At 40.8% G+C, this 60,948-nt stretch overlaps 3 protein-coding genes across 3 annotated transcripts in view; all 3 read right to left on the bottom strand.

Moving 5' to 3' along the window:
- Nucleotides 1-2,386: 2,386 nt before the first annotated feature.
- SIVA1 (SIVA1 apoptosis inducing factor) lies at nucleotides 2,387-4,158 on the bottom strand. The gene is made up of 4 exons (XM_086613856.1): nucleotides 4,041-4,158; nucleotides 3,692-3,883; nucleotides 3,101-3,257; nucleotides 2,387-2,608 (listed from the first exon to the last, which is right to left on the bottom strand). The coding sequence occupies exons 1-4, from the start codon at nucleotides 4,156-4,158 to the stop codon at nucleotides 2,551-2,553; spliced, it is 525 nt and encodes a 174-aa protein (XP_086469982.1). The 3' UTR covers nucleotides 2,387-2,550.
- Nucleotides 4,159-18,843: 14,685 nt separating this feature from the next.
- ADSS1 (adenylosuccinate synthase 1) lies at nucleotides 18,844-47,727 on the bottom strand. Its single transcript, XM_086612972.1, has 13 exons — nucleotides 47,545-47,727; nucleotides 32,650-32,752; nucleotides 31,148-31,210; nucleotides 30,319-30,369; nucleotides 29,882-29,948; nucleotides 28,649-28,756; nucleotides 28,207-28,288; nucleotides 27,120-27,246; nucleotides 25,777-25,931; nucleotides 24,461-24,585; nucleotides 22,360-22,457; nucleotides 20,984-21,133; nucleotides 18,844-19,066 (listed from the first exon to the last, which is right to left on the bottom strand). Exons 1-13 carry the CDS (start codon nucleotides 47,725-47,727, stop codon nucleotides 19,014-19,016), a joined length of 1,365 nt encoding a protein of 454 aa, XP_086469098.1. The 3' UTR covers nucleotides 18,844-19,013.
- Nucleotides 47,728-58,311: 10,584 nt separating this feature from the next.
- The window catches only part of LOC147528636 (inverted formin-2-like), a 16,114-nt gene continuing 13,477 nt past the window's right edge, over nucleotides 58,312-60,948 (bottom strand). Inside the window, exon 13 of the mRNA XM_086614037.1 lies at nucleotides 58,312-58,434. Coding sequence (XP_086470163.1) covers nucleotides 58,312-58,434 — 123 coding nt within the window. The remainder of the gene's footprint in view (nucleotides 58,435-60,948) is intronic.

Here is a 60,948-nt window from a genome sequence, read left to right as displayed (position 1 = left end):
ATGCTGACTCCTCAGAGGAGCTCCCTCCCTCTGAAGGCAAACTTTGATTTTTGACACTTTGCAGTGAATAGGAGGGGAAGAACACGTGATAACAACAAAGCACAGTATAAAACCCAATTTCCTGCTCAATTAATAAGCCAGACAACTTCTCTGGCTCTCCTATGCAGGCCTAGGAGTACCCAATGTACAGCTCTATGACTGGTAGCAACAGACAAGGTCTTGTGAGTAGGAGGTAACTAGACAAAGAGAAAAATCTTTGGACCTCTCGCCCAAAGAGTCTTCCCTTCCCGTAGGTTTTTTCTGTAGACAATATAAAGATTTAAAAACAGTCCCCAGTCCTACCTTCCATTGTTTCCCCAGGACTAGAGCAGGAACTTTCCTCATTAATATGAGTCTTTTGGGAGATACAAGCACATGACAAGCAGTTTTTCACACCTTCTGAAGCCAGAGAAGCAAGTGAGCTGGCAGCCACTAAAAAACATCTCTCGTGTGTATGATGCACCACTCCTATGCAAGAGTTGATCACACTGTTCCATGCTCCTCTTGCCCTGCTCCTCCCAGCCTCTAACCTTTCTCTTCCAGCCTTCCTGCTCGTTTCTTCTCCCAGCTCTTCACTCCCATCAGGTATCTGTCCTAAAGAACAACCACCTTTCAAGGGGCAGGCTAGAGGACAGCAAATAAGAACTTTTAAGCCACGAAACCCATGTCATTGTTTACAGAGGACAGCTTTCTATGAAATACAGCAGTGACTAAATAAGCCAAAAAAAAAATCTCTATTGACTACTTTGAAACACACATTATTTATAAACAACATGTCTCATCTCTCCAGGAGCCTAGAAGCAAAACAGTATTTTCAGTCCTTCACCCTCAGGAGAGAACGAGAAGCAGCAGACACATACTTAAAGGTTTCAGTTTGAAAACTATGCTTGACTGAAAAACATTTTTGTTCACTGCTTAGAGCTTCAAATTAATCAAAGCTAAGTTTAAAAACTGTTTCCTAAAACTAACATTTAAACGCAAATTTTAAAGGTAACATTTTAACATCAAAAAGTAACCCACAGATCCTTCCCATTCATAAACCTCAGCTTTGTGTTTTACAATTACCACAGGAATAACATTTTTATCTGCCCTATGACACCACACAGCTGGGAGCTGCACCAGGGATCTGCCACCATCCTGTCCATCTATTACAGTTTTGAAAAGACAGATCTGACTGTGGAATTACTGCACACACTGACTAATACTTTTACTACTAGTTCACTTGACTGACTTGGACTTTTGGTTTGTTTTAGGGGTAGGGAAAAGATTCACGGCTGCTCAAAATCAAGACTGGAGTATAAGAACTAGCAAACTCTCCCGTTTTAACTGGCTGAAAAGCATGCAGAATGGGGAAACAAAAATCACCAGCCAGACTACGCTAGCACACAGATGGCTGACCTAATAGTGAAGCGACCCCACTAGGATATCCTAAAGGGCACAAACACTTTTAAAGTGTCTCTGCATAGTTACACAAGGTATTACACTGGGGCTAGGAACAACATCATCCTGCACTCCATTGTGCTGATATACCCAAAGCCATGCAACGTGCAGCTATGAAGCAGCATAGTGCTGCTCGGCAAGAGCTGCCACCCCACTCTTTGCTAAAGCACCTATTGTTCTCTTTGGTTAGTTACAGTACTCTGAAATGTAAAAACATCCAGTATGCTTTCAACAGCACGTCAAATAAAGATGTCCCCACAAGAAAGAAGTCAGTCTCTCAACTGAGTTAGCATTGCAAGGGCCCTTCAATTTCTTCAAACAGAAATGGCTAGAGTGGAGAGGAAGAGATAAAAAATGGCTAGAGTGGAGAGGAAGAGGTAAAAAAAAAAAGTTACTCCATGCACAACATACTCATCACAGCTGAGAACACTGGGAAGCATGAGCAGCAGACTTTGCTTTGGGAATTCAGGGCAAATAATTTTGGAAACAGGGCATTAGCTACGAGTGCCATGAGAATTTCTTCTCTTTCCATTCAAGCTGTCCGTAATCGTAAGATGTTTGTGACAGTTCATAAAAAAAATTACCAGAAATCAGAAAATTCTCTATTTGGAAAAGCATTCAGGCCTGGCGGATTTTCCTCATTAGCTCATAAAACAAAATGTTGTGCGTCTAGGATAGATCTACACTCACCTGAAAACACACACGGAGTTATTCTCGTCCATTCTGATCCCACAAAGGGTGCCCTGACATTAGCAACAAGTGGAGAGACACTGAATGGATATTCTAAATTATATACCACAAAAGGAACACCAGGTAAGAGCACAAAGTAGCCCCTGCCAGACAGGCATATCACAGCTAGAGACAAAGCAGAAAGTTGACTCAAAATAATCTAGAAATCCTCAAAATATATAAGTTTATTTAGCTACAATATTAAAAAGTACAATATAAAGATATAAAACATAGAAATTCCATAATTAATTCACATGCTAAAAGGATTAATTGATCAGCTGTAAGGAGGAGACTTCATGAAATTTACGGACGTCTTAGCCATAAAGGCTACTTCATTAAGTTTCAGACTTGAAATATCGAACAACCATTGCAGAGAACTTGCTCTCCCACATCACCATAACTAGGGGAAAAAAAAAAAAAAAGAAAACCAAAAGAAACAAAGTCAGTGTGCCTACTGTTTCTGGAACATAACAAAAAATGCCATCCTATTCCATTATCAACTGTTACCACGGGACTCCCACGCAACGCTCTCAGTATTTCTTTATATCATAGAACTGTTAACAATACACAAATTTAAGATTACTTCTTAAGACTGCATTCATTCATTCATCACTGGCCAGCATACTATACTGCTGGTGGGAAAGGAAGAGGAATTTTTGCCTCTTAGAACATTTATACAAGAAGTTAAACTACGCTTGCACTAAGACTGATTATAGTACTTCAGACAGGCATTTTACATTCCATGTTTTACTGCCGCTAAAGCAGTATATGAGAAGAATTCAAGTTGTTTACATAGTTGAGCTAGATATCTTGTTGGGTCTTATATTGACTATAGCCAATTTTCAGTGCATATATCATTAAAATAGGCTTAAAAAAATTACAAGGCACTTACTCAATAGTGGAGCACAAAGAACAGGTAACTGTGTTACAGCAGCTGCAGAGCCTGCTGCAGTTCTGGCAGATGAACTGGTCACACTGCGTACATGCTTCTTTGACATCCGCGGTTCTTACACACGATGAACAGGCTTTGGAAACTCCCACGGGTGGAACTGCTGGGAAAATACGCAATTAAGAAGAGAGGTACTTTAAAGCAAAACAGAGAGCGCCTGGAAGTTTCAAGAACTGCAGAATATGGTTCCACTCAGCAGTACAGCTACAGGTGGCAGCACTTGGCGGAACACACTTGCAGGCACCAGCACAGGGCGTACCGCTCGTAACTTCGTTGGTTCTTTTTCTGGGCAACAGCAAGACCGCGAAGAGATTCTCGAGCGGACCACACATGCAACAGTTTCTAAGCGCGTCAGTGAAGCTCAAATCTGACGCTTCCTTTTAAAAAAAGGCAATAAAGAAGAAGTGCGGAGGGGGGAACACACCCCCAGCGTTTGCCGGGATGCCCCGGGGGTGGGACAGCAGCGCCCGCAGCCCGGCTCAAGCAAGAGCGCGGCGCTGGCCGCCCGCCCGCCCAGGCGGGGCCCGCACTCACCCTTCTCCGCGGCGGCGGGGCGCCTCAGCAGTTTCCCGTCGTGGCCGATGAGCAGCTGCCCGCTCCAGCCGCGTCCCGCGCTGCCGTCCTGGGCCTCCCCGCCCGGCTCTGGCGAGCGGGCGGCCGCGCAGGTGGCGGCAGGGCCGGCCATGTACGCCTGGGCGCCCCTGAAGAGCAGCCGCCGGGTTCTCTCTGCCGGCGGGAGAGGAGAGAAAAGAAGAGTTAGGGGCAGCCTCGCCGCTGAGCGCCCCGCCGCAGCGTCCGTCAGGAGGGAGGGAGGGGCCCGCGGGCACAGGCCGGGCCCAGCGGGGCGCCGGCTCCGGCGCCTCCGCCTCTCCCGCCGCCTCACCGAAGACCTCCCGGCGGTACTCCTCGCCCCGCACGCCGCGGCCCAGCTCGCGCAGCCCCACGCGTGTCTTCCGCTGGAGCGGCGCCGCCTCCCCGAAGGGGCAGGAGCGCTTCGGCATGGCGGGCCCGGCCGCGCCAGGCACCGCCCCCCCCCGGCGGCCGCCCGCGCTCCGCCGCGTCACCGTCGCGCCCGGCCAATGGCGGGGCAGCAGCGGAGCGCGAGGGCGCGGGAGGCGGGAGGGGGGAGCCCCCCGCTCCCCTCCCCATCCTGAGGCGCTTCGGGGCCGGGACCGCTCGGTTCTCCTCGCAGGGAAGCGACCGCTTCTCCGGCAGGAAAGTTTCGCTCTCCGCCGCGTCCCGAGGGCTCGCTGCCGCCCGCCGGGGTGGCGTGCGGCGCCCGGCCGGCCCCGCCGCTCCACCCGCCGCCGCTCCTCACGCGTCTCGGCGGCTAGAAGTCCTCTCCTCCGCGGATGTGATCCGTAGTGTGGAGAACGCGGCAGAACAAAGCAAAACAAAGTTTTGGAGCTTGGGTTTGTCAGGAAACCCTCTCTCCCTGTTAGCGTTTTCAGACCCCTCTCCCCTTCTGCAAATTCTGCGGGTTACGTTTATGTTCAGGCTCAGGCAGGTCTTCCCAAAACGTAAGCTGCCTGCCAACGTTGTAGCTGTCAACATGCTGTAGAACCAAGGAAAATGTGCACAAGTTCAGGAATTCACTTTTTTTCGAAACCACCAAGGAGACCGGAGAACCTCTGGCCGCCAAGGGCGCTGCTCGGCAGCTCCAGGAGCAGCAGTGGGATCCCCCCGCGGGGGCTCGGTGGGGTTCCGGGGGCTGGCGCTTGGTTTCGCTCAAGTTATGGAGCTCCCGCGGGCTTTCTGCTGTCACTGTGCGACAGGGAATTGCTACAATTAACGTCCTGGTTGTAGGTACGCTGCCCATAGCACACTAGGTAGCGCTTTGTAGATTAAAAGTGTGTGTCCTGTTCAATTCGGAGTCAGTCTGGTTACTATGTATATTTGCAAATATACTTGTTATCCTCAAGGCAAACCAGACCTTCAAAAGCGGTGTTGGTGTTCCTGGTGCAATGTTTGGCATCATTTGAAGAACGTAGTCAGTCACAACAGTTGCATTTCTTCCAGAGAGGTTTCTGAATACAAATCTTCACCTGTACATGCACTAGGATTCCGGACAAAGTCACAACCAAGTATAGAATCATGGAATCATAGAATCATAGAATCATAGAATCGTAGAATGGTTAGGGTTGGAAGGGACCTCAAAGATCATCTATTTCCAACCCCGCTGCCATGGGCAGGGACACCCTCCACTACACCAGGTTGCCCAAAACCTCATCCAACCTGGCCTTGAACACTTCCAGGGATGGGGCAGCCACAACTTCGCTGGGCAACCTGTTCCAGTGCCTCACCACCCTCAACGTCAAAAATTTCTTCCTTATATCTAATAGAAATCTGCCCTCTTTCAGTTTGAATCCATTGCCCCTTGTCCTATCACTACACGCCCTTGTAAAAAGTCCCTCTCCAGCTTTCCTGGAGTGATTTTTCCATCAATGAACACCAAAACCATGCTTCCGCTGGCTGCTGAACTGCTACCAGTTTGCAGGTACAACCACACTATTTCATACGGTTAAATGCAATGATTTTTTATTTTTTTATTGTAGAGCTCATCAGCCCAGCCCTGTGGTTCGTGGAGTGGAAGCTATGCTTGTAGTGTACAGTAATTCACGAAAATCCCTTCTGAGCTGCAAAGTCCGACTCCTGCCATGCTTTCTCTAGCTGTGCAGATTTCTGCTTTTCCTTTTTCTGCATGTACTTGCAAATGCATGCTTAAAGATGTTCAGCCGACAATTTTCCACTGCATACTGAAAACTTATCGTCTTTTCTTTGTCTCTAGGGAAATTTCTTTGTAAATATTCATTAGATATACACTCCGATGTCCCTGAAGCTCCCTGGGGAATATGGGTGAATCAGAATGTAATCCCAGTCAGACAGAGCCCTGTCAGGATAGAGGGCAGCAGATCATACGTTTCATTATTATGGCACAGGAACTCGGCTGTCTGAGAACTGGATGAAATACAAACAAAAAAAGTTAAAAGCGCTGTTCTGCTTGTGAAGGAGTGCTTTGAAGCGCTGATCCCAGAAAAGGAAGTAGATTTGAAAGTGAGCAGCGTGTGCTGCGGCAGTGCTGCTGGTGCTGTCACCAGAGGGCAAATTTAAGGGCACTTTCCCTGAGGGCTGATTACATTTGACATGTGCCACCGCCACCCCCACTGCAGGACAGATGCAGAAATCTTCTGTTGCAGCTAGCTGAGTCAGCCTCAGATGGTGACATCTCTTAATTGCTTTACAAGCCTCAGCCTTATCAACATCTGCTACTGATCAGCTATTGCCTATTTCTAAGCTATAAAGGCAAAATAATTCTGTCTGGTCTATACCCTCGTACCTTGGCATCCTACAGAAAGGGAATTAGTTCATCTGCCAGTCTGTTGACTGGTTACCCGATAGAATGATTCTGAGTGCTTTGTTAGTTTCGTAGCAGTAAACCTTGAGGAAGATCCACTGTTGATTTGGAAGTGTAAGAAAGGCTGAGATCTGATCTGGCAAAGCTTGCTGGCACTGAGCATTCATGAAAATGAATGCTGACAATTACCTAGGTTAGTTAATGAGACCATTTGTTTTGTTACACAGCTTCTGAATATGAAAAAAACCCACAACCCAACCAACCAACTCAAACAAATCCCAAACCACTAATGGTAATTGTTCAATACGATGATTTTGGTTTATCCTTGAAAATGTGTTTGGGAAAAAAAGCAGAGAATAAAAATGACAGTCATTTTCTTGCTACTTTGCTTCTCTTATGCCTGTGTGAATACTACAGACAAATTGCCTGGTTGATAGCTTTGTCACTTACAAAACAAAGAAAAATTGCACGGCATTTTTTTCCAATAGCTTTCACTTCCAGTAAGCAATTTTAAAGAGCAAAATAGACTGGATTATACTTACTAAGTCTGTCTCTCCTAATATTCGACTTCTACCAGTAAGTCAAGAAAGTCAGAGCAGACACAGAAGGACTCTGGCCATACTTCACCTTCATTGTTTCTAGTAGTTTAGAGTTCAGAAATTTTCTGAGCCAAATTTCCATCTGGATTCTAATATTTAATAGTTGTCAGGCCTACTCCTCGTTAATTTGTCCAGCCCTCTTCTCAAAACTGGCAATGTATAATTTCTTATTTTGTCTAGCAAAGCTTATAACTTAGCAATATATTATTTTTTAAAAATACTTCATCTGGTTCATTTTCTGTTTGCCACCTGTTAATTTCCTTGGGTGTCTCCTATGTCTGGCTTCATAAAAAATAGTGAATAACCATTCCCTATTGACTCTCTGTATAACATCCATGACTACAAAGATGTCTGCCATGTTATTCTCCTTCATCTTTTATTCAAGCCAAAATACATTTTTTTGTCACATTGAAGCGCTGCTTTGCAGTGTGTTCTGATCCACATCACCTGTGCCACATCCCAGTGCACAGCACAGGAAGCCTCAGACATGCACCATTGCTCTGGAAAGGGATTGGGGTGCGTGGGAAGGGAGGGAGAGAGCCCTGGATGCCCCAAGAGCTTTGGGCAGCAGGAGACTAGGTGGCTGAGTGCACCCAGCATAACTAAGCTGCAGGGTACAGACAGCACCAAATGTCCTTTTCCATACCTCTCATGGTCTCTGATGTCCTTCCCGAGGTTGGGTAGCCAGTGTGCCAGCTGCGGGCATGCATCTGGGCCTAATAATTCCTAACTTCTGATTCATCATTTTGATTGCTGCTGAAGTACCAAACTGATGCTTTCAGGGAACTATTCATCAGTGGCTCACAGCATGCCCCCCGGAGTGCTAACCACTTAATTCAGAACCCATCACTCCACGTACATAACTGGGGTCATATTTCCCCCTCCATGTTATTGTGTACTTACTGATGTCACCAATTTATTGCCTGTATACCCAGAGCCTCAAGAATACGTGGCTGTAGGTCTTCCCAGGTGGCTTTTGGACCTGACTTTTAACAAAAATGCAGGAAATGCTGATATGTCACTGCTCACCTCCCTTCCTCAGAGTACTTGTAAACACATGGAGTTGCCAGAACCTTCCCCAGGTTTACCAATACACAGTCCTCAGGATCACATTGATCTCTTTGTAAGAATTAGCATGAAATTATTTCCTCACTGAGACCAATGTAATTAAATATAGCACATTCAGACATCAGCTACAAAAGAATTTGCCTATAAAATGTGTAGATTTAGGTTTTCAATACTCCAGTAAGCAATGGCACATTTTAAGATTTCTGTTTCTGATTCATCTGTAAGACAATCACGATAAATGTTTGCCTGTCAGCCAATGTTTTCAGCTACTTCAAAATATAATTAGAAACAAATAGGTAGACTGGAATAAAAATCACAGAAAATGTAAATTACAGACATTCCAAATCGAGACTGGATGCTTTCATAAAAGGAAAGGAACTTACAAAGTTGGACAAGAGCAAGTTGAAGAAAATTCTGCCTTCTGTTTTAGGCAGGGTTGGACAAAATAGGACTGATTTGGCTTTGTGAATCTAAATGTTCACCAGTCTTACTTTTTTCTGTCTGCACCTTGTTTTGCAAGCAACTTTTATCCATCTACTGTAAAAAATGTTCCATTTTCAGAAGAGGTGGCAGATAAATAGCAATCCAGTAGATTATGCTAGCTTTTAAACTATTCCAAACGTCTCATAGGAGGTTCCCACAAGTGTTGGAGGACGTCAAAGATATTTTACCCTTCTCTCCAGCTTCTTTTAGACCAAAGCCCTCCTCTTGTAGTAAAAACTTCACGTTTATTCTATTCTTTCATTATTAGGCCATTTAGAAAGAAATTGAAACACAATACCTGGAGGTGGGACTCTTTAAATCAAAAAACTTTAAATCAAGTTTTCTTAATGATTTATCTCAATTTGTAGTGATACAAAACCAATTAATTTTGGCCAACTTTTTGGTTCTCTTCTGATGTTTTTGTGATAAAACAGCGAAAGGAATATTCTGGAAATTCTTGGAAGTGGAATGAATGTTATAAGTAGCTGATGTAGTTGGCCGGGCAGCAGCACGCAGCCTGTGCTAAGCCAGCTGGAATATCGGGATGCACACACATCCTCGGCGTAAGACTGAAGTAAAGCGCTGTGCCCCGTGCACTCAGCCCCACCATGCTCTTCCTTCTGAGCTCTGCAGTATGGATTCTAAGATAAAAAAAAAAAACACCAAAACCACAAAAAACAAAAAACCTTGAATAAATCTGCTTTCACTAGAAGGGCTGGGGGCAGTTTCCTCTCTTCTCTGCTCTTTTGGTATGGTGGCACCTCAGCCTTAGCAGACAACATGTTTACAACTCAGATCAAAGGGCTACGCCTGGTTCAGATGTTATCTGTCCACAAGTGCATGTCACTTTACCACGACTTGTTAGCAACAGGGTTCGTGCCCTCATCTTGATGAGTTGGTCCGAGCACCAGAAAAACCTTTAATAAGCCAGTGATGTGCAGGACTAAGGGCCGGATCTTGAAGTATGCTGCTGTTAAGCCAAAGTTGTGCCATCTTGGAATGGCAGCCAGTACTCACTCTTAAATTAGCATGGTGTGGTTGAATTTCACAGCATGTTACTGTTCTGCCTGCTATGCGACACACCAGTTCTGCTCAGACCAAAACACGCGAAGGCCCCAGCTACACTAGAGGGCACTCTCAAGGCTGTAAATTTTTACTGCTCTTGCAAAGATCTTACTGTTCTGCTGACAGCAATGCGCGGGGTTTACAAGGAGGCTGCTGTCTCCAGTCTGGTTTTTTCGTGATTGCTCCTGGCCTTTCCACGTGTGTGCCTTCATTTCTGCTGCACGCAGTTTCCTTTTATTTTGCCTTTCCAGATTATTTTGATCTACCAGGAAAAAAGAAAACTGAGCTCTGACAGTGGTAACTGCCATTACTGACATAACATGGTGCCACAGCGTTCTGATTTCTTCCTCTGCAGGTGACGATGTTTTTCATTTAATACTAGGTGGTTGTCGTAACAATTCTTTAAATTTGTGTCCAAATGGTGCTATTCCATTATTCTATACGGATTTACTTGGCAGAGGCTACAAGTACCTTTTCACTAGTCCCACACAGTACAAACCATCTTCTCACTCACCCAGCATGGGAAGGGCTGGACAAAACCTTCCTTCCTCCCTCCACATTGCAGTTGTACCAGTCCAGGTCTTGTTATTTTGTTGGGGAAAGAAATCCTTGCTTTGAGATAGCTTTGTATGTTGTGCCTTGTGTGCTCGACTTTATCCACTTCCCAAAGCAGCCATTAACCCAGCATACATCCGTTCAGCTGGTAGGGATCCGTGCATGCTGGCAAAGCACCTGGCTCTCGGCCCTCACTATGTCTAACAAATGATTCCCCAGCAGCAACCCACAAAGTGTGTTTGTTTTCAAGATGTATGGCTGCATTGTCAATCTTGGATAGAAAACATCTCTGTCCAGAAAACAGAAGCTGCACAGAGTCAGAGTAACTCTGAATGTTGCCAGGATAACATGCCACAGGGGCCATCCCTAGAGCTAATGTGGAAATTCTCTTCATACAGCTTTTTCGGTTGAAATCTGCTTACGCTGGGAAGTCTTGAAGGCACTCATTCTATCTCCTTGCTCTCTGCTGAGCAGTACCCATGAGTCGTGTGATGTAAGCTATAAAAGTAATGTTCAGTTCCAGGCCTAGCATCCAGGGTGCCAGTTAATAGAATGAGACTTTTCTGTGCTGCTGGTGTGTTTCCCCTGGATGGAAATCATCAATACATTTTGTGTAGGGCTCAGACTTCCATCAGTACCAGCTTTGGTATTTTAATTATGTAGTCTGGTGCAAATCAATCTCTAATAGACAAAACGTCTTATCCTATTTGTAATGCCTTAACTAGCTAACATCTGTTATTTCTTCCACTTGAATTCTTTTTCATGTATATTAAAATGCATTATAACTCATTCTATATATTTATGCTCAGTACCTTCCTGCCATGTATATGCATTCATCTTTTTTCTTTTTCTTTTTTTTTTCCCCTGCATGAGAATTTCAGAGGAGATATTGGTGTGACATAATCGTATCTTTTTTTCTTCTGTTGTATCTTTCCTGTCTGCAAGATTTGGAAGATCTCCAGATTGATGGTGAAGGTGTTCAGTTTTGCCTCTGTTTCTAATACTGATTCTTTATGACTACTTAAACTCTAGGAAAACTACTTGTATGTACAAATATATCACCACTGAAACTGGTGCAAATATAAAACTGTAATATTGGCATTGAATAACTGACTGAATAATGGAGGAGACTAGCCTGACATTCCTCCTGGCTTTTCAAAATACACAGCTCTCCAGTATTATCCCAGACACTGGTTCTTTTGGCCAAGTTCAGCATCCAGCACATGAGCTTGCTGCTGTTTTATCCCAACTTCAATTCTTCTGGCAAAGTCGGAGGTGCTTCTTTGTCCAGCCTTCTATTTATTTCAGTACCCAATACAGGCAAGTAAAGATCACTGAAGACACATTCTTATTTTGTCTGCAGAGCGTATATACTTCTAATCAGTGGACCAAATCCTCAGGAAATGGGTTTGATGTCTTAGCTACCTTTTCCAGTAATCTTCTTTAGAAGCTATAGATAGAAACTTAATGCTGTTTCAGAATGGCAAGGCAAACCTTTTGTGAACTTACTCCAGTAAATATCTTCAAACTGTATTTTATCTCACATAGACATGGTTATGGCCCCATTGGTACAGATATAAACTGCATTCCTGAATTCTGAAAGAATGGGTCTATGCAACTGCAAGGTAGGAAGAAATGCTTCTAATAATCTTTCAAGTTGAGAGTGGTATTGTATTACCTGAGAACTGAAAATACAATATTTTTGAAGGCGGCAGTGAAAAATTATGCTGACAATCAACGGGTTAATAATCTAGAGTCAGTAGTTTGCAAGACTTCAGCAATTTTTTAAAAGAAAGGATCACTAAAAACATGGAAGTAAATGCAAAATGTGTTAAAATGCAAAATGGACTTTTTTTTAAAAAAGAGTGATTTATCTTTCTTGGATAATAGCTGATTTTATGGACAAAGGAAATGCAGTGGCTATAATCTGTTTAGATTTCCTTAAGCATTTGATGTGGAAATATACAGGGAAGCATTAGTTAGTGATTACTATAAAATGAACAAAGAACTAGATAAGGGGAGAGGGAATGGCTGATGATCAAAAGCTGTGTCTGTATTAGCAAGCAGTGCAGCCCTAAAGGAATAAATGTGCAAAGCAGTTGGTGCTCAGCACCCAATACTCACACTGTAGGTGGAAGGTTGCTTCTGACCAGCTCTTGTCTGGTTCCATGGACTGAACTCTGATTAGCATCTGCAGCATAGGTGGGCCACTGCTGGAGAGCATGCCTTGTTGAGTTCCATCTGAAAGGAACTCAGCTTCCACACTGACACTACTCCATAGTGCAAACCAAAGCATGGAACAGTGATAACAGTCATTGCAGGGGTGGATGAAGCCACCACAAGGGCATAAGCTCCATAGAACAACTGAAGCAAAGAAAACTGGAGTATGAAATGCAAAGTCCAAAATTTGAACGGCCTTGCCTCTTTTTGATGCTATAGGATGCTAAGTAAGCACTAAAGTTGTAACTGTAGTAGTGACGTACGTGTAACTGTGCACTGGGACCATAGCTAGTCTTATCTGTAGCAAGGCAGATTCCTGAAACAAGAACATGCCATCATGTCTCTGATTCTCCTTTTCTCCTTCACCCATTTACAAATGACACAAAATATGCCATTAAAGCAGATACCAGTGGACATTTAGCATGAATCAGCAGTACTACTCACCAGTGTGAGTAGTGGGGAATACCTTCCCTCCTTCTCCTGGCCATTCCCCCCGGTATAGCCCAGTAGGCCATTTGCTTTATTCAAGGTGTGAGTGCATTGTTTGCTTAAATTCACTCTGGCATCTGCTATAAACCCCAGGTCCTTTTTAGCAGACCTGCTCCTCAGCCAGGTGCTTCCCAGTCTGTACTAAGACTTTGGGAACCCCATGCTGCTTCTTCCTGAGCTTCATGAGCTTTCGGTTGCCCAGTCCTCAAGCTTATGAAGGTCTTCGCCATTTGTTGCCAGCCACTCCTGAATTCAGAGCTCATCAAAAGACAGGTTTCCATTGCTGGTAAAGAGCTGCACTATTCCAAGAATCTCAATGGAAACATAACTCTAAATAAACTAGGTTTGTAACTGGGTGTTTCTTCTTCAGAAACAAAGAACACCGTGAAATACCTTTTTATGACAGTGACTGGTAACAGGCTGTACTTCCCACGTGTGCCATTTTGTCAGGCTCACCAAAGGTTGACTCCAGCACTCCTTGTGCAGGAGCATCTCCATTTACAGGCCAGTCAGGCTTCCACAAACCTCTGTGGCAAACACCGTTCCCACGCATTTGAACAATGTATATAGGGCATGTGACTGTATTCTGCAGTCCTTAAGAAACATGTCTCCAGCGCTTCTGCCCAGGGTATTTTAAGGATTTCGGCCACAACCCAAACCCTCTGAAGCACTCGGCCGCTTATCAAGCGTTGTAAAGGCATCTCCTGAAACCCAACGCTGTTGTCTGAGGCTCTATTTACAGGCCTGCCATGTAAACTCCAGTGGATGCACTCAGCTTCTAAAAGGTAACGCCTGTCAAAGGGAGGGTACGTTATCTCAGGACTGCAAAAACATTGAAATACGAGTTATTTTTTTCCTGACAAAGACATGTCCTTGCCAAAGACAGTCTTGTAGACAGTGTTAAAATTTGTACTCTTTCCAACCACTGAAAAATGCAGCTGCTGGCCAAAATTTTCTACACTGAATGAAGCTGTAAATCGTATATGCTTACAGAAGATCTTCTTGCCTGTTCTTTTTGTGGTTGTGTTTTCTGACAGGCAGCCTCATTGGGCTGATGGGCAGATACTCAAAGCACAGTCTCTGCTACAGAAATGCACAGGTATTAGTAACACATGAAGGTATTTTAGAACAAGTAATTTCCTGAAAGTATGTGAGAGATTAAAAGGCAAAAATCTTCAAATCCTTATTTAGATTTAATTCTTTAATTCCTCACTCTGTGGCTGACACCTGCAAGGATAATTTTTTACTTTAATTTGAGCAGTATGTAAGGGTTCAGCCAGCCCCATCCAACAGTAAACGCAACAGGAAGCAGCTTCTGCAAGATGTTCCTTACCAAAGCTTCTTTGTGACCAACCTGTGATTTTGGAAGGGAAGAACCCATTTTCCCACCTCCCTGCAGCAGTCTGTACGCCACCGGTTCCCACACACCACAAATCCCATGTCTGTGAGTGTGACCAGTACTGTGTGACGGTGGAGCAGGCTCCACACCTCAGGGCACCCTCTTTTTCATTGGCAACATGGATCTAATAAAGACATGAAACCAGCACTAACGAACTCATTTAAATTGGTAGCCAACAAATCCACAGGCTTCTCCTTTGATATAGTGCCTACACCACAAACAGGGACCTCTTCTAAAGATAAGGTGATTGGAGATGGGTTTTTCTTTCTTGCCTGATGCCTAGTTAAGAGATTGATGTCAGCTCACCCTTTTTGCAGACACCCAGCACTTGAGACCAGCTCTCTGACGGATGTGAGATGTTACTGTAAAGGAAGCTGGCAAGATGGTCACGTTTGTTCCATCTTTACCAGGCTATCTTCTTTCCTCTGTCCCAATCTTAGGATTCAGCTTTCCAGCTGACAGCCAGATGGACCAGTAACAAATCAGAATGTTTTCCCAGCAGGTAATTTCAGCAAAGAAAGACTCCCTTAGTTTTGAGAGGGTTGGTTTTTTTTTTGCCTTGGGCAATGCCAGTGTCACATGGAGTTTCATCAACCTACTTCAGATGCTTCGGCTACCAAAGACCATCCTACATGAACTCTTTATATATCTATCTATCTATATGTTAAATTGATGCAAAGGAAATGAAAAAAAAACTAAGTAAATTAGCAGAACACTTCTCATACAGTTCTCAGACACTGCCCCAAACTGTGTTTGAACCTGCTGTCATCTACTGGACAGGTGGCTCATCTGCTGTTCCAGATCTAAAACGGACGAGAAAAAGAGTGATTTCCGTAAAGGCTTCTGAAAGCCCCAACAGTACTTGTCTGAAGCCCTTCCACATTTCAGAGGTGATAATTATGTTATCTGAGCCAGTACCTACCTTTCCTTTCTAGCACGGTGCTGTTGAGCTATATGGAGTTCACGTCAGTTGTTCCGAGCCAGCTGGTGTGGCAAGAACATTTCTGCATCAATTAGAAAACGTTTTTTCTCTTCATAGAACCACTGTGCACTCAGGTGAGCTAATCAAAGATGACTAACCATGAATCCCCAGTGGTCAAGGGGGATCCCTGCTCAGTTTGTAAATGAGAAAGTCTGACAAAGTTTACAGAATATGTAAAAGAAAAGCCAAACACTGAGAATCTGTAGGTTGAAAGAAAATACCCATTCATTCAGTAACGCTGCTAGTTATTTTTTTTTAAATCCATGAAATATTGAACCATGCTTTTGTATGAAATGTATTGTGCTAAAAAAAAAAAGTGACCAAACATGTTACTTTAAATTGGTTTTAATATGTCTTCCAGGACAAAATAAACAGGTGTGGATCCAAAATTCATCTGAAAAAAATCTGCATAAGGTGTTAAGCGTAGTTTGCACATTATTATGGAAATGCTTAATTTTCTTTCCTTTTATAAAGTGCATTATGCCAGAACTGTAAGACCATACATAGCCAAATTAAAAATTACAAAATCCTCAAAATCCTATACTGCATGTGTTAGGAAGCACACACCTGACTATGAAGGCCATATTGTAATGGTAAGTGTGAGAAAATATGTCAAAGACATCAATGTGCATGAGTGAATCAGTAATTGCTGCTTTTAAAAAACTATAATCTTTACCACAAATTATGCCATTTTGGTAGACGTTTACCCTTATTCTTCCATCCAGATATCTAACAGGATGATGCATCAACCAGTTTTAGTCATTATTATTGCATTTGGCTGGGGAGGAAGAAGAAATTAAATTCATCACAGTGATTGTTATTAAAATGAAATTCCAAACAATACAAAATAATACACATGGGAAGCAGCCAAAATGAAAGCAAATTTACATAAAAATGTTCTTATTAAGCATTGTGTCACTCAGTAGATTAGAGAGCTTTTTGATAAAAGCCTGAACTTACATTTAACTCGATGACAACACATATGACATTCAATAGGAGTAGAACTTTCATTTAAAAAAATCCATGCTATGAAATGAAATGCATGATATTATTTTTACGGTTACGGGCTAAGTCACAGGATAATTACCTATTACATCATGCCCACTAACAACATTACTTTTTTTTTTTTATGAATTCTTGAATGCAAAGACAGGCAATGTGGATCTAAGAGACTTCCTAGAAAAATTACTTAATGGAAAATAAAAAGATTAGGTAAAGAAGAGAAAGCAATCCTGTGAAAATTAAGCCATAAAACCTACTTTTTTTCAGTATGCCAAATACTTCATTTAGAGTGGATCATTTCATCCAGTTATTCAGCACATCGAGTGGCTTGTTAGTCATTGTGGACTTTGCCCATAAATCAGTCAAAGCTTAATATAGCAGGAACCTCCTATAGCACAAGGAGGCACAAATCCACCGATGAAGACAGGGCCAAGAAAAGGAAGAGGTCAAGATCATCCTGTAGGCAAATGTCACACAGGTTAAGCCATGTGAAAACAAAACTTAACCTCCAAGTATCTTTATGCTTAAATTACCTCACAAAAAAGAGGCACACTTCACAGTGCTCGTAATAATTAGCACTTACCAAGCACCTTTTAGAAGTGCTTTGCAAACATTAAATAAGGTCAGAAATCTCATCTCTGTTTCATTAGAACACCCATAAATATGACCAGGAGAGCTTCCTCCTCAATGTCAGAGCAAGGACGGCAGGGCTCAACCCACGCACCTCCAAAAAAAACAGCGCAAAAGAGGTGAGAACACATTCCTAACTGCCATTTTACAGATTGCAAAACCAGCAGCGGGGAGACGAACAATTTGTCAAAGATTGACAAAGGAGTTGTAGCTGAATTAAGGATTTAAGGATTCATGGTTTTAGGCTCTTTTTTTTTTTTTTTTTTAAGAGATAACGAGTGTTTGCTTGTGGCACAAAGCCACAGTCAGCGGTGAACTGGGGTACAACGGGACTGCACTGCAGCCCAAGGGTTTAAGGATTCTGCCCAACAAGCAGCAATACATCCATAAACAGTTAAATTTAGTGCTTGCTATGTACTGGTACATCTCTAATTGCTTCTTGGCACAATGGGTTTGAATATTAGCTGTTATTTAATATTGAGTGAGAAAAGACAAAGGCGATGAGTATGACACAAGATACTCTGGATAGCTTCTTCTTTTCCCCCATCTATGCTGCAAAGAAAGTCATCGTTTTGTATCCTTGGAACTTATCTCAGAAAAGGGATATTTTCACACACTACACAATGGCATTACTGGCATTGTGATGCCATTTCCACAGCCCCGGGAATGATACAAAAATATTGTTATAGCTCTCTGAGACACAGAAAAGGAACATTTACTCAGAAAATTCCACAGTTATGGAATAACACTGTTTCTAGCGTATTCTTTTTCCTCTACAAGAGGCAGGTCTTTTTTGAGAGCTCTTGAAGTACACCCTTTATAAATTTGAAGATCCACAAAGAAATCCAAGTGCATTCTTGAAGATTCTGGGATCTCTCCATGGCTTCTACAAGTCCCAGCCCTGGCTGCCACATGTCATCCCCTTCTATAAATAGGCATTACGTTTTGCTGAGGAAGGTCAAAATGCACGAGGGGTGTAAATACTGCAGCAGTCATCATTAAGTCATGCATTGATTTATTCTTGGAAACTTAGGAGCTGTGGAAGTGAGCGTGTCTTATAGAGCTGCAAGTCCCAAGTTCCTCAACAGATAACTACAGTAAAACGTTGGAAATTACAATCACTGCATTAGCAGGAAGAAGTGTCTCAGGTTCACCGAGAAAACACGGCGTGCTGTCTCAGCTCCACTCTCCCCGTGTGTTTTGTATACTGAGGACTCTTCCTTCCACCTTCGTTCATTCCTCCCCTACTGCATAAAATAATGACTGCACATCTGACAGTCTCCACAGGGATCGTCTGTTAGCACACAGGATATTTGCATTATTAGGCAGGTCAATTTTCTCCAGTTTGGCCCCTCAACAGATGTTATCTCAGTTACTAGAACAGGCTCTGTGACACAAACACTTCTGCCGCTCTCCATTCAGTTTCATGGGCTATTAAAAAATCGTTATAAAAAAATTATAGATAATTGTGTTTGCACTGTAAAAATTACTTCCCTAACTTTACTGTGTTTTAGAAACTGAAAATCTGTATAATTCAATTTAAGTACACCGTATCTCTTTTGTTACTGCCAACTCAGATACATAGATATTTTAACATTCCAAGTTGAAGAACAAATCCAAGCTTCACAATCCTGAAGTCACCCAGTAACTACTGGAAAAGGCTTAATACTGGTTTCAACAAGAAGAAATAACTCAATAGGGATGTAAAATACTTTCAAAGAGTAAGATGGCTCAAATTGAGAAAAAAAACACACCCACCTTTTCCTTATTTTAAAAATATTTTTTTGATTTTTTTTTTTTTGGCTGATGGCCACCAAATGTATTTTACACTGAATTTACTGAGAACTTAGAAGATAAATAAAATGTTACGATACAGAATATATGTTTTATTTCTACTCAATTCCTAGAAGAACATGTGGGTTTTAAATAGCATCTCCATTTAAAGAGGAAGCAGTAAAGAACAGATGAACTCTAAATTGTGCTTCTCATCACTGAAGTTCTTCATTTGTTTAAAACAGCTGGATCATCGACTCTCTTGATTTTCCAACTCCGACCCATTTAACTAGGGAGGAAAAACCATCTATTAGATCAATTACTGAGAGCAAGTATCATAAACCATGAATTGGAATAATTTTCATCTTTTATTATTACGCCTCACCACCAACTGGCCAACTTCATGCCGAAGCACAATGCCAGCAAGTTTTACTGTCAAACATCACTTTACTCCTGCCGCACTACCAGACTAGAAGCGCAATATACCGAAATTTGAAAGCACGAAATAATTACACCATAAACACAAAGCACTGCAGACCGAAGGCCTAGCAGAAGGTCAAGCATGTTTGCTGCAGGTTTAACTGTCACTGTTGCACTGTCCAACTGTCTTGCACGACAGGATATCTAGCTGAGTCCCTGCAGACAAGAAACAAGAGCTCTGCCAGACTGCAAGGTTTGCTTCATGTGGACCAAGAGACAGTGATGCACACATGCTATAATATCGTTAAATGTAAGGCTGGAATGAAAAACATTGTCCAGTGTGTGCAGCCACCCCAAATACCATACCATAATTGTTCCACTACAATTTTTATAGTCTATGGATACTATGGAACTGAGCAGAACTGACTGTAGGCAAGTCTTCTTTAGCCATCAAACCCACAAAGGCACACTGAGCAGCTCAGAAATAAAGTAAGGGGAGCTTTATTTACATATCTCATCACCCACGTCTGTGTCCATGACCACACACAGGCCACCCACTGAGTTTCACACGCTGCTATCAGATGCTTCCTAATCCATGAACAATACTGGAATTGCCACAGTTGCAACTAGCTCACACTCCCCAAATGTGACCTTTGAGGTGCTTTATGGAAAACAAAAGCACACTTGCTAGCTTTCTAAGTTTGCTACTGTGGAAATTCCCTTCCAAACTCCACCGTTCAAGCCATACCTGGCTCTTGGCACCTCCAGAGCTCTACCAACTATATTTGGAAAAAACTGGATGGCTCAACCTTTGGAGATTCACAGAATATTAGGGATTGGAAGGGATCTCAAAGGATCATCTAGTCCAATCCCCCTGCCAGAGCAGGACCACCTAGATCAGATCACACAAGAACGCGTCCAGGCAGGGTTTGAACATCTCCAGAGAAGGAGACTCCACAGCCTCTCTGGGCAGCCTGTTCCAGTGTTCTGTTACCCTTACTGGGAAGAAGTTCTTCCTCATGTTTAAGCGGAACCTCTTACGTTCCAGCTTATATCCATTTCCCCTTGTCCTGTCATTGGATGCCAGTGAGAAGAGCCTGGCTCCATCCTCATGACAGTCACCCTTTACATATTGATAAACATTAATGAGGTCCCCCCTCAGTCTCCTCTTCTCCAAGCTAAAGAGACCCAGCTCCCTCAGCCTCTCCTCATAAGGGAGATGCTCCACTCCCTTAATCATCTTTGTGGCTCTGCGCTGGACTCTCTCAAGCAGTTCCTTGTCCTTCTTGAACTGAGGGGCCCAGAACTGGACACAATATTCCAGATGCGGTATTATGATTGTATTAAGATTCTAATTTTTCCAAAGTGGCATAATTGGGCTAAGCAATCTTGTATCCATTATGGAACACGTCTCCTGATATGAGTAAGTATGGAAGAAAGGGAAAAAAAAAAAAAAAGAAAAAAGAGAAGTCTATGTCCAAACAGGGATGCAGTGCAGGAAGTAAAGTGAAAGGGTAAAGGGAGGACATTAGACTTCTCTGAAAAGCTGGTGCAGAGATCCCAAAGTTTTCACTGACAGCTCTCTGCAGCACTGCAGACCTGCCTGCAGAACATCACTCACTGCTGCTTCTAGGCAAGCTGCAGTTCACAATCATCAGCCCAAGCACAGGTGCCTCCATTGCCTCCTGCCCAAATAAACCACTCCCTGACTAATGAATTCAGCCTTTCACATGGCTGCTCCTGTCTGCTGTGGCATCCTCATTCATACGCCTACAGAAAGAGTTACCTGGCACTCCAACATGGTTCTCCACACATCGGATGTAATTCTGGGCCTTGGGTGGGAGGTCCTCCCATTTTCGTGCACCAGTTGTGTCCGTCTTCCACCCAGGCATTGTTTCATACTCTACTTCCACCTTCTGTAGTATCTCTTGATTAGCTGTTGGAGAATAATTTTTATCACAGTTGATTTTAGCTGCTCCACCTTAACAGAACACACCTGTGGTTCTTGACCAACAAAGCCTTTTGTCAACATTTACAATCTGATACATAAAACCCCCAATAATTTTACTGGTTGGTTCATTTGTTCATTCATTTTTAATTTAGATTAAGTTCTATTACTTAGGAAAATAACTCTGATTTCAAGAGGATCCAGGAATCCTGTTTCTTCTTCCAAAAACTGCAGGATGCACCTATGTTGTCAGAAGACTACAGTATGATTTTTGAGTATTATTTTTAATTTTTATTTATAACAAAATTTATATTTTAATTAAAAATAATTATTTTATTATTATAATATATTATTATTTATTATTCAAATAAACAAATTATTTGAAGTTTACAGTAAGTAGTTCCACTTTTTGGTTAAAGATCTGCACATAATAAAATAGAAGTCCTGCAGACAAGGCACTAGTATCTCAAATGTTTTTATCTCTGGAACAGGGCTAAATCAGGCTTGCTAAAAACTTAGATGTCTGTGAGCTTTTCGTCACTGGAATTCTCACTGTGTCCACAGCCAGGAACTACCATGAGTGGTGGGAAAGCTGGCTGCTGCCAGCCCTCCCCGTGCCTCCAGAATCCCCCATCTCAACAGAAGAAATCCCTCATCTTGGCACAGACTGTTATAGGTATCTTGAAAATATCATTAACGTGAGAAAATTACATACTATTACATCTTTAAAGTTTTAACATGAATCATATTGAGAGGCAACATATATTTTTATTAACCACAATGTTGTGGCTGTTAATTATAGTTCTATGATGGTAGCTCAGAAGTACTTTTATTCTGCTTGTACCCATCTCATTTTTGCACAGCTTAAGCACTGCTTTTGTTTTTAGTTTAGTTCATCACAGGTTATTGCCAATCATCCACAGCCCCTCACTTGAGTCTTGCTGACTTTCAGGTCCCTGGTGCTGCCAATAAAAAAATCTAATGGGACAAGACTGCGCTGATCTTCTTGTCATCATATTTAGAGATGCAAGGTGAATGGAAAATGCTCATGTATTGATACAGCAGCCTTTATACTGATACTACAGCTCTGCAAATTTCAACAGAAGGTGTAGGGCAAGAGAAAGCAAGCCTCATTTTAAAAAGCAGTCCTTCTCAACAGGTATGACTTAACAGGCAGGAAAGAGAAAATTGAACATGGATATTTAACAACATACCTGGGAAATACGGAATTCTTTTTCCACCCAATTTGTAAGCAACACCAATTTTAATTTCATCAAGGACATCAAGAATATCCAGTTTTGTTAATGCCAAACTGTACAGAAAAACATCGGTTAGAGTTACTCACATGATGAATCTCCTCTTTAATGCTTTCCACTTGTCTTCCCCCCTCCCCCCTTTCTAGTTTTGTATGCAGAAATCCACTTTAGGCAACTCAGCAAGCAGAAACACACAAATACATTAAACCATGAATATTGTTAATTGAATTCATGCCTCTGGGATGAATAAATGACTGAGTCACTAAGACTCATTTCCAAACGCTTGGCTGCTCACACAGGTGCACAGGGTTCAGTTCAGCGCATGAAAATGCAGGTTCACTATGTAAAGCGGCACCTACTGGACTTGGTTTGGGTGTGTATGATGGCATGTCACTTTACATCACTACTAGGGATTATTTCTGTTACTCCTACTGATTCGTAACAACCATAAGACAGACTTATTTACTAAACGACACTTTTAAAACAGACTTCGCAAGCACAATCTGGCTACTAAAATCACATATACAGTTCAGTGGGAAGGATCCCGGCCTGACTTTCAGTGCCTGGGCTGTGCTAGCAGGGCTGTCAGTTTAATGAACTTTTTTTTTCATCTTGTGAATTGGAATTTGGAACACAAAAATGGAACCTCAAGAAGACACCACAGTATTCACTGATCAGAATAAAACCTGCGTTTTAAAACTAGTCAAATTCTCTAGAAACATTACGCCAGACATTGCTTGGTAAAAATACGAGTAGCTAAGGATTTAGACAGGTATGTGCATAACAGTCCATACTGTATGTGCTCAGTAAGTATATGATGAATGCAATGATTAAAAGAAAAGAGCTTTTGGGAAAGAAGTAGCATAGAGACAGTTCTTCAGCTTTTATAAGTTTTTGTCTCTATGTTTTTCAACTGTCACAGTTACCAAAGACAACATAGTTCTTTTGATAGAAGTACAGTAAGTGTATAGAATCGAAATGGAATGAAATACAACACCTTCCTAATATTATTTCCACATAAACTAGAGCTTTGTAAGTTAAAGCAAAATATAAATCCAAATAAAAAATAAAATTATTTTACAATCCCTTCTGACAAATTAGTGAGCAAAGATCATTGTTCCTTTGTAACATTAGACAGATAAAAAAATATCAAATCTCAGTTTATGAGATATTAAAATGTCCAGGGTCATATGTTTGCATATGAACAAGTTTGTCTGAAAACATGACTAAGTTTACATTTTATGTGAACAAAACTATAATGAAAATTTCATAACTTTTTCTGAAAATACATTTTGGAAATTAGTCATAAACTAATGGCTTGTGATAGTTACTAGCATTTTAGCATTAGACATAGACAAACTTGATGGCATTATGTTCTCAAACGGTTCCTTTAAACAGCCACTTTTCCTTTAAAACGTCAATTTAATATATATTTTGAATTATAAAATAATTTATCAACCAAGTCAGTCACTCAGTCCCAATGAAAATAAATCCCAGCCCATTAAAAGCAGCATTTATAATACAACACCAGACTACACCTTTGTAAATAAATGAACCTGTTGGGACTGGAATGAAAGCTGTGCCAGTTGCTGTACACTTTATGTCATCCCACTTATTTCACTTAAAGATGTAGTGGATCCAAACAATGCAGATTTGGTCCTACAAGTATGATCCACTAGAATCAAACAAAGCTCAAAACCAGTGGGTTTTAGATCACGACATAAGACAGTATGAAAGCACGGGATCAAGAACACCAGAGCAAACTGTTAGAAAACTGGCATATTGATGCAATCTACATTGGCCATCTGATGTAAGTAAAGTGAGAACACATATGAAAATTCACTGCTATGATGCTGCAAAAATCACCTGATTTGAAAAAAGAAAGTCAAAGAAATTGGATTATTGTTAGCATTAAGACGATTCTCAGTTGCCCATTGTGAATTATTTAATATTGAAAATGTAACACTTTACTGGACTTATATTAACGTTACCTACATATTTATTCTGCGAAGCACAAAATTATCACTTCCCAATGTAGCGCAAAATCTGTGATGCTTACGCAGTGAATCCGTTGATCATATGAGCATATTTCAAAATGACAAGATCTAACCAGCCACAGCGTCTCTTTCTGCCTGTAGTTACTCCCCATTCGTGGCCACGGGACTGTAAAAGGTCTCCGATTTCCTAAAAGAAAACAGAAAGAATGCTGATGACATTTCACTGAGAAATAGCAGGAAAACAAAATCTAAACAAATACAGATGAACAGCAAGAAAAACATATTTGTTCAATTCCACGGCTTTTTTGCAGGAAAAAAAAAGAAAAAGATAATAAAGTTTTATTAGTAGGGGACTAAGGAGGAGAATAAAGCCCCTTATGCACAGGACCTTTGTATTCCAGTCACAAGGCATTTCCAAAATTATTATTTAATATGACTGCTTCATGTTACAAGGAGATGCTTTTCCTTCTTCATCTGACAGGAAGATTTCCTTGACAATTCAGTCCTGTTTTTAATTTTGTTTGTGTTTACTTTCTTCATCTGTTTTTTTGGTATCTATTGTTTTAGAGGGGGTGACTGTAAATGCTTGGGACAAGATCAATGCTTGTACAATGTCTAGGTCAAACTCCTTGACCATGCCTAGGGCTCCTAGGTTCTACCACAGTATGTGATCGTCAGCTATTCCTTTTGGGCTGGCAGCATTTATCATGTGCTAAAAACCAAGAAGAAAAACTTTACACTCATGATTCATAAAACTAAAGAATATCACCAATTCATTTGAGCCATTAGAGAAAGGATTTTAGTGAGTAAATCCTTAAATTAGATTCGGATCACTGACCTAGAGATTGCTGTGTGCATAGCTCATAATCAATACCCTGAGCTTTCTGGTTTCTTGCTAATGAAAATACAATAGACAGTTTAAAAGAACCAAAATCTCTTCCCTTCTTTTTATTGATCAGTTTGTGCGTGACTGGCTGGCACACACACCACATTTATTCTAGAAGTGACACAGAACACAGGCTGCTAAGCACAGAAGTTTTTATCTTGTAATTTAAGCTTTCCTGCAATGCACTGACAGTTCCAGTCCACAACAAACTATTTGCCACTGAAACACTTTTACATAAAATGATGAAATCTGTTTTCACTTCATTCATTAGAACCAAAGTGTGGTCACTGTAATATAACATCATCACACTCATATTTCCCTCCTCTGAAGAAAAATACCTTAAGTTTATAATGTAATTCTCCTCTCTTCATGAGTGTGATTGCTTGGCATTACCATTGTTGTGCTTATTTATCATTGGTGTACCCTTATCCCATCCCATTGACCTTATTTTTCGGCAACGGTATATATTGCATTTCGTAACATTAAACCTACATTAATCTGCTCAGTAGGGAAGGCTCCGATTCCCACGCGAGTAGTATATGCCTTCACCACACCATACACGTCACCCACGTGCTGGGGAGGAACGCCAAGCCCGGTGCACACACCACCTACAGTGCAGTTCGATGAAGTCACGAAAGGATACGTGCCTGTCAGAAAAACACAACAGCACAACCCTGTTTCAGCAACGATAAGCAACAAAAGACTGATTTTCCTTTATGAGTTGAAAAGGAGATTTTTTGGCTGTACGTTTGGCTTTAAAGCTAAATTCAAACAGCAGCCAAAGAGCAGGGCAAATTCTTCTTATTACATGTCCCCATTTTGCTTTTAACAGAAAAAATTAAGCTGTTCTTCCCCATATTGCTTCCTCTTGTAGTGAAAAATACATCTTTGGATCTCTAAATCTCCACAGAAAACCCCCCAAAATGAAGGATTTTTATTCCACTCAAATAGCTGACTTATCCTGGCAATTTGTATAAGCATGTTATTACTGAGCCAGACAAGTAAGAAAACATACTACTTATGCTTAAAGAGGTATTAAAGTATGTGTAGTCTGTTCCAATGCGTAAGCATTCATCCTTTGCAACTTCCACTGAGGACTGCCCACAAGGGAGAAATTTAAAAGCACCTCAATACTATTTCCATTAGGCACTGGATCCATTACAGGATGCTGCTGCTGTGTAAAGCTTTTTTCCCTGTCCTGTGTATCACAGAAAGTATTTCTGCAACATCCATGGACAGCCTGGTGTAAAGGTCACAGTCTGACATTCCCAGTGCTCCTCATAAGTAGCTCTGAGTATCTGCAGCAAATTTTCTAAATCTTAAGAGGTTACTCATGATCTTTACACTGTGACTCTGCATTGGAGCACCTCTCCAGTTCTTCATTCCATCTTCATGGAGACTTAAGTGGTTTAATTAGACTTTTGTTAAGAGAGCAGAGCAGAGATCAACTGAAGAAGCCAGACTTACAGTTTAATCCTCCCTCCACTGCAGAGGAATTATCTCAGCAGCACTGCAATGGCTGCCTGGAATGTATGGCAATGAGCGCACACATTTAGAAGTAATAAAGAAAAGAATATCTGGATTGAAATTTCAACTCCACTGGAATAAACTGCAGTAAAAATCACTATCTAAATCCCAAGAACTTAATCCTGTTAATGATACAATGTCTGGCTTACTGTGCTTTACTTTTGGGAGATCTGTTCCTGTTAAAAAGACCATTTTGTTTCTCTATTTTCCTGCTGTTTGCTAAGCTGATATGAACACAAATCAAAATAAAACTAATCAAAATAAAACTAATCTCTTAGGACTTAAATCAAGTTTAGAATTTAACTTACCAAAGTCAATATCAAGTAATGCTGCATTGGCTCCTTCAACAAGAATCTTCTTTGGGGAGCCATGAAGAGCTTCATACATAAAATACACACCATCTCTAACCATGGGTCTTATTTTTTCAGCATATCCCTGAAAATTTGAGTAGAAATGTCAGCTTCCCCAGACAATGGCTGGAAGCAGGGAACAGTGTTCACTTTTGAAACACGAAACATGCAGATAAACCTAACGCATCAGCTTCAATAACTGTTTTACCTGAAAAATACAACCATTAGCTTATATTCTACTGAAAACAAATCAATGTATTGAATCACTCACATGAGAAAACACGACTTATTATGGCATTAGAATACGATAATTTCTGTACGATTTCTATTCACAGAGATGTTGCATCCTACCTCATTTTGTTGATACAGTCTCTATATAGTGTGTCTATAGCCTAGACACACTGAGATGGGACTTAAAAATAATGCAAGGTCAAAAAAAAAAAATCACTACTCACTAATACTAAAAATATCTTTAAAGGTAGGGTATGAGGACTGAACAAGTACCAGACAAAACCTGGAAAAGGTAAGAGATTTTTTTAGCATCCTCTTTTCTTACATGTTTATGAACGAAGATTTTTAACCAGTGGCTCTTCTGAATTTATTTATAAAAAGGCATTTTTCTTGCAATACCAGGATCTCGAAACACAGCTTCCACAAACAATTCTTCAGTAAGCATGGAAGTCTCTCAGATAGACTAGTTCAGTCATGGATGAAGACTGCTAAATGCAAGTGTCACCCTGTGTTCTCCTGACTACGTTAATACAACAGTTGTTTTATGTCAAAAAAGTAAAATATTATAGAAGTAAATAATCCATAACATTTAATGCCTACTATAAGAGAACATTCTAGTACAAAGCATAGCTACTGCTTATTAAAAAGTCTTATAATAATGAAGACATGCATTTTTCATTTAAATTAATAAATTCATTTAATACGTAGCAGTTCTAGTACACTTAATTTCTACTTTTTTAATTAAAATAAATATTACTGTTTTCTTCTATACTTTCTCTGCAACTGAACAAATATCACAAGTTTTAATCCTTACCTTTAGCTTTTTCAGTTGTCCTTCTATATCTATTTCCAAAGAGGGAAACATTGACTTGTATTGTTGTGCCAGATTTTTAAATCTGTAAAATATTGAAACTGTATCTATGAAGAACACTCTGAGTTACTGTTCATAGAAACTTTGACAAGAACTCATCTTATATTATACACAGTATATACCGAGAACTATAGGGAGAAAGTACCCAGAACTTCGATACCTCAACCAGTGCATGTCCCAGTGCATAAAATTACATTTTAAATTATGAGAAACTCTATGAAGTACAGGAAATACACACATACACGTTCTTTCCAGTTTTCTTCTCCTTCTAGACAATTTATATACAAAATTCAGACACATATTTCAAAACATCTCCTTAAAAGCAAATCTGTCAGCCAAAATGTATCACTTTTAACACAATATTTACAAATTAAAATAGTTGTACCTTGAAGAAAATTCATCAAAGTCAGAAAGGAGGTCACAAATTCGAAGGCCTGTTCGTGCAGCTTTGGAAGAATATGTTGGTCCAATCCCCTTCTTTGTTGTGCCAATACTAATTAAAAAGAAACCCCCCAAACATGTATAAATACATGCAAAAATATGCTTTACACTAAGTAACTTTGTTAAAGCTCTTCGGTATATCATATACTGGGCAGAAGATCTGAGACATAAAAAAAGACTAAAGTTCTATAATAACAAATATATAGCAACTTTCATGCTTCCATGGATTTGCATAAATATTGCTAATATTAATGGTATGTCGTAAAGCATTAAGCCTTGTGTCTGGTTGAGACAAACTTAGTTGAAACTATGTGTGTATATACATACATTATACAGTAGTAATAGTTACTATACTATCCTGTGGTACTACTACATTCCTTACCACGAACAATAGGAAACAAATGTAATTTTCACATTATCACCATTGCAGCGCTGTCCATAGTTGTAAACAACGACCAGTTCTGCGAGCGATCAAACTGGTTTCCTCTGGCTTTGGCATTATTCATACCATCTCTGTCCCTATGAACCATTGCTGCAGCCTTTACCTTGATGAGGATAAAAATGAAACTGTTTCCCTACCTACATGCCTATTTCCATGTGCATTTTAGAAATACAGTAATTTTGAGATCTCTTCTGTATGCCAAGTTTGGCTGAAATTATCCAATCGGATAAAAAAACGAATAGACTAACAGAGGGAAAAGTACAGTGCGTTCACATAAACCTTTGTTTTTTCAGAAACCAGAATAATTAAGTATGACACACTGTGCTAAAGCGTAAGATTATAATTAAAATAGAAACTATCATCTCCAGGAAGTGTAAGTGAACATACAATAAACAATTACAAGTGTGGAACCTAATCGTGCCAACACCTCAGACCCGATTCAGAAGAGCATCACTAGTCTGGTATCAAATTGGACTGGAAATCTCATTTTAATGGAAAAGAGTTTTGAGGATTTGGTAGGAGTGCAGAAAACAGAAATATGTAAGAATTCATACCCTGTGTTTTCAGTATCACCTCAGAGTTTGTTCACTAGCATAAGCAGGAGCAGAACGGTCACAGAATCAGTAACATCAACAAGGCTCTTCAGAGATACTTTGCATTTCTGTTTTCCAAAATTACACCGATTTTTCAAATTTGCATAATTATTAATGAAATGAAGGTGCTGAAAATATTTACTTTTTTCCTTCTTGTGCTTGACGTTGCACTTCCTGGAGCCCATCTACTGCCTGGTGAAAGTCAAACACTGCAATGGAAAATCAAAGGGACACAGTGGGAGACCGAAGGAGAAAAACATTCTTTAAATGACAGACAAAGAAAAAAAAAAAATTCTTTAAATGACAGACATAATTTCAAGACAAAGTGCCTTTGTTATCGTTGACAGTGCACAGGCCTCCTCATGTGAAAATAGAGAGAGCATTCCTTAAAGAGTGTGGAAACACATAAAACATCACTCTCCAGCGGATACACATTCCATTATTATGCTCCAGACACACAGCATACCAAGAGGCTGTATTAGATTAAATATATGAGTGCTCTGTGGAGTAATAATGTAGTTTAGCGCCATGAGCTAAGCCATTGTTTGTGAGTTTTTTCTCCTTCAATCATTCGCTTACCTATATGTGCTCTATCTGATATAATCAGTCTTTTCTCCCAATCTTTTAAACCTGTCAGAAGAGATAAAGAAAAGTACGATTTCAGCTGCGCTGATTGGTCAAACTGAGATTTGCTTTTAGTTTTTCTATGTCTCTCTTCTAGTTTATATAGCTTCTTGTTAGGAAGACTGTAGACAAAACAGATAAAACATAAATGAATATCAAATATCACAACGTTTTCATTAAAAAACTTTTTTCGTTTTTTACTTTTTCAGCTTTCTCATTTTGGTACGGACAAAGATACTTACTGCTTCTTCTTAATGCCAGAACGCTGTGGCTTAAAGGCAATTCTCATTTTAAGGAAAGATTCTTGTTTAACTCGCTATATGATAAATCACTTAAACTCCATTTGTGGCTGAGAAAACAGAGAATTTATATGTACGGAATCATAAAACAATTTAAGATGTAAGAGGTCTTAGAAGGAGCCTTGCTCAAAGCAGAACCAATGGAGTTTATATTTGGGCACAGAAATGGGAACACAGAAACTCTGGGTTAAATCGTCTCAGTTTGAGGTTAAAGAGAGCTTTGCCACACACTTTAGGATTTTATTTTCTATCTAATTTGGTATTAAAAGGCCATAAAACTCCCTGAAAACCCTTGAAAAGATTGCTTTAGAAAAATCTGTCTGAAGACTACAACACTATTCAACATTTTAAATACTTTTTCCCCCCCATCATTTAAAATCCAGAATGTTATTGTACTGAATATTCATGGTCAGAAACAAAGGCTTAAAAAACACCCCAACCTGGCTGCCAACATAAAGAAAGGTTAAAAATTACTCGATACAAACCTTTCTTTTCATTCTTTTCAGCTTCTTCAAATAGGCCTGGTAAATGTATAACCACTCCATTACCTTTGGGAACATAAATGATTTATTTTAAAGCAAGAAATAAAATACTCATTCTTAGGATGTAAAGCATGTTAACACTTGCTGTCTGAAATTTTATTTAAAAAGTAAGACCAAGTTTCTCACATTTGTCACAAAGTGATCTTGAGAACTTTTTGGATAAATCCTCATTTTGGGTAAGCAGCTACAAGCCTGCTAAAATCAGAAAAAACAGCTTGCTCGTTTCAGATGCAGGCACTGGGCCTGACCAAAGCCAGCTGAGGTAAGCGGATTCTTCTCTTTGTGGTGGACTTTGCACCACGACTTCAGCCTCAGTTGTTCACTGGTAAAAGCTCAAAGAAGTCTGTGGCCTTACAACACTGACAAGTCTGTGTGACAATATTTAAGTTTTCGCCAATATTCACGTATTTGTTGTAAACTCAGCTCCAACTAGTGCTGCAATACAATAGCAATGCCTCCTCCCTGCTTTTGAGCTACAGTATAGAATCCACAAGCAACACACAGCATTACTGATGAGAAGTTGAGGACTACTGATGCAGTGGGCTGAAAACAGATGCTGCTTCCTTCTTGGGAACATCAGAAATATCCACAAGAGTCTGTCTCAGCCTAAATTTAGGATAACAAGTTATAGTCTTTACTAACTGACGAGAGAAAAAAATCAGACAGTGAGAAAATACACCATGTTTAGCAGAGAGAAAAAGTATGTTTCATATATTTCAATCATCCATTTAGAAATTATCAAATGGAACAAAACTGACACTCTGTGACTTACTAAAACTTACACTCATTTCTTGCACGTTCTGTATACATTTTTTTCTGTCAGAAAGAATCATAATTTTAAGCCTTTTACTTGTCCAAATTTGCCTATCCCTTAAATATGAGTTTAATATCGAGTGAGCAATGTAAACTTTTTTATGATGCCATCTGCATCAAACAGCTTTACAGTGAAATACAACATCACCTGAAACAGCTCGTAATGTGAACAAAAAGGAGACTGGATGATAACCTTCCAAGCAGAGCCCTGTATCCTGGGACCTGTTTCTGGAAAGTCAGTACAGAGATGCCAGTGATAAATCCTATTATTTATTTAGCCTAAGGGCTAGGTTTAGTGTCCTCAAAGAATAGCATATCTATTTCTGAAATTATAAAAGGAGTGTGCAAGTAGAGGATGGGATCCAAAGTTAAAGCATAAAGCCTAAGAAAGAGCAACATGATAGAAAGAGGAGGTTCTTACTTTCAGTTTTCTAGTAGCAGAAACTAAACTGACACTGAAAGTAGAATAACTCTTCATGTTAAAGCAGCAGTAAAATGAAAGTCAAACAGCTGAAGCTAAAGTAAATCTGACAGTCATCTGTATGTTTTCATTTGCTTGCTACTATAAAATATGGTTGCAACTATCTACCACATAATGTTACTTTATTAAATAAGTTCCAAAATTGTCTTACCTATAAAAGAAATTGCCTTTGGATTAATGATGCCACTAGGAAATAGGTGAAAATCATATTCTTTCCCATCAACAACCACAGTATGGCCTGCGTTATTCCCACCCTGCAACAGAAAGAAACATCTGAACATTAATGGTCTTAAACCACCACTCTAAACTCTCAGCAGATGATTTGATTTATTTATAAATTCATGTCTTAGATCAGTTTCTCCATCTTACAGTTTCTTGAGATGCTGTAGTATTGGACAAAGGCTCAATCACGATGTCACGGAGTCAAGGCATGACTGGGGCAGAGCAAGAGTAAATGCAGGAGTGGTGGCAGAAGCTAGAAGAGAACTGAAGCTCTCTGGGAACAAAACTGTACTGAACTACAGACACCCTTGGAGTCCTGCTTCTGACAGGCCTACACAAGGCCATCCTTTTTGGACATCATCTATGCATGGTCATTTCTTTGGGTTTAAGTCTACGATGCCCAATGTCTCCTTTTGAATGGAGGCTCTTCCTGCCTGACCACCCACAACAGCTACTGCTTCTCTAGGTGTTCAAGAGGAAGGTCTGTATGAAGTTGGAAGCATGTCTAGTCTTTGTAGCTTCACAGAACCTCCCTGTCAAGGGATGATCTTCCCAGTTAACACCACCACCACTTTTTGGAGTCTGCTACAATTCATACCTTATACGACCATCTACCAGACCTGAGAATAGGAGCTCATGTTTGATTGTTTGTCAATGGCTTTAAAAGAGAATGATGAGGTAACACACAAACTTGGGAAAAGGTGAGTAGAACAAGATCATGAATTGATTTGAACAGTAAGAGTTTTAAAAATTAAAGGTCCAGTTTTCTCAACAGGGTTAATTTGTTGTTGTTCTGTCATGACGTAACTTTTTCTCCTGACTACTTGTCTGCTCTGGTGCTACAGGCCTTCCATTTTCCAAAAAACATTACAAGTCTTCATGGATTTGATACAAGGTCTGAATGATGTAGAGATGTCTTAGAATGAGGGCATCTACTGGAAGGTCACTGGTAATTTGCAAATAATGGAAAGTGTTGGCTGAATGAATGGAGTTGTTACATGAAAATTCTGAGAAAGGAGAGTAATTTATAAAAATTAATAACACATGTTCTTCCGGAGTTTCATTTACTCTTCATTTACTCATTTGCCCATTTGTTTGCGTGTAATATACAGGAAAATGGCAACTGATGTTCCTTTCAAAGTGTGGGTATAAACTGAAACAGAACACTAAGAAAATAAAAGCTATGGGTTAAAAAAAAAAAAAGGTTTTTTTAAGCAGTGGGATGGAGGAAAACATTAGGAAATAAGCCTTTAAATATGACAAAAGTAAATCTCATATTTTAGAATCATAGAATCATAGAATCGTTAGGGCTGGAAGGGACCTTCAAAGGTCATCTAGTCCAACCCCCCTGCAAGGAACAGGGATATCTCCAACTAGATCAGGTTGCTCAGGGCCTCATCCAACCGGGCCTTGAACGTCTCCAGGGATGGAGCATCCACCACCTCTCTGGGCAACCTGTTCCAGTGTTCTACAACTCTCATGGTAAAAAATTTTTTCCTAATATCCAACCTGAATCTACCTCCCTCTATTTTAAAACCATTACCCCTTGTCCTATCACAACTGGCCCTCCTGAACAGCCTCTCCCCATCTTTCTTGTAGGCCCCCTTGAGGTACTGGAAGACCGCTATAAGGTCACCCTGGAGCCTCCTCTTCTCCAGGCTGAACAGCCCCAACTCTTTCAGCCTGTCCTCATAGGAAAGGTGCTCCAGCCCTCTTATCATCTTCGTGGCCCTCCTCTGGACCCTCTCCAACTGGTCCATGTCCTTCTTATGTTGGGGACTCCAGAACTGGACGCAATACTCCAAGTGAGGTCTCACGAGGGCAGAGTAGAGGGGGAGAATCACCTCCCTTGACCTTCTTTTGGAAGATGCGAGCTCAACAATTGAATTTAAACAGATAACCTGCTAAGGGAGAGCTGAGTAGGAGTCAGAAAAACTGGTGCACGCACAAATTTCATTTGATTTAGCAAACTGCTGGGTAGCTCCTCCTTGGGCTGGGAAGGACTCCCAGACGTCTTGCTAATGCAGAGTTATAACTTGTCCACAGAATCCTGAAGAAAGCAGAACCATCCAGGGTATTTAGCTTGCCTCACAGGGATAAGCAGCCTGTTGCAGGAACCTAGATATAGTTAAAGGTACTGAACTATCTAGCAGGTTAATAAACCATGCAGGAGACTCCTTTACATGGGATTTAAGAAGTCTGAGACCGGATGGATTGCACTGATTGAAACACTAGTTCATTTTATTATAGTGGTATAATAACCTTGTCTTGAGAAAGAGGCTAGTAACTTCTGAGACAAATAGCTTGCCTTTTCTGCTTGTCTACAGACAATGGCAAGATGGAAACTTTGACAGAATGAACTCCATCATTAACATTGATTTAATCTCTACTACAAACAACAACTTTCACATTTCCTGAGAAAACAGCTCCTTCAAAAGTATTTGTTGTCACTAATACTATAATCATATTCCACTTTTCTTACTCAACACAAATATGAACAAATGAAATCAGGCTTCAGGACTCAGTCTGATATAACAGTACTTCTAAATTATAGTCAGAAGTGTTTTCTTGTATACTAAAATTTTAGAAGGTGGGATATACCAGTATGAGAATGCCTATGAAAGATAGTTTATGGTTTTGGAAATTTTCCTGAACTACTGATACCCAGACAAATGCTGATTCTTTCTTTAGAAAATGCTTAAAAAGGGACATTAATCAACCAGCTGTGAAAGCTGGCATCCATTAGAAAAAAATGCTGAAGCACAGAAAGATCAGCAGAAATGATACATCCTCTAATTGCCAAAAATCTCCGAATGCGTTTTCAGTCCCTCTGGTCAGATAATATAAACCAAGAATTCAGTGACAGACCTTATAAAACAACACTTCTCTAATCTAAAGCTAATGTTGACAGCTCTAGAACTGTTTTTGTGCATTGCTTACGTTGGTCTGTGTTTCCTAAACAAATGTCTTCTGAGTATGTTTTTCCAGCTTGATTAATTACATTTTTACAAATATAATTAAAGTGGTAGCAGAACATTGAATTGCCCAACAGACATGATCTAACTTGCAAAACGTACTGCTGGTCTGAGGAGATACTTTCTATTGATCATCTGGTCATCTCAGTAATTTCTCATGTTCCATTTCATAGATATTCTAATAGCCTATTAGCAGTCTAATAACTCAGATACTAAAGATATCTACTCTTTTTCTAATTGTACTTGAGTTCTAAGAGCCAATATAGGGTCCATATGAGCCATTTCTTTTGCTAATGAAGTATAAGGGGAACCTAAAAGCTTGTATGGGCTTAATCTGAAGATTACATGATTGAAGGTGCAGAGAACTACCTGGTACACTGCAACCATGTAAACTCCCTTCTTTTCCTCTAATGGTATTTCATTAAAGTGGTGTCAACTCTAACACACCTAGTGACAGTGTTTGAGGACACTCAGGATGCCTGGACCAAGTCGTCTTTGGTTTATCTGCTCGGCCCTTGCTTCAAATGCAGCTCTGCATAATGAGTTTCCATTTAATATACAGACCCAGATCCCACAATCTCTGCTGTGCACCACTGATCTCATCTGAATTATATTTATCCTTCACCATTCTCACCTTCCTAGGTCTCTAGAGATGGTATCTGCCTTCTGTTGTGGTTCTTCAAAAAACTTCTCTAACAAAAAGGAACGTTAAGGCAACAACTTCTGCCAGATTAATCACTAGTGCCACTTTGGCATCATCTATATTGCAAAACAATGGTATGACCAGAAATAGCAATTAGCATTCACTTCCAAAGTCTGAGAGACCTGGGTATTCCCATTAAACTACCCTGGCATGGGAAAATTCTGTTCTGAAGAAGAAACCACTAGGTGAGCTGCTGGAGCTCCAAAAGGCTGAGTGTAACTGGGATGACAGCAGTGTCTTCAACATTAGCATCCACTTCAACCTGAAACCTTCCTCTCTTCTCCTGCAGTGAATCCAGCATGTTCAGTAGCACTTGTGTCCCTTCTGTTTAATCTCTAGTGACTCTACTAAAACTGTATCAAATGCAGGAAACCTACCAAGTGCAGATGATTTGGGCTATCAGTTACAGCAAACCACAGCAATGAAGTGGGACTTGAGAACTAGAAAGTATGAAGCAAGCCAAAGACAACAGGATAGGTATCTTACTATAGTAATAAAAAGACCAAAATATCATTTAGGAAGCTCATCTCCAGAGAGCACACAAAAACCCTTCCTTTGAGGCACTGTCTAGATACAGCAATACTTTTTGACGGTGCAGCCCATGGCTGCTGTTCTTTGTATCAGCTATATTAAAGTTTCAGAGCAGATAAACGCTTGTTTCTAACAGTATTTCACAGGTGTTAAAAGTTCTTCACATTTAAATCAGGCACCTAATTAAAAATAACTTTCATTGAAGTCCTTCATAGCCTGGAGTGAAGAATTAGTATTCAGCCTTTTGAAAGTACCTACATTGCTTAACAAATCAGTTTTTATTAACTTTGAAAGTGCTAGAAGTTGAGACTCTATTAACAGCATTAAATATGTATAATTTCAATATATTTTGCCTAAGGAGCGCACTGTTACCTCATGGTGCAGTAAGCTATACCTCCTTTCTTCTAAGATCCAGTAGACCACCAGCAATATGGTTTAAATTCAACAAGCTAAAATGCCTGTCATTCCAGGTTGGAAAGCAGACCTTAAATTAACGGAAAGAATTGCAACATATTGTTTTCAAGAGTTAAACAACAGGAAACCTACTCGGCATTTTTTTCAGAGCAGAGTAATCTTGTATGGTGAAGTTTGTTTTGTCTTGTTTTAATTATTTTTAAAGAATGTTTAAGTTGGACACAAACAAAAATTTCTGTAAGATTTTAACCTATATTTTCAGACCTCTGATAATCAAAGTGTACATGTTGTCCCAGTACCAGAAGGAGCTAAAGGAACTTAAGCTGCCTCATAAAACATCCAAATCCTTTTCAAGCACATTATTTAAAAAGAAAATACTTTCCCAAGTTTTTTACATGCTGACCTATTTGTGATATTGGATCCTTGCACTGCAGTGATGTACTTTGATTACTGTTCTAAAGTATGTGAACACAAGCACTGCATCAATACACTCAATTGAGAAGCTATTCCATTTTACCAGTGTTAACAACCGTATGCTTGTATAAATACTATCTTTCAGGGAATTAATAATTATTATGAAGAACTTGGCAGAGGAGAACACATAGTCTTTATCTTGTTAGCAAAACTTATAAAAAAGATGAAGAAACAAATCCACCTTCCAAAGTGCTCGGCCATTTCAAGGCTGATGTTTTGTTCCATATTGTTGTGTTTTTTTTTTTTTTAAATCATCTATTCTCTGCAGTGGAAACATCCCAAGGTAGAAACAGAATTCCTATTAAGAGCAGCAGTGAGGCTGTTCATACCTGCAGCAGGAACTCCTTCCTCTCACCTAGCTTTATGATACACATTTGAACAAGAATGAAATGTGTCCTGATGCTCAGATGTGTTTCTGCCTGTGCTTGGCAGCCAGGGAATGTGCAGGACACTACATTCTGCATATGTGGAAGGAGTGTTTTCAGATGTTTCCACTGGTTAGCACATCTTTCACTTGCTCAGTGCTTCCCACAATGCCCAAACATAACTTGATTAACAAACCAGATCAATATGAAAATCCACCAGAGCACATATAAAATACCTTGAAACCTGATGATGGCTCCAAATCATAACTAGAGGATGAACACAAAACAGGTATGTTTCTGATGGGTCCCACAGCGATCAGTTCTCACCCTCTTCCAGTTAGCAATGTTAATCAATGCAATGGAGAAAAAAAAAAAAAATGAAACTTGTTATTGAAGATCTGCAGCTAACACCACTATTGTTTGCGTGGTGTACCATACCAGCAGTCCGCAGCAGTCTGAGCTCCTTCGCCAATTGGTATAAGCACGGAACGCATAAAATGTCACGATCAGGTTTAGAATAAATGAATCAGAAACAAAAAGGTAGGCCAAACATCGGATGGGAGACAGTTATTCTAGGAAGCATATGGAGGTGTCTGAACACAGTTTCAGTACTGCCTGATATGCCTAAAGCGAATCTCACATGTATACATGCGATTATCAAGTAGGAATAGAGGGATTGTATTACACCTCTCCTTCTGGCCGTGGTGCAACTGCTACTAGAATACTGTGTCCTTGGTACTCGGACAAGATTACAAGATGATCCTCTCTGGCATCACAATCTACGAATTTATAATCTACGAACTGGAATACCAGCTACAAACCAGCCGTTTGGGAAGTCTGCATCTGAACGCAAGTGCTGATTCCTGTTCATCTCTTTTCATTATACGTGTCCCAGGTGTACTAATTCCATTCACCAAAGAAGCAAAATATTTTCTGAAATTCAACTGCATCTGCAGGCCAAACACCTCTCATCATACTATGAAACAGACTATAAAATACTTCAGTTTTCTTATCTGGATTGATTTTCTTCCATTTATAGCATTTCATGTGTGATTCTGAATAAACAAGGAGCACTGTTACATAAACTTTTTTTTTCCTTTCTCTTTACAATTTAATTGAAGATTGTTATTTCTACCTTATATTAGCAACTGCCTGGAATTAACTTAAATAAGTGCAGCTAAAGCGTTACCAGCATAACTGGCTTTTACATCAATGTTATAACAGTATAACTCCATTCCCTTCCATGATATTTCTCTTGATTTACATCACTGGTTTAAAAAAAAAAAAAGAAAGTGCAACACAGACAAATGCAATTCATTTAGTGCTCTGAACACTCAGACCCTTAGACACAATGCCACAAAGTCACCTGTGTGTGAAAGCTTTTGTCAAATGACTGGAAGTGCTGTACATTCCAGCTGGGAGGTTGCTGCCATAGGTGCTTGTTACACTTTCCTTTACTGTAGTTGTTTTCTTGCTAATTTTTCCAGTTAAACTATCATCTGACAGCTCCCCAACTAACCCCAACTCGGTTCCAAGAAGTGGATCATAATTTTTTTTTTTTTTACCTAAGTCATTGGAAAGAACTAGGTTAGGGAATAATCAGAAGTAGACCAGAAGAACTGAGGGAACAGCGATTTTTAAAACTATGGTGGTGACAAGGAGCTGGAGTGAGTTCTACGTATTCACCTCAACGCCAATCCTCATGAGCCCAATCTAGTTTGCCTTGCTCTTCTTCCCAAAGAATACATGTGCAATAACAGTTTCAAGTAAGAATAACTGCACAGAACAGCTGTCTGATGCCTGTATCTGTTCAAGCATGTTCCTGCTGTGTCCCTTCTCACTATGACATAAAGAAATTCCACCTTCCTAATCACGATAGCAGTTCTTCAGAAACTCCTGAATTCCCATGGAAGAAGACCTCCTGAATCCTAATGAGATAATTAATATAATTATAGACACAAACTCTTGAGAAGAACTCAGCAAAACTTTTGACCTTTTAAAGAAATATATAAAATATCTCTAATGCAAATATCCAAAATGGAAGCCCATATCATATTTCACACTAATAATGTTGTTCTCTTCCTTCACTACAAATGAAAAGTGACTCTAACTTATATGGAGACCTTAGTCTTCCTAACTACCTGAAAAAGGCAACCGGAAAAGCGAGGTCTAATTCAAATCTGGTTTTAAACAACAGTCATTGTAGACAAACTAGACACTTGTAAACTCTAGTATTTTCTCTCAAACTGATTTAAAATTTTGCCAAAGCATGTAAAAACAATCTACTATGACAGACCACTGCAACAAAGCACACACTTCGCTCCAGCAGAAGATGTAAAGAAAATAATGAATTCAAGGTATATTGATAGAAAGCACTATGGTGGAAAATGCATGCTGAATAATGTTAGCAGAATCTCAAAATAAAGGAAATCAAACATAAAAAACCTAGACATGTCTGCTCATCTTCAGTCCTCTCTTCTGAAGAAGTGTAGTCATGTCCCTGTGGGAAGTAATATGATCCAAGGATATGAACACAACTTTTCTTCTATCTGTAAACAAGTTAACAACAGCCAGAGAGTTACAACAGGAATGAAATACAACAGATGTCATTTCAGCTTAATTTTCAGCTGCTTTCTTTTGATGCTTGTAGAGGATAATAAATTTATCAGGCTTTATGAAAGGGATTGAAAATTAAGCTTGCTTTCTTATGGAGATTTGGAAACTTTAAACCTGACCTTCTCATACAGTATTTATAATCCTGGTGGTCCTGAGATGATCTCCCTGATGCCCAAAGGAGAGGCTAGTTTAAAATAGCAGTGTCACCATGTTGTTCTAAATCCTAAAAGGATACAGTGTAGCATGCAAATATGTATAAGCAAAATGAAAAGTAAAATTTGGATAAAATATCTTACAAATGACAGAGTGCTGCAAAAAGTTTGAATACCGCACCTAAGAAAACCAACACTCATACTTAATGAGCCCTTTCCTGTGTTGAACAGCAAAATAAAACCTACTTGTTTATGTGCAGAGAATCTTGCAAAAAATTATTTCCAAAGCAATATGCCTGCATGAATGTACACGTGTGTGCAAATGGAATTATTAACCTTCCCAAACATCAGAGAAATCAGAAACAACAGTCCTGTGGTCACTGCACACTCATGACTCCAAGGTCATCAATCTCTTCACTGAAGACCATCAAGCACTAAATCATTAGGAGATTAAAGTCTTTACATGCTACTTTATCCTGTAGGGAGAAATTATACTAAATATCAGGGTTAAATCTCACTGAAAGTAGAGCAACATGATACATACGCACAGAGAAAAACAGTAGCCAACAGGCCTCTAACTCCACGTAATCATCACATAAAACTGCACTAATTTAATCCCCGTTGCAAAGAGTTCCAGCAGCCCACGATCAATAGGGATGGTCACAACAGCATGTGGCTGCTCTGCCATGCCATGTCAGCAGCACAACAGAGGGATAAAGGAAACTGCTCTGTTTTGCATACAAACCACTGAGAAAAACTTCTCAGCTGGCATTTCTGCCACATTTGATTTTTATTATTCAATCACTTGCCCACAGTACGCTCCTTTGCATTCCTCAGAGTGCCATTTCCAATATATACGGGATTTACTTTGCATTCGTTAAAACACCAGAACAAGGAAATAAGGAGACTGCCAATAATATGCAACAGTTATTTGTATCATAAGTGTTGGGCATGTCCTTTCACCCTCCTACATCATTTTGACATAATTTTGAAAGCAAATCTCCTACCCAAAACTTTCTTAGGCTTTTCTTACTGGTTAGCCGTTCTCAAGCTTATTCGTAGTGGATATTAACAGAGAGAAAACTAGCCACTGAAGGTCCTTGGTGTACGGCTTGGTTAAAGTTCTTTGTTCCAAATGACCGCCAACTACTGAACCACAGAAGACCTTAACAAGTTTTTCTGGTACCTTTTCCAACCTCCTTAGTTTTTCTTCAGTATTAACATTGACTATAATTTTTGTCCACCTGTCTCAAAAGATCAGTTGACTCCTTTTTAAAGCAACAATTCTTAACTTGAAAGCATACTGACTTGGATACAGGAAATGTTTTAAAAAGTGACTGCATACTTAGTGAAAAATAAAAGCACATTAATAAGTGAAGTTTAACAAATCTAATAACAGCTCTTAGCGCAACCACATTCTTGGAATTTTGTGTTGTTTCTTCAATGCCAGTTCTTAAGGGAATGCTGATAGCATCAGGCAGATTGTTTCCAGACTTCCAGATGCTGTTAAGTGTCACAGGTCTGACAAGTGCAGCATTGGCATGGGCAGCACTGGAACAGCAGTGCCAAGTGAAGGATTGAAAAATCTTAAAAACTGTCTTGGACTAGTCACTGCTGCTGAATCACTGTCACCGGTTTCGGTAGGAAGTGAAGGAAAGACATACAGCTGTGCTGCAACTGTTTCACCAATCCATTCAGTAACTGAGATCAAACCCACTGCAGGTAATGATTATTATCACAGGGCCTCCACTAATTCACTAGCAACATTTTTTTGTATTTTTCACGTTGAGCTTTCCTCCCCTTCAAATTTTTTTATCAAATTGTTTATGGGGCATTTTCCTACAGTGTTTTTAGATGTTTTGTTGACAAACAGTTTATTGCACAAGAAAACTTCCTCAGGAAAGGCAGAATTGCTTACTCTCCATCACAACAGGAATTCCTAGACATTCCTGGCACACACCTAAATTACAGAAGAGAAGGTGTCTCATGACAAGTTTACCATTATTGGCAAAGATACATGGTACTTCTCCTGCTGTACATGGCAACACATGCTACTTCCTTTTCCATTCACACCCATACAGAACCATACAGTAAACATGTTCAGTGAAAATTTATTATTACAAGTGTATCTTATGTAGACTCAGTGTAAGGAAACAGCTAGAACTGTATGACCAACCGGCTGTCCTCAGTTAACTATGAACTTACCACAGCAGTTCTATGTATGACGTTTTGGGAAAAAATTCAGTTTAAGTGGTACCTCTGCAGGCACATCACCTCAGCAGCTGTAGAGGTTTGATCATGCTCCAAAATAGATCTGAGAAATTATCTAATTAAAAAAACAGGTAGATAAAACCAGTCACAAGCTCTAGTTTTGAAGGTCGCCACACAACAACATATGAGGTGATGCGAGAATGTATGGCCATGTTTTGAACACCACCAAACTTCTCTTCATTAATACGATTATATGCATCCAAATTACTTAAGCTTACATTAGGACTTCTTTTTCTATGACAACATTCTAAGAGGCTATGCAAAAGGTGAACTTCCCTCTTTATATCTGATATTCTATCAGTTACAAGCTTTAAACAAACACACAAAACTTGTTTTTAAAGGAAACATCAAAATGAAACATTTGCAGGCAAACTCTTTGATTGTACCCTTTCCTGAAAATACACAGGGATTAAAAGTATTGCACAGCATAATGTGACAGTTCTATGCCCCAGGAGGCCACAACAGGACAGAAATATTAGCCTCTGCTTCTGAATGCCTTTGCTCACTGAAAGAGCCATTTGTATCTGGTATTTTAATGAAAGCAGCCTGTGAAAAGTTTTGTTCAGCATCGTCTATGAGAACATCAAGAGATCTTTTACCCTTATTGAAACATTCTCTTTCACAAAGAATGCCTGAAGTATACAGGTGAAAAAAAGTCAATTACTTCAGGTGAACTAAGATTTCATATCAGAATTTTGTCACATATTTCAGTGTCGCTAATGTGAAAAATGAATTATGGTACGTACTGTAATTAGTTTGTACTTAGACTGTGTATAATCTAAGTACTGAGAACGACAGAAACAACATGATCAACAAATTGGGACTTTTCAATTCACAGAATCATAGAATGGTTTGGGTTGGAAGGGACCTTAAAGATCATCTAGTTCCAACCCCCCTGGCATAGGCAAGGACACCTTCCACTAGATCATGTTGCTCAAAGCCTTGAACACTTCCAGGGACAGGGCATCCACAACTTCTCTAAGCAACCTCACCACCCTCAGAGTGAACAATTTCTTCCTCAGATCTAATCTGAATCTATCCTCTTTCAGTTTAAAGCCATTGCCCCTTGTCCTATCACTACATGCTGTTGCAAAAAATCCTTCTCCAACTTTCTTGCAGGCCTCCTTTTCTCATGTGAAATTTAACTCTGAAAACTCAGGAAAACTTAAGAGGCCAGAGTTTTAATGCAGAATTTTCTTTATTTAACATATTTTGAAGCTTCCCTTGTAGCTCTAAAGGATTCCCTATTCCCATTTGCCTGCTTGCCTTTCTTTCCAGTACCCCAGGAAATACTATTTCATTTCCTCTACAGCAATCTAGCTATCACAGATTCTCCTCACCAAATCAACAAGCTAAAAGTACTTGAGAAATGTTTAATGAAAATTATTTCCTTCCATAGAAATATTAGGGAATTACTATTTTGAGAAAGCTCTTCAAACTCAAATTTGGCCCTGAATTTAAATTCTACTCAGAAAGTGGGGGAAGCTTTAAAAAAATGTTAGATCAAAGAGTATCCTATTGTGATGAAGAATTCATCTAGTTGAGACATTGTTTTAAAAGACATAAACATCCCCCTTTCAGTCAGTCATTTGCTAGCTTGCCTTACTTTCATTTCACTGAGGACTGAAACAAGCTGTTGAACACTGTTTCCATCAAGGTCGCAGAAAACAGAGCGGACAGGACATCAGGAAAAAGCCTGATGGAACTTTTTCTGACATTTTCCTAAAGTCTCTAATAAGGGAGACCATCAGTGTTTCTTGTTTAAGCAATCTATTTAGTACACAAGTGCTATTGCACTAAGAAAGTTTTTCTTTGTTTCTAGGAGGAACATGAAGAAAGATTCTGGTCCAAAGGCTGAGGTTTTTTTATTGGCAGTACATGTCATTAATAAAGTATCCCTCAAACTGATTAGGTCCATAAATTAATCACCTACCATTACCACACTGAGACAACGCTAGCTAGTACTGTTCACACGCTTATATACATGCCTATTTTACTAAACAGTACCATCTGAGTCCTAAGAGAGGCAAAACCAATACATTATTATCTACTTAGATGATTGGCTTTGAAAGTATGAAATATTAAGCTATTAAAATGGCACCTTTTTAAAAAGCATCCTCAAATTGCCAGATTTGAAAAAAAAAAAAAAACAAAACAAAAAAACACACTTAAATACTTTTTAAAAATCACTTTTCACTTCATTTGTATAATTTCTGCTACTCAGAAGTAAATCATTGCTCTTATTTTCTCATTTTATGGAATGTTTTATCTTTTTGCCTAAATTCTAATCCTGAAGACACTTCCATTGAATCAAGGCACTACCAATCCTATTGTAGTCTCATACACACAGAGGGGTGAGGGGGTAGTGTATCAGTGAACGCTATTCTGAAGAGAGTTCAGAGCGCCTCTAGATCCAACTGCCTTCCATCCATCCCAGTCTCATCATTAGGCTACGGAAAGACGATCTAGATGTGCCCAGCAGCATATTAAGCCATCTAAGCCATCTAGCCTGTTGTTAATGCACTAACCCTTCTGGCACGCTCATGCACGCAGAGTTCTGTATCCTTCAAAGGATATTCCGAGGCTGCACCTAGGGGCCATGCTTGCAAATCAGTTCTCTGTATGGACATCAAATCCTTCTTGAAAGCAGCCTCAGGGCATCCCTCAAAAGCAGGTCTAAAAGGAACCAATATGATTTCTTGCAGTAATAACAACAAACCCCTGAGAAAGCACTGCTTGACTGAAGCCTGTATGAAATGCTCCTCCTCAGCTAAAACTTTTAAATTTTGTTTTCTCACCAAAGCAATTATCAGACTTGTGTTTAAATTCCTAGCAACAGCTTATTGTTGGGGAAGGGAGAAATAAAGATGGAAAATTAGCTATAGTCCTGATAATACATATTCATTAGCTCACTTTTGTGCAGAAACTTCTCCTCAAGGTGATTCAAGATCTTGGGAGTTTAATGTTCCAATTAAAAAAAAAAACACTTCCTCCACCTTCTAAATATTTAACTCACATGACAACATTTATTTACATAATATACTTAATTACACAAACATCCTTGGATTTATCAGCTTAGATTCAAGGATATCTGTAGCTATCACACATTTTACAGCGGAATAAATTTCATGGTACATAATAACTGAGCTGGACTAAGCTGATTACTCATTAATGTGGTTGTCACATAGTTTCCAGGGACAACTGAACAGATTAGCAGTTCTGGTCTAACATGTTCACATTTAATATTTGAAAACAGTTCTTTTAAAAGTTATTACTATTATTTGGGATCACCTTTGTGTCTAATTTGGTTTATACTTGACAAACAGATCGTTTTAAGAATCCTTGCATTATATTCAATTCAAAAACGCATCTAAGCAAAGCCACGTAAGACGCTTCCTGTTTTCATCAAACTGTTTAAATCTTGTACTTTTACATAACTTGTTTTTTCCATTTTACTCACGCTTCATTTTAAACTATTTTTAGAATAAACTCACAGACCTTTTACAGGAAACACAACCCACGTATTCAAAAAAGCTCCTGCAGTACAGCGTACTAAAACTCACGAGGTTTATTAGCAGCTGGTCTTCAAGCCCGCTCGTAACGTTTTTGGTTTGTTTTTTTTTTCCCCGGAGGAGCAACAAGCCCGGAGGCACCAACCCCCTTACAGGCACGGTTACAGCCTTGCGGGCAACTGACCGCACCCCAGGTCCTGCGGCTCCGCTTCCCAAGGCGACTCTGCGCCGGGAAGCGCCCGGAGCGCGGCTCTCCGCCGGCCCAGCCGCCCCGGGCAGCAGCGGCCCCCGGCAGCGCTGCCCCCCCCCGCCCCGCCCCGGGCAGACGGTCCCAGTCCCCCCCGCCGGCCGGCACCTCGGGATCCTGTGTCGCTTATCGCGAAGGGTCAGCTATTTATATTTATAGTTCAGGGCTTTTTCTTTCCGAGTAGCATTTCGAGGCGCAGCCGGCGGGAGGGGGGGGGGGGGGTTGGGGGACACACGGCTGCCCACCGAGGCGCATTCGCGTCCCAGCGCTCGCTACGGGAGAGGGGGAGAGGGGACGGGGAGGAGGAATAAGGAGCGGGGAGGGGAGGAAGTAAACCAACAGGAGCGAGGAGCGGCAGAAGATGAAGGAAGGAAGGCAGGCGGAGGGAAACAGGACTGGGGAGAGGGAGGAAAAAGCAAAGCAGCACGGGAGCGAGAGAGCGAGGACCCGCACGGGAAGGAGAGCGCCGGGCTGAGGGGAGCAGGAGGCAAAGCGGGGGCCGACAAGAGCACGAAAAGCAGGGCTGGGGAGCGGCGGGCAGAGCCGGCCCGGCCCGGCACCCACCTGGCACCGGCACACAATGTCCGACTCGGTGGCCAGCAGGTCGACCACCTTGCCCTTGCCTTCGTCCCCCCACTGCGCCCCCAGCACCACCGTCACTTTGTTACCGCCCGGCTCGCTGCGCGCCCGCTTCAGCCCACCGCCGGGGTGGCTGCTGCGGTCGTTGGACGCTCGGGTACCCGACATGGTGAGTGGGAAAGTGGCTGCAGCAGCCGCCGCCTCGTTCTGCCCCGCTCCGGTGCTGCGTCCAACCCAGCCCTGCCCCTGCGCGCCGCCCGCGCCCCGCCGCCGGCCTTTAACGGCGCCGCCGCCGCCCGCCCCGCGCTGACGTGCGGGCCCGGCGGCCCCGCCGGCTGCCGCTGCCCCGCCGGCTGCGCCGCGCGCGGTCTCCGCGCCCGCGACCCCCACCCGCGACCCCCCCCGACCCCCGTCCAAGCTCTGCGGCGCGGGGGCTGCGGCGCACACGGACAGACGGACGTTGGGCTGGGTCACGCGGGGCCGTGGCACCGCGAGGCGCGCTCAGGCGGGAGTGTGAGCCGTGCGGCTGTGTCGCCGACATGGGTCTGAGCCGTGCGGCTGTGTCGCCGACATGGGTCTGAGGCGGGCGGCTGCGTGACGGAGGGACACACGGGCCCGGGCTGTGTGACTGTCGCGCACGTCACGCACGGGATGTACGGACACGTGCCCGAGGTGTGTGACTATACGCACGAGCAGTGCCGAGGTGCGTGTGATGGTGTCACCGCAAGACAGGCCCTCAGTCTGTCCCTTGTCTTTGTGTCACCGTGAGACACGCGTGGTGGTGAGCCGTGCGAGCCTGCGCTGCTGACAGACAGACAGACACTGGGCTGAAGAGCGTGCGCCTGTGTCACTGCGAGACCGACGTTGCTCTGGGGCGTTCGGGGCTGTCGCTGTCAGACACGCAGCGGGTCGCAGACGCGGAGTGGGCTGACACGTGCACACGTGTGCTCAGAGTTCCCTGTGGTGCGAAACGGGCAGCGGGAGAAGGACGGGCACACGAGCTGCTCCAGCACGCGGGTCATGAGACACAAACATCCACCCGCTGGCCCGAGAAACACGGGCAGGCGCTTCGGGTTTGACAGACACACACGCACCAGCCTAAAATACGTACGACGGTTGTCGCTCAGCCACGTTGACAGGCAACATACATACCCTGTCCTGGTGGCCTGAGACACCCGAGACCATTTCGGCGAGGCACACGTGCACACCCACCCACACACACACTCACACACTGACCTGAAACAACACAGGACTGTCACTGCGAGACAAATAAACCAGCGAGGCGTGCGGAGCTGTGTCACGGGGACAGGTTTACGCGCCTGCTTCCTTGGTGTGACAGGCAAACAGGCAGAGCCTGGCACCCACGACCCCTTCGCTGTGCACGAGCCACATGCTGAGATTGGCTTTTTCTGTAATGGCTCCAGGCATGTGGCCCCTTGTCCTTAAAAAAAGCAATTTGGAAAGCGTCAGCTTGCAGACTAGTCTGAGGCCTGTGCAGCTGTGCTGGTACGAGGCGTATATACGCACGTACATGTCTGTGCACACACACACGCACAGGAGCAAAATGCCAGTGGAACATATCAGGTTGCAGCTTCATACAGGAGGAGCTGCACCAGCTGCTGCTCATGTGCTTCTCCCAGCAAATACATGCGTGTGAGTCCTACCAAGAGAGCAAGTGACAGAAATTCAGCATTTTCAAGTAACACATTCCTGCTTTTACACTGCGGCTCAGACAAGATACTGTATATATGAGGTTACACATTGTGTATGCAGTGGCCAAAATGCAGAAAGATACTTGTACAATCCGTTACTCTGGTATAAGGATGATAAGACAGAACTGAGATACTTGAATGAACTTCTGGGAAACGTAACAGCATATACAGCCCATTTCAAACATGTACATATGTGGGCTCTGTACGTGTGTATGCATGTATACATGTATGCATGTATACAAGCCTCTACCCATGTATATACACATATATGTATGAGTTTACATGTGTGCATGTATAGAAGTGGTACAGAACGTATTCCAGACTCCAGCACCTTGTAAGCGTTCATGGTGGCAAACGGAACAGACATTTGCTCTGCTTCATTTCTGGCATTTGCAGTATTTCTTCTAGGAAAAGGAGGAAGGGAAGATTTAACACTCTTTATGCTCCAGCTGAGTATTTAGCATTGATGGGTGGAGGTGATAAAGAGGGAAGAGAAGACTGGAAGGGAGCTCCTGTTGTTTGAGCCTACTGCAGTCAACTAAATTGTGCAACACCTCACTGTTCTTACTAAATAACTCTTCCAGAGCTGTTCCAGTTAGAAACCTCTGCTAATTTCCATCCTTCTGGCCAATTTATATCCATATGTTCTGTGCTGACATTGCCATTGAGTTTAAATTCTTCTTCCTCTCCCTTTCCTGTGTATGTATTTATAGAAGGAATTGCATCCAGTTGCTGACTTTGTTTTGCTCAGCAGAAAAATACAAGATTTTTTACTTTTACTACTAAGGACCAGCTCTCAAGTCACTGGTCCTTATCTGCCTGCCCTGCACCTGTTCTGAATTTGGTTCATGTTTCTTGAGTATGAGTGGATAGTCGTGGTCCACACCAAGTTGCCTAGTACCCTCTACATGGAAATTAATGACTTCTTCCAGCTGGAAATAGCTCGCCTAAGGCATTCCTGGACTTGTGAAGTTTCACATACATGACAAAAGTCAGCTCCTCTCCCACACTGCTTCTTCTGGTGCCTCACACACTGAAATGCTGCTGCCTGTTTCTGCCATTGGCACTTCACAGGCACCATTCAGCTACTCATCATTTCTTTTGTATATTCACAGCCCGATGCCACATGCAATCTAACATGGTCTGAAAGACCTCCAGCTTGGGTTTCACAATTTTTCATTATAGAATTTTAACCTTTACTTTTATTTTGACCATTATTTCAGTTGCAAGGATGGAAGGTTACTGTGGAGTCTTTTAAGACAGTTGGTTCCTGTGGTCTAATATGCACCAAATGCCTGGCCACAACTACTCAAGCGTAGACTTTACACCAAACTCTTTGGGCTTCTTGCCCTGGAACCAGCCAGTCTAGACCTGCCCAGTGTCCCAGACCAGTCGAGCTTGAACTTGTTCCACCTGACATGGGAACAGCCAGCACTGACCATGCTTCACTTCACAGCCACGCGCTGACAGCTTGTGGACCTCATCTGAAAAACTGCTGCACTGGTCTATCATCTCCTCAGCCATTTGCAGCCAGCCTGGTCCTCCTATGCAACAGAGATTCATGTGAATGACTTACACTTTTCTTTACCTGATACCTTAGCCCCCTTTGTAATTGTACTCACCCCATACTCAGCACCACACAGAGTGTCTTAATGAAGTCCATGTCTACTGCATTTGATCTGTCCCAATAGTTGGCAAAGGAAGTCGGTGCCAGAGTGATTTGTTTCTACTTTTACTCATCCCTTTTGTACTTTAGCCCAGTCTCATTGCCCTCCAGGCTTTTGGTTTCTTTCAGAATTTCCTCTAAAGCTTTCCTTACTATTACACCAAATCTTTCAGGTTTTTTTTTTGGCTGCCTAATAACAAAATAATTTTGACCATTAGATAATAAAAATTGTGTTGTCATGTTGTGGAATAAGTATTTGTGGGGCATTACGTTTGTGCTTGTATTTACAGTTTGAAATCATGAGCACAAAGGACAGCAAAATGTAGCAGTGCTGTCCCTCAGTTCCCTCACACACACACTAATTCTTCTCAAAACTGACAGCTTGCAAGTCAGCTCCACACAGCTAGAATATAAAAATACCCTTTGCTGCAAGAAATACATACTCCTGGTGCTATTCCTCTGCAGGAGAAGCTGTATACAGCTATGTTTTGAAGTCAGAGAGGATCCCAGAGTTCTCTTTAGTATTATTTTTATGGCATTTAGCATTGCCATTCTTGCGTGGGTTTTTTTTTCTCTATTTACGATACTCTACATCTATTAGTGTAGGAATTCAAATCTTTTGCCAGAGTAATGTTATTGCTGCTCTTTTGGTTGATTGATTGGTTTTTGGTTATGTTCTATGTGTTATTTTAAAAGCAAGTTATCCTGGCATGACTATATGTAAATTGCCCTGCTTAAGGACAGAATCTAGCCTTTTTCACAGGAGATGACAGTGTTTTCAGCTGTTGTGGCTCTCAGCCAGGAATATGTGAATAACTTTCATATATCTTCAAAGTGACTGGCTTGGTGAAATTTTTTTTTTTTTTTTTTTTTTTTTTTTTGTGCAAAGGAAGGTGCAGTTCCTCTGCTCTTAATAGCCAGAAAGTATTCTAAAGTATTCCAGGGTTTTTTTTTTGTTATCTCAGATGTAGCAAACTCGATTTTTTTTTGATGTTCTCTCCAGCATTTCTGTAATCAGATCCACTGTCATTCTGAGATGGTCAGAAACTCCAGTTGCATTTTCTTTCCAGTGCCAACAATGTCAAACCTTCCATTTCCATAAACCGTTCCATGTGAAAAAATTACTGAACACTTGGCAAAAAACCCTAGCTGACCAGGGGAGCACTTCTCTTACAGAAGTTTAAAACGTGTATCTCAGCACAGAACTAATACGAAGCAATTGACGACTTGAAGTGATTTACTATTCTTCTCATACCAATTTAAAAACAAACTCGCATCTGCTGAAATCAATGGATTTAAATCCATTTTGATGTGCGAGACTGAAAAAATAAATCAAATCTTCAAGGTCGATTTTGCTCAGTTAAAAGCAAATGTTTGACTTTTAAATTGAGTAATACATGAAATTAACAGTGAGGTCATGCAGAGTGACATGAGACTTGCAAGGGCTGCAGGTATGCAGTGTCCCCATCCCTTGTGAGTCACCTGGAGCTGGTGCTGACAAAGAAGGAATGAACCATGAGCTCAGTGTCAGTGTCTCAGAGGAGCTCCCTTTTCCTCAGAGCTCTTCCATTAAAACCAATTCACCTGGCAACGCTTTATCCTTGCAATTTCACAGAGAAACTTTCAAGCATTTGCCTTCTCAGATTAAAAAAAACCCACAGCATTTTTTACTTTAGGGCAACTAATAGGAGCAAAATATGTCCACATGATTAAAGCAGTGCACTTTAGATTTAATGAGGAATAAATAAACCAAGACTATACGGTTTCTTTTCAGAAAGAAAATTTTTACCAAACACTTGTTTATTTGCTGCCCAGATAAAAACAGTAAATCGGTGCAAAAGCACATGAAGAGCTATACTTAGTAGTAGAGAATGATTTATTTGGACAAAGTGCTCATCAAGTCGTAAAGGCTGTTTGTGGTTCAAATTTTTTACTGTTTCCATGAAAGACTTGGAGCGTGCAATGGAGCGTGGGGGTGGCATGAAGCTGGAAGCAACAAGAACCGTGCTGGAGACCAGGATGCTTCACTAAATAGAAGTCGTAACGTTACATAGTTGCAAAAGAAGTCGAGCACGGTGCTGAGATGGAAGAACAGTGTGTACAATGCGGGAAGGTGTCCTTGCACTCTCTTCAGTCCCACTGAAATGCTCTGCTGGAGATCCTGCACTGTGCTGTGAGGAAGATGAGATCCATTTGAAGGAAATCTAGAAGAGCCACAAGTGTATAAACACAGATTTGGAAAACCTTAGGATGAAAAAACTGAAAGGGCTGGGGTTTTTGGTCTAGGAAGAAAAAGATCTGAGGTGACATGATAACAGCCTCCAAATATGTAAAAGGCTGCTTCAAATTGAACTGGAGTGGTATTGTGTTTTCTCTGTGGTGGATAGGATGAAATGAAAAGTGTTTGCATCTTTTATTAGACTGACCAACTGATCTGATAAATGTAGACACACTTGAAGGCGTATAAATCTTTAGTAAACTTGAAACAGAAGCTAGGAATAAGACCAGATTTGCTCCAACACTACTCTTAAGGATGGCGTTTTAGCACAGCAGCAGTTTGTCCCGGCTGCAAGATTCCTGTGTCCTTGGGCGTTTTTGAATAGAGATTAGGCAAAAATGATTTAACGTTAACTGCTTTGAGTTAGACCAACTTTACTAACTGTGTAAGTCACAGTACTGTAGGTCTTTTCTGAACACCTTTACCCAAATCCTTAGAAAGTACATATCCATCTGTTCAGATGCTCAAGTTGAATGCTTAAGCAACACTTAAAAAGCTGCTCAGCTGCCAACTAATTCTGCAAGCAGTTAAATGTCTGGGTGGGCATGTGCAATTTACCCCACGGTTCAGCTCCTTGTGTCAAGCTCTGAGAGGGGTTTCACGTCAGGAATTCTGCTTTTCTACCAAGTCCTTCCCTCATGAACAGTGAATGTATAAACTAGAGCAAATACCCCACAAAATTATATCGGAGTATCACCACAGACTGGCTGAGGAGTTAAGGGTCTGAGCTGTGATGTGATGGACACTGCTTCAAATCTGGTTTTGCTGACTAGAGAGGTGAACGGAAACTTTATTTAGTCTCTGTTGTCCTAGGGTGAGCCCTCTAAGCTGAATTACATAGTGTCTTTCTCTGCCCAACAAATAATCAAGGTGATACCAAAACCAGAGGCAGCTTCTCATTGTTTCAGCTGCGTAAATAATATGCATAGAAATAAGATTGTTTAAAGCCTGTGGAAAGATTAAAAAAAAAATATTTTAGCGAAATGAGCCCAATTTGAATCACCTCTCCAGCCAATATAATGAGTTGGAGATTCTGCAAGGGGATGTATATTTTAGAAGAATCATAGAATCATAGAATGGTTAGGGCTGGAAGGGACCTTCAAAGGTCGTCTAGTCCAACCCCCCTGCAAGGAACAGGGATATCTCCAACTAGATCAGGTTGCTCAGGGCCTCGTCCAACCTGGCCTTGAATGTCTCCAGGGATGGAGCATCCACCACCTCTCTGAGCAACCTGTTCCAGTGTTCTACCACTCTCATGGTAAAAACTTTTTTCCTAATATCCAACCTGAATCTACCTCCCTCTATTTTAAAACCATTACCCCTTGTCCTATCACAACAGGCCCTCCTGAACAGCCTCTCCCCATCTTTCTTGTAGGCCCCCTTGAGGTACTGGAAGACCGCTATCAGGTCACCCCGGAGCCTCCTCTTCTCCAGGCTGAACAGCCCCAACTCTTTCAGCCTGTCCTCATAGGAAAGGTGCTCCAGCCCTCTTATCATCTTCGTGGCCCTCCTCTGGACCCTCTCCAACTGGTCCATGTCCTTCTTGTGTTGGGGGCTCCAGAACTGGACGCAATACTCCAAGTGAGGTCTCACGAGGGCAGAGTAGAGGGGGAGAATCACCTCTCTCGACCTGCTGGCCACGCTCCTCTTGATGCAGCCCAAGATGCGGTTGGCCTTAAAGAGATTACAGAGATTACAGGAGATTACAGGAGCATTGCAATATGGCTGTGCTCCTTTGTACCTGTGAGAGCATGGCCTGGAGTCTGCCAGGCTCCCAGTAAAAGAACTGTGGCAAACTCATTGAACTCCAGGGCGCAGGGTCAAACATTCTTAAAAAAAAAAAAAATAAAATTTACAGTTTTCTAGAGTTCATGTGGAATTAATTTAACTGCCTAACATTTTATGTTGCTAGATGCAATTAAGAACTTTTTTTTCATTTATTCACCATCTTTAGGAGGTTAAGAGCCAGATAGTCTGCCCTTTCAGTTGTGCTTAAAAATAAATAAAAATACCATGACAGGACTCACAATCAGCACAGGAAAAGCAGTTGCCTGGGATCTTAGTTGCTAGTATGTGGTTTAAAACCACAACTAATAAGCCTCACAGATTCAGGTACATTTGTTTAGCTCTGTTTTCTGAAATGAACGTATATAAAAGTGAAATACATCCCGGATTACAAAAACATACTAGAGTGCAATGCAGTTAGAAGTAAACTCTGCATTGAAAGTTGCACTTATCTGTAATAAACAGTTTCTAAAGCATTGTTACATGTTTTAAAAAGCAAATCCAAGCAATACAAAAGTAACCCAGTAAGCTTTTAGCAGAACACTCGTTTATTTCCCCAGCTCTTGAAGACTAAGTACTTCTACTATTTCAAGACCAATTTATGCTGATGACATTTTATCATATATCGGTTTGTTACTTACAGCCAAATGATTAAGTTTTGTATATATACAGACAATAAGAATTTTGCCAGAGAAAAGCTCTTGTATTTGAAGCTGAATATATCAACATAAGAAATTGGACTGGAGGGTCTGCTTTTGCAGTTGGTTTCTATATGTAATGATGGTAGTTACGCTGTGGAACTCTTGCACTGTTCATCAAAATTTACTTGCTTTTCATCTTTTAATAGCATTTCATTTTCTGCTGCAGTTACAGTATTAGAGCTACATATGTAAATTCTCACCAGACATTTAACTGCACATTTTCATTTCTTAATTGTTTGTGTTCTGATGCTTACTTGAGTCATTAGCTGTGTCCCCAAATTTGCGTTAGAGGCAGCTCATTTTTCCACTTGGTTAGCTAAAGAATCCTTTGTATGTTATTTCTCTTGAAATGACACATATATATATTTTAATATATTATGATGTATGCTGGTTTTATTGAAATAACATATAGAATTGGTCTTTACAAGTATCTGATACAATTCTCCTGAAGAATTTAAATGCCCAGTAACAGAAGCTGCTGCAAGAGAAGCTGAGGAAAATAAAGTAGGATAGTTCCTTAGTCCATTATCAAGCATGGAAAAAAAAAAGTCTTAATGTAAATACGTATGTAAACATGTTCAGAGGAGTTAAAAAGAACCCTAGATGTCTGAATTCCTGGAATCAGCAGAAGCCAGTCGCTAAACTTTTTAAGGAGATAGTATCTTAAATTTTATTTACAGGAAAGCTGGTTTTAATACATGGAATCAAGTAGGAATGGCTCTGTTCTCTTAATTTTGCCATAGATTTGAATTTTGGTAACAATCTCTGACTCGGCTGACTTCTGGGCAGTTTTCAGTAGCTGCAAGCCTTCTCTTGTAATCTGTTAATAATACATCGATGATGGATACTCCTGCCTTCACCTCTTCTCTTTGAACTCAGCAGAGGAAGGTTACTGCCTGCCCTGAGAGACTTCACTGCTGTGTGCTGTCCGTGGCAGATCTGTCATCTGCAGAGAAATGATCCTCAGACAACTGGATAAACCAGATATTGACACTGGCAGAGCATGTGACTGGAGTTAAGGTCAGAGATTCGAAGGCTCTAAGATTGGGGCCTTAAAAGATTTATGCACAGAATTACCCGGTGCTGTATATCGCTGCCTTCAAGGGAGGTACCTGCAAAGTTAAAGGTGTACTTAATTATTTGTGGAACCAGGCCTTGATAATCCCATAAACACATACTAATAGGGTTTTGTCAGATATACTGTCTTTTCATTCCCTCCTTCAGAAAATAAACACAGAGTTACTTAATTCGCCAATTATTTGATCAAAAAAAAGGTTTATACACAGACTGGAGAATGTTTAGATGTGCTCCAACGTCCTGCCATGCCAGACCTGATACCCTGTGTAGTTTATGTCACCATATCCCAATGCAGGTAAAACCAGATTAATAAAAGCCTGATTCTCACTGTCACCAGTGCAACAGTTTTCTAAGATACATACTGGAACATAATTCAGAGTCCAAATACTCTCTCATGTTTAAGTTTATATCCCAAGAATTAAATCCATCTTCTCATAAAGGACCAAATATTACAACAGTTCTGCCTAAACTGCATGTTGGAAGTACAGAAGGTTCTTCTGGTCTAGTGCTCCTTCTCCTCACAGGGTTGAAGCACACCTTTAATTCCAAAGCCGAATGTTGTTGCTTTATAATTTTATTTTATCACATACAAAGTTAGTTTTCTGTATTTATAGCAAAAAGGTTTATTGCTTTAATCTGCTGCTTTACATTAAGTATGTTAGGGTTGCAAACTATGTAAAACATATTTGCCAAACAGCTTGTCAAGACAATATTGAAAACTTTGTTTTGGTCAGTTTTCAATGTATTTATATGTATTTTTAAAATATATTTCTAAATATTAGTAACTGTGAAAGAGGAGCTAAAAGAAGGCCATTTAGACAACAGATACATGGAAAAACAGTCTTCCAAAGGGTGAGCATCTACTAAAATATTTACATGAGCTCCACTCACATTTACTAATGCCATTATTGCAGTGGTTCTCTGAACAATCAAGAATAATAACCAAATATTATTGTCAGAAATCTGCAAGAAAAGTGGATGTCAGGTATTTGCCAAAATAAAATTTAAAAATATACACGTGCCAATGTTAGCACTAGAAATGTTTCACACCCAGGCAGGCCCAGCACAGCAAATGTTCTTCAGCACTTATGCCAATCAGCCATTGCAAGGAATGCAAGGAATGTAACCACTGCAAGGAATCAGACCACTGATCAGAAAAAAACAAATGTTGTGATAACAGTACCACATGACACAACTTGCCTACCACAGTGACACAGAGGAGCTTGAAATTCAAGAATGTGCAACATTCTACATCCCTAAAAGTCTTGCAACCACTCTTCAGAGCAATAGTAGGATATCACCCACCTCTAAGGAAAATGGTAGTAACTTGCTCATTGGGAGTGATGTTTTTTCTAACACCCCTATCATGATTTCTTCCAAGCATTCCCATGCACTTGAAAATTGCTGTCTTACTATACTATCTGCTTGACAACTACATCATCCGTGGCTAAATCACTCTCATTGTACTAGATCAGCCACAGCTAAACAGATAATTTCATTCTATTAACAAACGGCTGGCTAATAAAAACAGAATTAATTTTCGTTAAGTGTACTGCTCTTTCCATACTCTCCCTTTAACCTCTTTGCATCTTCTCCTTTAAGTTGTTTCTTCCTTTTCTCAGGCTTTGCAGCTTGCTCCTTCCTTTCTTGATTTTCCTGCATTTAGAGAGAATGACAAAAAAATAAATAAGAAGAATTACTGGAGGAAAAGCTGATTAAGAAACTCTCAGTTTGCAATGAATAGCAATTCTAAATATGCCCTATGCACACTTAAAATTCTCATCTGCTGGGGTTTGAGGGTAAAGAGCAGAACAGAGCTTCCTGATCAGTGCTTTTGGCCTTCTCCATATGATGATGTTACCAGCAAACTATTTCATTAGCTTTAACTGCAAGGTTCAACTATGGACTGAAATTTGTTCTTCTTAATTAATGCCCTTGTCCACAAAACACAACATTAGTTTAACTTCATTAGCATTCTGGAGGTTTATCCCGTAGCAACCTTGATTTTATATTGTTTGTATTCAGGAATTTCTACTAGAAATTTCAGGAACTCAACTGTGTTCAATAGCAATTCAGTTTCTCTTCAGGCACTCATTAAGTTTGCCAGCTGTATTTCTGCAGGGGTGTTCAGTGGCAGAGTCCAAGCTGGACGTCTGTTGATACCAGTCGTACAACTGCCAGGATGGCAAAAATCCTGTTGGGATTTATGTAGACAGGCAGGACTCTGGTTTCCACAGAGCTGCTGGTACTGGGATGGTGTGATTAATGGAAGAAGAGGAAGAAATGGAATGATTACTCCTAGTAAAGGAAGACCTTTACTCAGTGGAAGAATATTTCTAGGTTTTGACAAGTAGCACAATTGTAGGAGACAGTAGTTCTGGACAACTAGACTAACTGTAGCAGAACATCAGGATGACAAAAGCCATTTTCTTAAAACCTTCTGCAGTCCTTGTTCCAGAGCTGCAATCATCATCAAAACGTTGCTATCATGACCTGGAAGCTTGTCTGCTTTTGATTGCAGTCAGTACCTAATCTGCATGTTGTAGGTAGATCAGTAGTTATTTGGCCTGGTGTCATAGAAATTTGTGGTGTTAAGAGGAGGGTGCTGCTGTGTCATATTACAAAATTTAATAATGTCCAGGAAGATTTGATGCAGATAGTGTTCTTGATGAGACATGTCTGGTTTCCTTTGCAGAGAGTTTGGCAGCAGCAAAGACATTTTCCCGTGTTACTGATAGATTTGGTTGATTGCTATGGATCATTTGCCACTATTTCCATAAGATGAGCTGAAGAAGTCCCAGGAAACACGCACAAGTTTCTTAAAGCCTTTATAGAAAGGAAAAGCCTAGGATCTTTTGGTCCAAAAAAATTTCCAGACAAATAAAGAAAACTTGTGAACATAATAGAGTTAGTCTCTCTGAAATACAGGAGCATTATAGGCTCAAGGTTATGGAGACCTTCACTAGATGCCTAGAAAAGGAGAGAAAAATGGTGTACTCTTAACAAAGAAAGAAAAGAATGTTTGCCCTGAATGGAGGGTGCTTCTCAAAGAATAAGGTGCAGGTGGTGAAGTCTTACAGAAAGGCTAAAAGCCTTTCATCACTGTATGCCTCTGATGTGCTTGCCTGATAAATTCCTGCTGTGTCTTAGCATAACGTCTTTGAGATATTGTGGCTGTTGAGAGACTTGCAGATCTGTGGCCCCTGGGAGAATGTCTCTGTGTAACATGCCACAAGAGATAAAGGTGGTGAATTCAGGGATACGTTGTCCTGCTACTTCAGCAGCACACACAGTACTGATAACAAACCAAAACACATTAGGAATAAATTCATGGATTGAGCAAGCCTCAACTGAGTTGTCCAGAGAAATTAAAAAAAAATTTACATAACAATTTGACACAAAGACACTGTTAACAGAGCTTCTTCGACACAAGAAAGCCCAACAAGGTAAAGCAGTAGCAAGGCAGAGGAATGAATATTAACAATTCCTTCTCCATCTCCCAGATTACTGAAGGCAGCTGTATGGATGAGATTAAATGAAAGAGGAGTGTCACTTCAGATTTGCACTTTGTGGGATGTTAGATACTTGCTTGATCTTTGAATTACAAGATGCTCTATGACGACTGTTTATCCCCATGCTATCTAAAGCACATCCTGTTCCAACACCATATGCACCCTACTGAGGAGCAGCTGCTCCAGCTCGGTTATCCTAGGGGAGCACTCAGAAGAGCTATCTCTGCACAGAGCTGCCTGTATAACCTCTGTCATCAACTGAGTACTTCTCAGAGCAGATTTTGTTTAACACTTTTTCTCCTTTTCCTGAGATTAGACAGCCTCTTTGTGGGGAGCTCCCCTCTTTGAACAACTGAAGTGCTGAGGGAAATCAAATGTTTCTCCCAGTCTTCTATAATCACAAGAGTTTCTTTCCCCACAATTTTACAACTCAGTTCTCAGTGTATCTCCAATTCTGTTTTTTTCTCTTCGAGCTGGGAAGCCATTTTCTCCCTGTCTCCTTCCTCTTGCCATCTGCTCCTTTTATTTTTTTGAGAATTGGTGAAATAGCCATCAGCCCTGGGTGATGAACTAGCTCCTTTTCACTGTGTCAGTTGTGGGGATCATTTGGTTGTTTGAAAAGCCTTTTTTTTTTTTTTTTCAGCTTTTCAAGTAGATA

This window comes from Tauraco erythrolophus, chromosome 6 (assembly GCF_009769465.1).
Source record: "Tauraco erythrolophus isolate bTauEry1 chromosome 6, bTauEry1.pri, whole genome shotgun sequence".
NCBI classification, from domain to species: Eukaryota; Metazoa; Chordata; class Aves; order Musophagiformes; family Musophagidae; genus Tauraco; species Tauraco erythrolophus.
The sequence above is the reverse complement of the archived record's forward strand: the minus strand, read 5'-3'. Positions and strand labels throughout refer to the sequence as shown.

Bases quoted from the DNA above. Each gene is read 5' to 3' on its own strand.
- SIVA1 (XM_086613856.1), bottom strand. From the start codon at position 4,158: ATGCCGAAGCGCTCCTGCCCCTTCGGGGAGGCGGCGCCGCTCCAGCGG. The intron at 3,884-4,040 runs GTGAGGCGGCGG...TCCCGCCGGCAG, and splicing joins GTACCGCCGGGAGGTCTTCG to AGAGAACCCGGCGGCTGCTC. The intron at 3,258-3,691 runs GTGAGTGCGGGC...TTTTCCCAGCAG, and splicing joins CCCCGCCGCCGCGGAGAAGG to TTCCACCCGTGGGAGTTTCC.
- ADSS1 (XM_086612972.1), bottom strand. From the start codon at position 47,727: ATGTCGGGTACCCGAGCGTCCAACGACCGCAGCAGCCACCCCGGCGGT. The intron at 28,289-28,648 runs GTACAACTATTT...AATATTTTACAG, and splicing joins TTTGATGAATTTTCTTCAAG to ATTTAAAAATCTGGCACAAC. The intron at 25,932-27,119 runs GTAAGTTAAATT...TTTTTCTGACAG, and splicing joins ATTACTTGATATTGACTTTG to GCACGTATCCTTTCGTGACT.